General features: G+C 37.6%; 1 protein-coding gene across 1 annotated transcript; it reads right to left on the bottom strand.

Annotated features, from left to right (window-relative positions):
- Positions 1–17,023: 17,023 nt before the first annotated feature.
- On the bottom strand, positions 17,024–17,359 carry LOC129875700 (uncharacterized). Its single transcript, XM_055950966.1, has one exon. The coding sequence runs from the start codon at positions 17,357–17,359 to the stop codon at positions 17,024–17,026; it is 336 nt and encodes a 111-aa protein (XP_055806941.1).
- Between the last annotated feature and the right edge of the window lie 54,730 nt (positions 17,360–72,089).

Genomic DNA, 72,089 nt, shown 5'->3' on the forward strand with positions numbered 1-72,089 from the left:
AAATTTGTCACGACCCAAGCCTAGGGCCTAGACGTGACATGGCGAATGAGGAACCTTAAAGTACCTCAAATAAGCCTCTCAGCATTCTTTTAACCTTTCATAGGTAATGACAATAAATAAATAAGCAGAAATCATAATAGTAAATCTCCAACTTACATATGTCCAACTATACCTCTAACTTTAGATTTAATGGGACTAAGACAAGTCTTTGGATCACCCTCTACTATAATAGAAAGAAATTTCATAGTAAGTATCTAAAGATCTCAACATATTATAAGCTAGAAAGATAAAAGAGTATTGTTCCCAGAACATGATAACTCACCAAAACTAGTCTTCAAATAAAATCTCAACTAGCACATAGAGTAGAAGGAGTAGGAGCACCGGTCCCTACATGGTGATATCATGTAAGCAAAAGAGTATGCGTTAGTACTTTGAATGTAATAAGTATGTAAGCTAGCTTGAACATTGAGGAAACATTAAAACATTTATGTAATATAAAACATAATGCAATGCATGCACAATCAATTATCTAGATATCATTTATAACATTTATTTTATGGGAAGATGACCATAACCTACATTTAAGACAATGCTAGCAATTACATGAAATCCAACATAACCTCCTACGTTGGTCGAAGAGACTACTTGCCGGGTAGTACTCCATCAATTTCATTCATTTCTTTAACTTTAACTTTAATGGCTTTTATGGATCCATTAGCCTAAGATTACAAGGGCTCCTATGTTGGCACATAGTTAATGAGACACGGGGTTAGTACTAGGATTCTCTTACCGAATCCCACCTCAGTGCCCCATTCGGTGCTAACTCAATCTCATGGAATAGTTTAATACTTGAAAATATTAATAGCATATAGCTTGACAATTCAAAACATCATATTCGGTGGAATAACTCATTAAAACATTTGTTTAATCAAATATGCAAGATTTATCATTATTGCATAAAGAATCCATCATTCATATCATTTCATTCTTCTATTATTTCATAAGACTCCCTTTTGATTATAGACATTGCTTTTATAAATATTCATTTGGAGTCAAAGATTTCAAGTGAAACTTTATTAAAAATATAGTAAAACTAGGTGGGTTCAAATAACTTCAACTTTCAAACATGTATGAAACTGAAATTATGCATAAATTCTTTGAAATCCGTTAATTAAATATCATGCTTTAAACAATCAACCATGTATTTCAAGAACCTTTAAAGAGATAAATAGAGAAATTATCTCAGCACCATCACTTGCAATAATTAATTTATTTAACCTATTTAACCTCCAAAACTTAAAATATGGTCTCACAAAAATTGTAGGTAATGATATTGGGGTTATTCAAAAATTTAAATCACCTAATTTACACAATACTATGAAAATTTATATCCAAAATATAGAAGTTGTATTATTTTTATCGAGAATTAGAACATCATATATAATATTTTTAGGAGGTGTTACATCGGGGTCTAATCCTCCAAGGAACGGTTAAGAGTAGATTTCAATTATGAAGTAAGAACTTCTCTAGAATTTGTAGTATAAAAATAAGTAAATTGCAACATAAATTAAATCTGCAAATTTCATTATCAAAATTCAGAGAATTATCAAGAATCGATATTAGAACGATTTCAACAATTTGACTTGTAACAAGGTAACAAAGTCTTCTAGGGGAGGTGCAAAGTAAAATTCGAGGTTCTAGTAAGGGAAATGTACATCTCAACACCATTAATTCTCAATGGATAGGTAAAGGTTAATCAATCGCACAAAATAGCCTAAACATGCAATCTAGAAAAACTAACCCGAACCTTAGCAAAACCTCCTCTCTAGAGAGATTACAAATGATAAACATAAGTCAATCATTATTTGATAATTTGTTCACTTCACATCACTATTTCTAGCTAATAATGAAGATCTAACATAGAAATATATATACAACCATATTTCATAATTGATTCCACACCAATTTAACAAAACTCATTTCAAATTAACAATTTATAAGCTATTACAAAAACGCAAATGTTGAACAAAAGTCTAACTCATTAGTACCCCTCCTAGAAGTAGGGTATTGAGCCACACATTACAAATATTAAAGGAATTATACCAAAGTAATTATCATCCATTTGATTCAGCAAAGTTTAAAATTCAAAATCCAAACACCAAAGCTAAGATCTCTAAAACAAATTCAAAACCCCAAGATAACTTCAACTTTCTTATGTATAAATCTTAGCAGTCAAAAAACATCCCTTATTAGCCTTTGGAAATTTTGTTTATACGAGTGCAAAATGTCAGGCAAAATTGTCACTTAGAACCACTTTGCTGATATTAGTTGGGATCGTTGAAGTGGTCGGCGTATCACCGACTTGATCGTTACCTCGCCTATTGGAGATTTTCTTTCCTTGAGGCTCTGTTGTTTAGGTTAACTTAGACTTTTTCTCCTTCACCATCCGTGAGTCGCCGAGTTGATTCGCCTCTCGCATTTATGAAATTCTCTCAAACCCTTTCTTTCAATGACACTAGCTAATTGCGATGCAACTCGCCCTAATCGATTCGGCAGATCGCCGAATTTGGTTTCTCTCACCAAAGTGTTCAAGCTTTAGGCCTGATTTCTTATGAGATGAGCAAGCTAGTGAGGCCTTTGGCGACTCGCAAAGAGCTCTTTGCGAGCTTTAGATTCCATTTTTCCCAATTTTGTCTTTTGTTTTACTTCTTTTATTCGAAGTTTAACTCATAATTGATTCTCAACACCTTTCACCTGCAAATGATCACTTTGAAGTTAGTTTTGGACATAATAAGGCAAAAAGGACACTAATTTCTTCCGTTTTGAGCTATAAATGAGTCCAAATTCCTAACTTATCAATGGCTACGTACCACCATCCTCTTTAGGATCCGAATACTCTATGGTGAAGTCAATGCTTCAGGGGCCCTCTATACAAATCCACATAGGAGATAAAACAAAGTAGTGGTGTGCTCCAGGGCTTCTAGATTTCTATAGAATATGTCAAGAGACAAACGATCGCAATAAAATTTAGAGGCCCATTGTTGAGGAGCTGCGTGTGATCATAACCGGGTTGGAAATAGTCTTGGAGATTCGTGAGTTATTCCATTTCTATAGACTAAAGTTGATGGCTGAGCACCTCATGAGTTATAATAAGAACATGGTCCGTGAGTTTTATGCTTCATACGCGACTACGATCAAATAGTTTGCTTCTTCTAAAGCAAAGGATCTAGAGCAGCCTGTACTTTTGACCATGCTTGTCTAGGAGATCCCTATTAGTCTATCCGAGGAGAATTTCTAATGTATCATCTATGTCCCCAACTTTTCACTACCAACCCCGATAGTAGAGTTTGATCAGAAAATGAAAGTGGTTCCTGATAAAAATGTTATGAAGGATCTAATGCAATGTTGTAGGCTACTTAGATCGGTAGCAGGTTAGATAACGAAGCATGGCATAGCAGCAGATTGGGTATCACACCCAACCCCAATCAAGAAGGCATTTTTGAACTTCGTGGCCAAATTTTGGTAAGCCATTGTCCGACACCGTCTCTGCCCGACAAATATGGATTACCATTTGTCTCTGGATCGGGTTGTAGTTGTAGAGAGATTGAAGCATAGATATAAGGTAGATCTGGTGAGAATCATTATTTCAGAGATTCATGAGAGGGAAATTCGTCAGAACACCACGATCTTTTTCCTTTATTTTATGTTTGCACTGTGCATATATGCTATAGTTCTATTGATTGTTGGGGTCGATCCGCTAACTAAAGTGAACATGACTATATAACTAGGGATCATTAAAGATGATACAAACCCGGTTGGGAAGTAGCATGATCCTCTTCTAGATGTGCAGCTACCATAGTTTGAGCATGTTTAACCGTTTGTGCAAGCTGATTCGGTAGCTCCTCTGGACCTCAAGACACCTTCTATAGAGCCATCTAAGGCTGCCCCAGTTGTTTGGGTAGTCCCTTTTACTAGCGTGTCATGACCATAGCATATAGACTTGGTCACCATCTTGGCTGAGGCTCTACACACTATGATGCAGCAGCAGACATAGGCTGAGGTCCAATTGGGTCAGTTGATTCAATAGCTCAAACATAGGTCCACAAAGGCATTACTGAATTAGAGGATCCCGTGGCAGAAACGTTTGAGGCTACCTTGGCTAATCGAGAGAAACAAATTTAGGCATATATTAATGTCTTTGAGATGATAGTGAATGCAAGGTTGCAGGTCTCTTCCAATGCTGACATTGCTGCCATTCAGACTGAGATTGGAGTAATACGTATAGAGGTCACATCATTGGTTACACCTTCCCCTATAACATTCGATATGCTAATTGTTCAGCCACCGCACTTAGTTGATTTGTTTGCGGATGATGAGTCTGAGGTAGTTCGAGACAAATGGTTGTGTACTGATGATGACACTTTGGATAGGGATAAGGTAAGGAAAAGAAGGAAAAAAGAGCACCGAGATCTAAAAGAGGCCAAACAAACCTCTAAGCTATCCGAGGAGATACGAAGAGAGGAGGAGCGGTAGAGAGCTATTGGAGCTTCGAGCTCACAAGTTGACGCTCATGATGATGGCATACTACCATAGTTCCACATGCCACTGCACTGGGATCCACACCTATAGACCCAGATGCCACCATATAGACTTCGGCGCTTCTGCTCCACTATTTCTTTTTCTTATCCCACATACTTTTTACTTTTTGTGTATTATATTGAGGAAAATGCAAGGCTTTTGAATTAGGGGTGGGGTGGTTATGTATGAATGCATGAGTATCTAGGCAAAGTCTGAGTACCCTAGACACTCGATTAAATCCTTGGGGTTTTCTTGCCTGTATTTTTTTCCCCATAAGATCTTTTTAAATTATGTTGAAATGGCATGTTTAGGATGTGAATATGAAATAAGAGTAGGCATCTATGGCATCATTAATAGAAGTTTTTAAACAAAAACAAATAGACCCCTCCAAAATTTACTTGAATTATTGTGACTATGTAGGATCTTTGTGTGACATAATGTAAACCAGTATGATAACACATGACTTAGACTGAAACATGAACTAAAGATTGATGATTGAAAATGAAACTTGATGCCAAGTGTGTGTGAGGTATTTGTGTGTTCGAACTATTTGTGTCAATCTAGAACTTGTTCTGTTGGTCATACTATGATAATTAAACTGTTGATTAGGAAAGGATCATAGGAAATTTTTGAATCAAGTCCACTTAACCATAAAAGAACCAACCAGACATTTTTTGACCTTTTAAACCAAAGATATGAGCTTTTAAAAGGCCTTTTTTGATCAAATAAATGCGTGTTTAAAAATTTCCCTAATCCTAATTGTAATCTCTCATTTTGGACCTTGTCCCTCCTAGGATAATGTGCACCTCAACTCAGGCTAAAAGCCTATGTTGAGGGTGGCTACAATGAAAGGAAAGCAAGAAGAGAAGGGGTATAAGAAAAGAAAACCAAGAAGAAAAAGATGTTGTGGCTAAGACAAATAAATGGTTTAGCAAGAGTTATCATCAAAAAGTACAAAGAATAAGAAAAATATTGTGAAATGAACAAACAAAAGTCACACCTAAGGCAAAAGTAAAAAGCAAAGAAAAAGAGTGAAATGAAATTATGGGTTATAAGTTGTGGACTCAAGGTTAATGTAGTGTTTGAGGAGGGATGAAATTACCTAAATCTAAATGTACCACACATGTCCCTTAGCCTTCGTTACAAGATGAAAAAGTCCTATAGTGATCCAAATTCAATTCTTCAAGAGTGTATGTATTGAAAATAAGGTCAAGCCCATGGTAATGTGTATGAAAGTGTGAATTTCTTTTGTGAGCGTGAGTGTTTCCTAAATCCTTGAGTTTAAAGAACAAATGCAACTTATACAGAAGTGGCATTGTCTAAATAGTCATAAAAAATGGTGAATATTGTTTTTGGCATGTTAATTTGTCTATTGGTACTGAAATATCTAGCATTGATCCACATAAGTTAGTTTTATTTGAAATAATGGTTGCAATAGTATCTTGAATGGAAATTGGATAGGATAGAGAACTAATAGCCTATGATTGTTGTACCTTCTTAATCTTGTTTTACATTGTGTTGTTGTACTATAGTAGTATCGCATGAGGAAAAGAAACCATTGTAAGTTGAGGGTGTTGATGTATCATGGATTTATGGTACTTTTAATTCTTTAAACTTAAAAATGTGCATGTCTTATAAGAATTTGTCAGCATATTTGATGTTGGTTGTGCTTATTTTGCAGAAAACTAACTCGAAGATTTCGTTGAGGAGTCACAGCATTGAAGGAATGTATTTTTTGGGTTTATAGGATCATCCTATGACTCGTCGTTACTTATATGGGTTGTAGGTGTGAATCATCAAAAGATAGGAGAAAAATAAAAGTTGAACTGAAGACCACGAGTGAAGTGAATGACTCATTCTCATATTTATGAGTTGTCAAAAGAAGTTGTCAAAGCAACAATAAGTGAATGAGGGAAAAGTGAAAAAGACGTAGAACTCACTCGTAACTTGAAGTTATAGGTGATGAAGAAAGGATAGTGTCTACGACCTCATTTGCTGAGTAGTTCCCAGATTTATGATCCATAGAGGATGGTCGTGAAGAAGAAGAATTCCTCCATAGAACATTAAGGATTACGAGTTGGGTCTACGACTCATCTAAGATGTTACGACCTGTAGAAATGAGCCGTAGACCCAAACCGACTTTAGGTTTTCTATGTTTTCCAAATTCGTATTTATTTAGGATTGTTTGTGTATGAATACACTTCTTAGGTTTAGATTACTTTATGCATATTTTTGGGTTTGAGAATATAGTTTAAACTAATTTTGAGCTTTTATTCTTGAATTTGGATTTTTTGTTATCGATATTGTACGTTCGGATTTTATTGAAGATTTTTTGGGTTTGCATAATTCTCATTGTAAGTTTATGATTTCCTTTAACTTTAATATTATTGATTATGAACACATAGTTATGAGTAGATAATTCCACAACCAGGGTTATGGGAACCATGAAGAATTAACAAAGTAAAACATAATAAAAAGTAATTCTTGAATAGTGTGCATGCATGTATTATTTTTTCCTTCGTTTTGATTGCTTTTTAACTGTGGCCAGTTTTAGAACTCACCTTATCCTTAATTGTTGGATCAAGGAGGTAGAGAATGGGAAAAGGGATTAAATAACGAGATTTTGGGCTAATCATCCTCATCTAATTAGCTTGAACAAATCAAGTGATAGCTAAATCTGAGAGCATTGATAAGGGTTAGTAAAGAATACACTCATAGACAAATCAAGTTGCATAATAAAATTCACTTATTTTTTGGATCAAGGACTTAGGGAAGATTAACTTACAAATTCTACGTGTAACACTCTGTAATAGAATTACTGATAAAAAAGGATCTACATAGTTAAGGATTCGTGGAGAACACATAAAACCCTAGTTTCACTTCTTATTGATTTAAACGACATTAAACCCATACTTTCGTTCGTTGATATTTGTTATTTGATTTATTAATTAGTTTTATAAAAAACCCCCTTTGTTTTCTCTCTTTACGGGAATAACTTGATTACTAAAGCAAATAATAAACGATTGATCTAAAGTCTAAATAATATTCCTCGTGGGATCGACACTAACCTTTGTTAAGTTCTATATTTGATTAATGATCGCTTTATACTTCTTTAAGGAGGTTTAATTTGAGCATATCAGTCGCCTCCTATATCTTGGGATGAGTTCTTAGAGGATTTCTTAGCCCATTTTGTACCACAAAGCATCAGAGACAACTTAGTGATTAGTTCTCTAGGTTGGAGTGGGGTCCGTGACCATCTCTGAGTATGAGGTGAGGTTCCATAAGCTGTCCCTCTATGCCACGATGATTTTACCCATGGAGGAGGAGACAGTTCATTGCTTTGTACATGGATTACGATACTGGCTGAGGGTTGAAGTAGAGGATCTAGCTTTAGCAGGCCATTTATTTCTTAACATGGTCGACCATGCACAGTCCATGAAACATATTCATCATGAGGATCAAGAGGGCAACTATAAGAGGCCTCGCCACTAGGGCAGCTACAGCAAGCCCTAAAGTAGAGGGAAGGACTTCTATAATAGGCCCCACCAGGGATTCTAGTAAGGTCAGCCTAGCTCGCCTGCCCAGGCGGCATTACCTGCTTTGAGGGAAGCCAACAACAGGGTGGTCCTATCACAGGCCAGAGTTTGTGGGGATAGGATGTGGGTTCTTCAGGATATATTGGTCGTATTCTTACATGTCGATCTTCTTAGGGCTGTTATGATTGTGGCTACTTAGACCATTAGTCTTGATAATTCCCTCAATGAGGGCGTGGGGAGATTGTACCAGATCCCCTAGCAACTAGACTAGTGAGAACAGTTCCTCCTCCTGTTAGAGATGGAGTTTAAGATTAGGATCGTCAGGGTAGGTGACATGGTGCTAAAGGTGAAGCACAAGGAGACAAGTCAGGCGGTAGGTCAGATGCATCAGGCAAAGATACTAAGGTCCATTTTCATACATCTCCAGCGAGGGTAGAGGCTGAGGCATTGTAAGACCCAGAAGTTGAAAAGCCGAATGAAAGAGAATTCAATGAAAATTTGGATAGTCCCTAAGTCTACAAGTGGGTCAACAACTCATAGGGACTCTTACAAGTCATAGAAGTGAGTCTGGGTCCGAAAAATGAATAAGTCAAGAATGTAGGTCTATGAGTCATTTTACAACTCGTGAAAGAGTCTATGACTCCTAGAGAGGTGCCGTCGTGTAGGTCTGAGATCCTGCAACTATACAACCCTTTGGAACTATATTTCTTACAATTCAGAGTGTAGGCAATCGCTAGCAATAGAAACCCAACATGTGAGGTTGGGGTCGAATCTCATAAGGAACGGTTAAGAGTAGACTTCAATTACAAAGTAAGAATATGTTCTAGACTTTTGTAGTATAAAAACAAGTAAGTTCTAACATAATTAAAATTTGTAGATTTCATTATCAAAATTATGAGATATATCAAGAATAGACATTAGAACGATTTCAGCAATTTGGTTTATAACAAGTTAACAAAGTCTTCTAGGGGAGGTGCAAAGTAAGATTGAGGTTCTTATAAGGGCAAAGGTACAACTTAACATCATTAATTCTTAATGGATAGGAAAGGATTAATCAATTACACGATACAACATTTATCGATCACTATTCATTTGTACATGCTAGAACTTTCTATCCTAAACATGCAATCGAGAAAAACTAACCTGATCCTTTAGCAAAACCTTCTATCTCGAGAGAGATTACAATTGATAACATAAATCAAGGGCTATTTGCTAATTTGGTCACTTCCCATTACTATTTCTAGCAAACAAAAAATATCTAACATAGAAAGATGTTCGCAACCACATTCATAATTGATTACATACCAAATTAACAAAACCCATTCCAAATATAACAGTTGATAAACTATAACAAAAAACCCAAATGTAGAGCAATAATTTTACTCTTTATCACCCCCCTAGAAGTAGGAAATTTAGCCAAATTAATTATCATCCATTTGATTCAGCAAAGATTTAAATCCAAAGCTCAAAGCTAAAATCTCTAAAAATGAAATTCCATAACCCAAGTTATCTTCTGGTTTCTTAACTCGCACTCTTCGTTGTAAAAACCATGTATCATTTGCCTTTGAAAATTCTATTTATACACTTTCAAAACATTAAGAAAAATTATCACTAAGAAATACTTCAGTGATGTTAGTTGGGTTCGCCGAAGTGGTCAGTGAATCACCAAATTTTTTATCACCTCGCCTATTGGATCTTTTCTCTTTTTGTCTATGATCTTCAGTTAGGTGAGCTCGATCTCTCTTGCCAAAATGTTTGGCGAGTCAACATTTGTTCATCTGTCACATGGGTTTTCTGTCACTTTCTTTCCCTAAGTCTCTGTTATATTAGGCGAGCTTAGCCTTGCTCGCCTTTACCATCCGCGAATCGCCAAAGTTATTCGCCTTTCTCCTTTTCGTGATTCTCTCAAAACTTTCTTTCTATTGACATTAGGAGATGACGATGCAACATGCCCAACTCACTTCTGCGTAACGCCAATTATTCATAGTTATCGCCAAAGTGTTCAACTTAATGGCCTTGATTCCTTATAAGATGAGCTATCTAGTTGTGCATTTGGCGATACACAAAGGGATCTTTGCGAGCTTCAGCTTCCATTTTGCCCAATTTTGTCCTTTTTTTACTTCTTTTCTTTGATGTATAATTCATGATTGAAATCCAACAACTTTCACCTGCAAATGAATACTTTGAAGTTAATTTTGGGAACAACAACGGCAAAGAGGACACTAATTTCTTGCATTTTGAGGTGTAAATGAGTCCAAATACCCAACTCATCAACACCCCCAACTTAAACTTTAGTTTGTCTTCAAGTAAATCAAGAAGTAAATCAGCTCAAAACCAAGACTACAAATAGTGTTCAATAAGAAACAACATAAAGAGTGCACATGAGGTTCAAATTATCCTACAATATTCAATCGCACACTCAAGACTTCAAATGATGACTAATCAATTTCCAATGCAAGTTCAATCGCACACCCAAGGCTCACTCATTGAAATTTGCCTAAGATTATCTCCCTCAATCACCGCTACAATCAGCTGGACTAATGGGATAAGTTCTAGATGTTGTTATGCCTGTCTTTCAGGTTAGACCTCACCACTCATGGCATTCTAATTACAAACATCAAAAATAACTTTACAAAATCTGCTCACATGAATAGATTATTACAAGGTTCACACTTGAAATTTAATCAGTCACAATGAGATGCCAAGAGTTCACACAAGACTTATGTTCTTTCTTTGCCTTATTGGATTTGCCCAAAATATATCGTTGATCACAAGCACTATTCAAGTCATCGATATTGATCAAAATTGATACTTGATTATGCAAATGAACACCGGACATAATAATTTATGTAGGGGTGTAACCCAAAGGTTTTCAAAACCAAATATATACAAATGATTGAATTATCAAAAATTTATTTACAACCCAAAATGAAAATGGTAAGAAGGTACCTAGGTACCCTCACCATACAAAAAGAAGTAAGTAGTGTACTCAATGCTAAAATTAAGACAACAAATAAAAGAGAGTGAGAAAAGTGTCCCCCTATTAGGATAAGCCTGAGGAGATCTCTGGACCGCAGTGGCAACGTTAATTGAGGCATCAGTGCCCGATGACTCAATCATATCAGCAGACGATGGCGGTGGCACTATAGAAGTTACCTGAGATGGTGCCTCAGAAGAAGGATAAGCTCGGGGCCAAGTAGAATCAGTAAGAGAGTACTCTATGGCAGTTTGTAATTGTACATCTTCTAAATCAACAAGGCCCTCATACGTTTCCTCATCCCTCAACTCAGGCGACTCAAAGTCTTCCTCATCAGTCTCGGAGAGCTCCTCATTAGTAATACCAACCACAGAAAAGCCTCCAGTTGTAATGGCTGGAGGAACAATATCAATGGGTACAACTCCGGCCAAAGAATTTGAAGGAGCAACAAAATCACTAGGATCATGTGCAAGAGAAGGCGCCGAACCAGGACCCTCGAGAGCATCCACCCACCCCACAACATCAATATATCCATGGACCTCAACTCGTCCATATCCCTTCGTAGCCCAGTAATATTAGTTTGAATGGACTCTAATTCAGTAGAGGGCCTCTTACCTTTCTCACACTCCTCAACTCAAAGGATGAGAATGGCTAGATATTTGGTTATCTCAGTCAATGTGACCCGCTGGCCTACTACCTCAGCTCGTAATGGTGCAAGAGTGGCCTCAATAACAGTGAAGATCATTGAGGAAACCACCATCTCAAATCTTGAGGCCCTTACATGAGCCAAATAAGCTAGATTGCCTATTTTGTAGATCATAGCTTATGCCAATGAAGGTCAAGATATAAAACTAGTTATAGGGAAGGTAGAAGAAAATGGAGTAGATGATGAACCCGGTATATCAGAAATAGAAGGAACAATACCCATATCTAAAGACTCTGTATAAACCACTAGCGTAGTGTCAACCGGTGGAGGCCTCCTCCTTGACTCAACATCACGCAAATAATCTTCCTCAATCCGGCGGATGTCACTAGATGATACAGATACTACTCTCATATATGAAGACTCAATAAACAGTACCCTTGCATGCTCACATAAGTTGGTGATCAGAATAGGGAAGAGCAGTGATGTTTGGTATTGCCTGAACCTCAAGAAATTTTCTAGAACAATAATAGCACCTAAGTTTAGGTGCTTCCTAGCCATGATATTGCACAATAACACAAATTTGGGATGCTGTAAGATAGATTCATTTTCACTAGGCATGAGCATACTACTGATAAAACCAAACCAATACCGAGCAACTATGTTGATATCCTTTTTTTCGATCACAGCCCCTACCTCTATCCACGATGGAGTAATAAATGAGATCAATGGGGCTACCATCCTTTTAAATCATCTAAGGTGCATGTTTTGAGTTTGTCCGCTGGAGAGTAATGACCCTGGTAAGTACAGCCCAATGCATCATTTATATCAGACTGATTGCATTTTACCTTTTTTCTACGAATAGTTACAATTTCTAGTGGCCCTACTGCAATTGCCTTTTTCTTACACTTTGGAAGGACATTTGCATAAGCTTCATAAAACTCACAAACCCAAGAAGGAACATATGAAATCCAAGCTCTAGTGAACCACTCAAATTGGTAGAATTAAATAGTCCTCTAAATGTCTGGACACCTGTCGACTACTCCATCAGTACATAGTCATATCTCTTCTAGGATTGTGCGAAGAGTAGCTGCTTTTAAATAGTTCATTGAATGGGGTGCTACCATGAGAATTACCCTATTTTTTGCTTGGTCATGAGCTGCCTTAGAGCGCATTTTAGTACAGGCATGCTCGTGGCCTTGCTTTATAGTGAACATAGTAGGCTGAGTTTCAAAAAAAGATGCATGCACTGGAGTGGTGGACCCCTCACCTCGGCATCATGGCCTTTCCTTATGACACAAGGACTTATATAAACTGAAGTAGGCAATCACTTGACATTTGACTTTCCCCTTATCTTTATGACTCACACATCGAGATGGTCGTTGGTGGGGAGGCAAAATGCAGTTGGTTCATTGATAGTAATAGCTCGCGCTTTTTTTCAAGGTGTTGGATCATTCTCTTCAATAAGATAATATGTAATATGCTTTTCTCGAGACATACCTACACATTAGATACACACAAGCAAAGCACATGGGGAGATTTTTGAGTGCAAAAACAAATTAAAGAAAAAATATGCAATCAAATACATGATATATAACTGATGCCCACAAACATAAAAGGGCGAATCGCCAAAGTTATATGGGCAGGCTCAGTTGAGCTCACCAAACACAAAAAGAAAATAGCATAGTTCAATAGGTGACCTTCTATACAAAATGGCAAAATGCCGAACATAATCGGCGGGCAGGGGCAGCCCGCCAAAAGTAACAAAAAGAATTTGGTTGCAAGAGTAGTTGGATATCTAAAAAGGGCGAGTAAACTCAACCCACATCCATAATTTGTTTTTTCAAATTTTCTGAGTAACACTCCACCACAGGTATTGCAACCATACCCACATACAGTTTTCACAAAACAATGGAACTCCCCCCATTACACAACAGCATAACAATACCACCTCACTTCGAAACTAAGCAATTCACCATGATTTTGACAAACTTTGCCCTTAAGAATGATGTCACCCATTTATCACTGGGTAAAATCAGAAATCCATGGATTTGGGGTTACTCAGAATTTACCCCCAAATGGGCTATCAAACCTATTCCCTAACATTTAACATTGAAAGTTACCCAAATGAAATTTAGGCCAAATTTCTCAACATGATTCTCAATCTATAAAAAATATTAAAAGTTTCATATTCATGATAGAAAACGACTTCATAACCATAGGCCCAATCAATCCTAAAGTTAGGAACATCTGAGCCATTCAAAGTATGAACACAATACTAGGAGCAATAAACAATATTGAACAACGGAGACACACCTGGAAAATTTGCTAAGATGAGGAGTAAGATAAGATAGTTGAGAACATAAGTATAAATCACACAAATGCACAAAAGATTGACAATTAAATGAAAGAACTTCAAATAAAATAAGGTAAATAGAGAAGGTGAATAGTGTAGGAAGATTAAGGAGCGAAATTTGAAGAGTTTGAAGTTTAAATGAAAGATGGCCCTTTTAATCCAGGTGGCAGTTTAGGTCGGTGAGCTTCAACTAACGCCGTTGAACATTTAGGTGAGTCACTGATAAGACCTTAGATCGCGGATTGTGCTGAGCCCTAGAGGTTCCTTGTTGATTGAATCAGCGAGGAATATTTATCCTGCCAAGATGAATCGGTGAGTCGCCGAGTAATGAATTATATTTCCCATTATTCTAGAACACCTGGGACTTTAAAGGTCATCCAAAGAGCAAAAAGGCGAGCTAAGGCGGGCTCGCTCTATTAGGTCGGCGAATTACCAAATTGGAATATAGCTCGCCAAAATACCCAGAACCTTCAAGATTAAATTTTCCATTTTGTGCCTAAAAGGCTATCCCCAACAGGCTTGCCAGTCAGGTTTGGCGGCTCACCGATTAGGCCCAATTACTAGCCTATTGAAACTTTTTGATGGAGTCCAATTTCAACCTACATAATGAACACACAATTATTGAAAATATTAAAACTTGGGGTGCCTCCCAAGAAGTGACGTAGTTAATATTGGGGCACAACATGGACATTCATTCAAGCATTGTCCAAATACACCACTTCAATCATTTCGAGACTAGGTCCAACACCAAGATACAACTTAAGGCTCTTTCCATTAACTTTGAATGTCATCATGTCTCTATTTTGTACCTCCATAGCACCATTTTCAAACACCCAAACGACTTTAAAGGGCCAAATCATTTAGACTTCAACTTCACGAGAAATAATCGGAGACGAGAGTTAGAAAGCAATACAAAATCACCGACTCTAAAATCTCGTTTCTAAATGTGAGCATTATGCCATTTCTTCATCCTTTCTTTGTAGATAGCTTAAATCTTATAAGATCGGAGCCTGAACTCCTCTAACACGTGTAGTTGATCCACTCGATCTTTGGATTCTGATTCCCAGTTGAAATTCATACTTTTCAAGGCCCATTGCGCTTTATGTTCCCATTCAACTGGTTAGTGACAAGCCTTTTCAAACACCAGTTGGTATGGGGACATACGAGTTGGTGTCTTGTAAATAGTTCATAGGCCCATAAGGCATCCTCTAACTTCCGGGACCAATCCGATCTATTACGATTCACTATTATAGAGAAGATCGCTTTAATCTCCCGATTAGATACTTCAACTTGCCAATTTATTTGTGGATGGTAGGATGTGGCACCTTTTGAGTGACACCATACTTGCTCAATAGGGAAACGAACATGCGATTACAAAAATGAGATCCCCTATCACTAATGATAGCACGAGGAGTCCTAAATCTTGTGAAGATGTATATCTTGTGAAATGTAACCATGCTTCGGCCCTCATTTTTAGGTAAGGCCAATGCCTCTACCCACTTTGACACATAATCCAGAGCCACTAGAATATACTTGTTCCTATACAAACTTATGAAAGGGACCATAAAGTCAATACCCCATACATTGAACAATTCAACTTCCAAAATTGGGTTAAGAGGTATCTCATGTCGTCTAGACACGCCTCCTTGCCTTTGATATTGATCATAATTTTTCACGAACACATTGGAATCATGATACAAGGAAGTATAATAACATCCACTTTGCAAGACTTTAGCTGTAGTTCGGATCCTAGTATGGTGACAACTAACCAGTGACGAATAACAACCATTAATGATTGGTTGACTTTTAACCTCCGAAACATATCTCCGGATCATTTGATCCACACATTCTCTGAAAAAATAAGGTTCATCCTAATAATATTTCTTTGCATCGAACAGGAAACATTTCCATTTGTGAGAACTAAAATTATCTGGGATAATCCCATACGTAATGAAATTGGAAAAATATGCATACAATGGGAGTGAAGTATAGGAAATCCTCATTATTGATTCATCAAGAAAGGCTTCCTCAATTTCTTGATCTACGAACACAATCACTTCTGATTCGAGTCTTGACAAATGATCTGCTACCTGATCTTCACACCCTATACAATCTTTCATCTCAATGTCAAATTCTTCTAACAACAACACCCAAGGATCAACTACGGTTTAGCATATTTATTTGCCATTAAATAATGGATTGCAACATGGTCGGTATGAACCCCTACATTCGTACCCAAGATATAAGCCTAAAACTTTTCAAATGCATAAACAACAGCAAACAACTTTTGCTTAGTAATAGTTTAGTTCTTTTGGGCTACATTCAACGTCTTGATATCATAGTATTTAGGGTGAAATAAATTTTCCTTTCATTGGCCAAGAATAGTCCCCAACACTACACCACTTGTATCACACATAAGTTTGAAAGAAATACTCCAATCCTGAGCCACAATATTAGGAACTGAAATAAGCTTCTCTTTCAAACTAAAGAAGGTTTTGATGCAAGTATCATCAAACTCGAACACACTATCTTTCTCAAGAAATTTTCACAATGGATAAGCCACCTTGGGAAATCCTTGATGAACCTTTGATAGAAACCGACATGTCCCAAAAAGCTCTGGATACCCTTTACCAATATAAGAGGGGGAGATGTGCAATCACTTCCACTTTCGCTTGGTCCACTTGAATACTATGTCGATAAATTTTATGTCCCAATACGATACCCTCTTTCAACATGAAGTGGCACTTCTTCCAATTTAATACAAGATTTGTTTCAACACATCTTTTCAACACTTGACTAAGAAGTTCAAGGCAAGCATCAAATGTATACCCCACCATCGAGAAATTATCCATAAAAACTTTCATGGTATCTTCTACCATGTCGGTAAATATGAATAACATATACCTTTCAAAAATTGTGGGTGAATTGTATAATCAAAAAGGCATCCTCCTAAAAGCAAAGGTGCCATATGGGAATGTGAAAGTTGTCTTATCTTGATCCTCTGGAGCAATCGAAATCTGATTATACTCAGAGTATCCATCTAGAAAGAAATACCAACCCCTGCCTACAAGATGATCCATATTTGGTCCATGAACTACATAGGGAAATGATCTTTCTCCATGTAAGCATTCATCTTTACATACTCTCCAACCAGTAACTGGTCTCATCAGGACAAGCTCATTCTTTTCATTTGGCACAATAGTCCTGCCACCCTTCTTAGGAACACATTGCACCGGACTTACCCATTTACTATCAGCGATGGGATACATAACACCTGCATCAAGCCTCTTAATTATTTCTTTCTTCACCACTTCTTATATTGAATGGTTTAATCTTCTTTGGTGTGCGATGCTAGGCTTTCTATCGGTGTTTAGTTGAATCTTGTACGTACATATACCAGGATGAATGCCTACAATATCGATAATGGTCCACCTAATAGCCTTGATAAATCTCCGCAACACACTCACTAAGGCATGCGCTTATTCCTCAACTAAATCAGCAGTTATTATGATAGGCAAAGTGGAATTTTTCCCCAAGAACACATACTTAAGATGAGATGGATGTACCTTAAGCTCAAGCTTAGGTGGTTCATCTATTGATGGCTTGGCAGGTGGTGAATTTCTATTTTTTAGATAAATCTCTAACCGCACTAGGTTTTTGGGGTAAGAACTAATACCCGTAAGTCTTGCTACCACTCCATCATAGTTGGGGATTTCTTCCCCATTATAGCTTAGCAATACTGTAGCTAATGAATCCCAAATATTAGAAACTTCTTGCACACTTGCCACATTTTCATCCACAACATCGATCACTCAAATGACCTGAAGATCACTAGGTTGTTTCATTGACTTACAAACATTAAAAGTGACTTCCTCACTATTTACCCAAAAATTCAATTCACCACTCTCTATATCAACAAAAGCTCATCCAATAGACAAGAATGGACTACCTAGAATAATTGTCACCTCCGCATCAATTTCACAATCAAGAATAACAAAATCCGTGGGGAAAATGAATTTGTCAACCTTTACCAATATATCATAAAGTACACCGATGGGATACTTAATTATTCGGTCAGCCTAGAGTAACCGCATAGTAATTGGTTTAGTTTCACCCAACCAGACCTGCTTGAAAATTAGGGCATCAAGTATATGCTTGCACCCAAATGGAAAAGTGCCTTGGCGAATTGGTACAACCCTATGCATGGAATTATGAATGATCCAGGATCATCCTTTTTTACCACAATATTTCTTGACATAATTGCACTACAGCTATCAGACACTTCAATAGTTTCAAAGTACATAATACATATTTTTGGCATAAGCTCCTTCATGAACTTCGCATACACGAGCATCTCCAATAAAGCTTCAATCAAAGTTAAATTTATTGAGAGAGTCTTGAACACCGACAGGAACTTTTGAAACTTGATATCCTCTTCTTTCCTTTTCTAGCATTAAGGGAATGGAGGCTTTACTTTTGGAAATGGCTTTGTAGGAACCACCCATGGGACAACACCCACATTGGACTTAGGAGACGCACCGAAATCAATCTTTGTCGGTGCATCTTTCACTTGATTTGAATGATCATTGTTAATCTCATCAACAAGCTTACCACTTTCTAACACATTGGTCTTCCCTTTATTTGAACTTGTAACTTCGTTAATTGGCACATCCACACCAACCATTTTTCCGCTCCTTGTCAAAATAGCCATGCATTGTGCGTTGTCCTTTTTAGGATTGGTAAGGTATCACTGGGAGACCTCCTTTTGGTCTTGGGTTAAGATAAGGTAAGATTTGACCCATTTGAGCTTCTAATTGCTTGATTGATACTGAATACGAGGTTATCGTCTGATTTAAAGAAAAGAAGTCATATTTCATTTCTGTCAACACCTTATTCGACCCTTCGACTTTATTCAAAATCATAGCAAGCATATCTTTCGTATGATAACTTTTTGGATGAACACTCACCTTCTTAGGCTTTTGATGAGGAGGAATATATCTCTCATGATCACCATGAACATCTCTCCAAGTATTTTCTCTATCATGCTAGTCCCTATCTCTCTAACTATTTTCGCATTCTTTGTTCCAACCTTGATTCCCACCCATCCTTGGGAAGGTTAGTCGAGAACCCCCCCCAGCTGATTTGCTAAATATTGCACCTCTTTATTATACAAGGCCTTTAATATGGCATCTTCCGAGTTTGCTCCAATATTTGCATCCACTACATTTACTGCTTTATAACCTCCCCCTATAACATGTTTTGATAGCAAATCTAGTTGCATCATCATTTAGCCATGTTTTTGTCCCTTGCATGATCCTTCTAAAGTTTCTCTTTAGTCATCCCGACATGGAGAAGGATACATGGTATTTTCAAGTATGCGAAGCACTATTAATATTAGTTATTTTGTCTAACAGAGCTATAATAATGGTGAGAGGTTGACGCATAAGACTGCCCCTAACAAGTTGATTGGCTACCCCTTTGTTTATCATATCAATACTACAGTAAAAGTACTGTAATAGCACATTGTTAGGCAGCCCTTGTGTTGGAAATTGCAGTAGCAACTTCTGAAAATCTGAGCCACATTTCATGTAGTGGTTCTTTATCAATCCGTTTGAAGTTCTGAATACTCTCCCTAAGCTTCAACATCTTGGATGGTGGGAAGAACCTCTCATAGAATACTGCAGTGAGCTCATCCCATGAGGTAATCGAACCTCGTGGTAATTCCGCTAGCCATTTGGTTGCCTCCCCCATAAGAGAGAAAGAGAACAATCGTAATCGAATAGACTCCTGCAATATGTTTTTGAATGAAAAGGGACTGCATATATCCATAAAATTCCTGATGTAATCATGAAGATCCTCATGAGCGAGGCCTCTAAAGAACCCTTTCATTTGCAACAGCTATAACATAGTACCAGTGAAATGAAAGATAGCATTACCCACAGTAGGGGGTAATCTTATAGCTCCAGTGCTACCCATTTGATCAACATTAACATTGTACAAATTTCTAATGTCATTATTCATGTCTGCAGCATTACTTCCATTAACACTTATTTCTTCACCTATCAATGAGAAAAAAAACAATGATAGTTAAATAGTCCTACTATAAATAACTAGATCCACAAACCACTTCACTAAAAGAAATCTACTCACCATTCCTTGGCAATGGTGCCATTTTTGATAATGCTCAAACTACACTTCTTACAATTCAAAGTGTAAGAGATCGCTAGCAATATAAACCCAACTTGTGAGGTCGGGATCGAATCCCACAAGGAACGGTTAAGAGTAGACTTCAATTACAAAGTAAGAATGTGTTATAGACTTTTGTAGCATAAAAACAAGTAAATTATAACATAATTTAAATCTGTATATTTCATTATCAAAATTATGAGAGATATCAAGAATTGATATTAGAATGATTTTAGCAATTTGATTTATAAAAAGTTAACAAAGGCTTCTAGGGGAGGTGCAAAGTAAGATTGAGGTTCTAATAAGGGCAGAGGTACATCTTAACATCATTCATTCTCAATGGATAGGCAAGGATTAATCAATTACATGATATAGCATTTATTGATTGCTATTCATTTCTACATGCTAGCACTTTCAAGCCTAAACATGCAATCGATAAAAACTAACCCAATCCTTACCAAAACCTTATCTCTCTCGAGATATTACAATTAATAACATAAATCAATGGTTATTTGCTAATTCTATCACTTCCCATTACTATTTCTAGCTAATAAAGAATATCTAACATAGAAAAATGTTTCCAACCACATTTTATAATTGATTCAATATCAAATTAATAAAACCTATTACAATTAACAATTAATAAACTGTAACAAAAACCCAAATGTAGAAAAACAATCTAACTTAATAGCAACCCCCTAGAAGTAGGGAATTTATCCACACATTGCAGAAATTAAAGAAATTATACCAAATTAATTATCGTCCATTTGATTCAGCAAAGATTGAAATACAAATCTAAAATATAAAATCTCTAAAATTGAAATTTCAAACCCCAAGTTAGCTTTCAGGTTCTTAACTCGCAGTCTACATTGTAAAATATTAGGCAAAATTATCACTAAGAAACACTTCAGTGATGTTAGTCGGGTTCGCCGAATCGCTAAATTTGTCGTCAACTTTCCTATTGAAACTTTTCTTCTTCAGTCTATAATCTTCAGTTAGGCGAGATCGATCTTTCTCTCTAAAGTGTTCGGCAAGTCATTATTTGTTCATCTCTCACATGGGTGTTTAATATCTTTCTTTCCCTAAGGATCTGTTATATTAGGCGAACTTAGACTTGCTGTCCTTCACCATTCTCGAATCGCTGAAGTTATTCGCCTCTCACCCTTTCCTGATTCTCTCGAACCTTTCTTTCCACTAACATTTGGCTATCACGATGCAACTCACCCAACTCACTTTGGTGTATCACCGATTGTTCATAGTTCTACCCAAAGTGGTCCACTTTATGTCTTTGATTACTCATGAGATGAGCGATCTAGTTGTCCATTTGGCGATATGCATGGGCTCTTTGCAAGCTTCAATCTCTCTTTTCCCCAAGTTTGTCCCTTTTTTTTTACTTCTTTTCTTCAATTTTTAATTCATTATTGATCTCTAACACCTTCCACCTGCAAATGGTCACTTTGATGTCAGTTTTGGGCATAAAGAAGGCAAAGAGGACACTAATATCTTGTATTTTGAGCTATAAATGAGTCTAAATTGCTGACTCATCACTTAGTTTTCAGGGTGTTTTCCCAAACCCTGTAGGAAGAGTCATTTCTACGACTCGTCAAACCTTGTACATGTTACACCCCACATTCTTGAACTCGAAAGGTTCCTAAAGCTACTTAGAAGCTATCATGTGATCCGCCTAAGTTACGACACTATTAAATAATTCTAAGAAGGGAGAATGTGACACCCCATAGTAGGGAAGATTGGAGATAAGGTCAAGAGAAGTCGGAGGAAGTTGGAGGACAAGCGATGAGTCGTAGGACTTGATTTGCTTACGTACGCCTCTAACTTAGAAGTTTACTTACCTAAATCTATTTGAGTACACACCAAGCTTCCATAGCATGAATGACATAGGCTCTTAAACTAAGACGAGATTACGAACGCACGAGAAAGGAAAAAAAATTTGTGGGGCAGCCAATAGGAGAGTGACACGTGGCAGCCCTAAGCAAGCAGGTGACCCACCTACTTGGGGTCAAGTAGGTGACCCACCTGCTTGGGGGAGGTGGACCCCGCTGCCACGTGGCAGCACCCCATTGGTCGCATGGTTGAAGTGGCCCAATGATGGCCCGACACGTGTCACCCTTAGGGGATGACACGTGTCACATTATATATATATTAATATGTAATGTTTCAGCTGTTAACTTATCCCAAAAACAGCTGCTATACTTAGAAAAAAATACGTGAGGAGAGAAAAGAGAGGCAACTTTGGTTCTTGAAAATTAAAGGTAAGTTTCTCAACTTTCTTCCGTGAATTAATTATATACGGTGTATATTAAGTACGTGGATACGTATATATGTGTTTTAAGACGTTTATGGAACTGAAACTCCAGCGTTGCAACTGAAATTTGGAAGGAAAAAAAAAGGAGAAAACGTGAAAAGGGGCAAGGGAGAGGGTTACGGATTTGACCCTTGTTGGGTAAGCTTCCGGGTTTCGTTCCGTGAATTAATTATTTGACATTTCCCTAAGTTGTATATTAGTGTTTTATAACCTAAAAACTCAATTTGGGGCAGCAAGGAAGTACCACAAGCAGCCCGCTCAATTTCAGCACATTGAAGAAGTTCCGAGGTACAATTTCGGCTAGTTTTAACCAATTTCGGGAAAGGTAAGTTCTTCCCCTTTAATTTGAAGTTTATGATGTTAAATTGGAGTGTATTATACACCTTATTATCTGCTGGAAGTTGGGGAAAAGGCTTCAAAAGTTCGACGTTCGAAATAAGCGAAATTGGAATCGCTATAGTTAATTGTAATCGAATAATGCCTCGTACTTGTGGTATGTGACTGCTGGTCGTGTGATGAGTTGTTAGGGTGCTGGAATGTGTGTTGCTAAGGGCATGGGTGGCTGCTGGTTTCAGCCACACGACCCTCCACTTTGCAATTAAAGAATTCGCGAAAGAAAGATTAAAAACTCTAGTTTTGGTATCTTAGTTTTGAGTAAATTGTTGAGGGTTTATATTGTGTAATATTGTCGTAATATGTATATTTTTGGGCTGCTGGTTGTATTGTTGGTTAGCTGCAGGTTCTAAGGACATGGTTGTGTATTCGGATAGGGCACATTATAGGGGAGGTGCTGTCCGATTTTTGTTAACTTCTTAAACTGGTTAAGGAACTAGTCGAGGGTGCGAGCGAGGGGACGAGCTCGATGAATACTCGTAGGTAGTCTAAGTTGCTGAAAAGTCTAAGATTGTTAATACTTTCCTTACTTCCATGTTAAATAGGTTTCGAGGACAACGACGTGGACACGATTACGGGAAATCCATAAGAGGTAGGTAAAGCCTATTCTTTCTCTTCTTTTGGCATGTCGTAGAGGTAAGTAAACAATGATGTGATCTCTGAAGTAATTCCATTCCTAAGTGTCTTTTATTCACTTCTGGGTAATGAAATTTTATAACAGTTAAGCTACTTTCCTTGAGCCTTACCTATACTAAGGATTTAATGAATATACGGGCTCCTAGTTGTAAGGACTATATAAAAACATGTATTCTGGAGTCCTTAAGCAGTTAGCATTATCTTAGTACGTGTCTAAGGACCCTAAAACACTAACTAGTATAGCCCCTAATGGCATTTAAAGGGCATTTAAGGTGATTACATTACAATCCTGATTCTCAGACAATAGCTTAATTTTCTTCTACGATTGAGTCTTCGATAATGATTTAAATTGCATATAGTTGCTCATTAATCTACTCGTGTATACTATGACCCATCTTTCCCTGAGTCCCGGGCCAGGATATGTTCTCGTGCGCAACTCACTGCATTATTCCTCGAGTCCCTCACTAGAGGGCCGGGATACGTGTATATATATATATATGATGATATGTGGTAATAAGGTGGTGATGGCATTGGGCTGTGATGATATTACAGAGGTATCCACCGGACCCCTGATAGGGCCGGCTATACGATATAATTTGAACATGCATGTTTTGACACTTCACAGGGTACAAGTATAAGTTTTCATATGATATGTTATCCCCTGCTTCGCTATTTCAGATATGTGTTCAGTTGTGCCATATTATGTTTTACATACTCAGTACATATGTCGTACTGACCCCCTTCTATGGGGGGCTGCGTTCATGCCCGCTGGTACAGGTACACAGTTTGGGGATCCGTCAGCGTAGGAGTCCCACTCAGCAGTCCAGAAGTGCTCCATTGTGCTGGAGCCTGATTTTGGTACTAAACGTGGTGTATATATTCGTTTGGTTACGGGTATGGTGGGGGCCCTGTCCCGCCTTATGTTACTGTTTTCTTACTCTTAGAGGTCTGTGGATACGTATGTGGGTTGTGCCTGTATATGAGTGGGATCTGAGTTATATATATATGTATGTACAGCTGTACTGATATGACTTGTGATTTTGGGCGTTCCCTATATTGTGGCAGCCTTGTCGGCTTGCGGATATGTGTGTTATGGAACGACCCTATATATAGTACTACAGCCTTGTCGGCTTGTATGTTTTCATATATATTGATGCATTTTGGGTATAAACAGTAGACAAGTTATGTATAGGTAGCAGGGGTACGCGTGTGTGTCCGGTTCGGGCACTCGTCACGGCCTACGGGGTTGGGTCGTGACAGAAGTGGTATCAGAGCAGTTCTTCCTTGGAGTGTCCACAGACCGTGTCTAGTAGAGGCTTGTTTATCGGTGTGTTGTGCACCACATCTATAAACAGGAGGCTACAGGACAATTAGGATGTTACTTTCTTTCTTATCATAGATCATGCAATAGAGTTATGTTTTAGGATGATCCTTCACTAATCTACCTTTATGTTTGTAGTGATGCCTCCATGGAAAGCAACCACTGCCCAGAAGGGCAAGTCGGCAGTTGGGGAAACTAGTCAGACCCCAAGAATTACTAGGGCCCGTGCCCAGTCTATGCCGAGGATTGTACTTCAGTCGGCAAGTTCTACTACGCCACCAACCCCAGAGGAGTTTAGGGCAGCAGCAGCTGCAGATCCCGAACCTCCAGTATAGGAGCCTCCAGTCCTACAGCATGGGGCGGAATACAGAGCTATGAGAGATGCGGTATAGTTGCTGACTGGACTGATGGAAGGACAGGCTCGGAGGCATGGCCCAGATGATGTAAATAGACAAGATAGCTTGAGGGTTCGTGACTTCCTAGCCTGCAATCCCCCAGAATTTCATGGATCGAGACTTGCAGAGGACCCACAGGAGTTCATTAGACAGATGCAGCGTACACTGCGAATCATTAGGGTCTCGGAGACTGAGTCGGTGGAATTAGCCTCCTATCGGCTGCGTGATGTGGCTGCTAACTGGCACGAGTCTTGGGAGTTATCGAGGGGAGAGGGTGCTCCTCCAGCTGAATGGGATGAATTTGCAGAAGCCCTTCTTAGCCACTTCCTGCCTCCAGAAATGAAACAAGCTAAGGTTGATAAATTTTTGCAGTTAAAGCAGAACGGTAGGAGTATTCGCGACTATAGCCTCGAGTTTGACTCATTGGTGAGGTATGCCCCCACAGTTGTAGCAGATATGGCAGACAGGGTGCATCGGTATATCATGGGCTTAGACCTTTATTTGGTTGATAGCTGTATGGCCATGGCTTTTCAGCCAGGCGTGGACATTGCCCGGGTACAAGCATATGCCCAAGGGGTAGAAGAGCGACATAAGAGGCGTCAGCCTGACAGATGGTTTGATAGAATTTAGGCTAAAATGTCTAGGTCAGCTGGTTATCCAGGAGAATTTCGCAGCGGGCGATTCCAGCAATCTAGTAGGTATCCCTCCCAGCCAGCTCGGAGTGTACCTCCATAGTTTCCAGGTGGAAGAGTTGAGAGCACCAGATATTTGGGGCCTAGTCAAAGCTTCAGAGCATCAGGTATACAGATGGACCAGAGTTCTCGACAGTCAAGACCACTAGTACCACAGTGTCCCCGTTGTAATAGACTTCATTTTGGAGAATGTCGCCGAAGTATAGTTGCCTATTTTTCTTGTGGCCGCCAAGGCCATATTGCGAGGGAATGTCCGTTTAAAAATACTCCAGGTGGTATAGCTCAGCCAACTGGGTCGGTTGCGGGTTCTTCTTCTTCTGTGTCTATGCGCCCGATAGGGTGGGGTATGGAGATACCGGCAGGCCGTGGTAGAGGTCGTGGTGGAATTTCTAGTTCTGGCGGCCCTTCTAATCGTATATATGCTTTGGCTAGTAGACAAGATCAGGAAGCGTCGCCAAAAGTAGTCACAGGTATATTATCAATCTTTGCTCGGGAGGTATATGCGTTGATAGATCCCGGCTCTACTTTATCATATATATCTCCTTTTGTTGCTAATAAAATTGGGATTAAGCCTGAATTAATAGAAGCATTTGAGGTGGCTACACCAGTAGGAGATTCTCTTGTGGTAAAACAAGTATATAGAAATTGCCCGGTTAATGTATATAGTCATCGTACTTTGGCTGATTTGATAGAATTGGATATGGTGGAATTTGATGTTATTATGGGTATGGATTGGTTAGCTTCATGTCGTGCCAATGTAGACTGTAGAAATAAAGTAGTTCGGTTCCAGTTTCCGGGTGAATCAATTGTTGAGTGGACAGGAAATACGGCGTCGCCGAAGGGTAAGTTTATTTCACACCTTAAGGCAAGGAAAATGATCAGGAAGGGGTGTATTTATCATTTAGTCCGCGTGCATGATCTGGAAGCAGAGGTGCCAACTCTTCAATCGGTACCCGTGGTTAATGAATATCCGGATGTGTTTCCAGATGAACTTCCAGGTCTTCCTCCCGAACGGGAGATAGAGTTCACGATAGACATGCCACCAGATACTCAGCCTATTTCTATTCCCCCATATAGAATGGCACCCGCGGAATTAAAGGAGCTAAAGGAGCAACTGAAGGACTTGCTGGAAAAAGGCTTTATTAGGCCCAGTACATCCCCATGGGGAGCGCCGGTATTATTTGTTAAAAAGAAAGATGGATCGCTGCGAATGTGCATTGACTATAGGCAGCTGAACAAGGTAACAATTAAGAATAGATATCCCCTCCCCAGGATTGATGATTTGTTTGACCAGTTGCAGGGTGCTAAATGCTTTTCGAAGATAGACCTGCGGTCAGGCTACCATCAGGTACGGGTAAGAGAAGCAGATATCCCAAAGACCGCATTCAGAACCCGATACGGACATTATGAATTCAGAGTGATGTCTTTTGGGTTGACAAATGCTCCAGCGGTGTTTATGGACTTGATGAACCGAGTGTTTAAACCATTTCTAGATTTGTTCGTGATTGTATTTATTGATGATATTTTGATCTATTCACGATCAGAAAAGGAACATGCAGATCATTTGCTGGCAGTGCTGGAAATACTCCAACACCAGAAATTATACGCTAAATTTTCTAAATGTGAATTTTGGTTAACTTCAGTGGCTTTTCTGGGGCATATTATTGGGATTGATGGTATTCGCGTAGATACGCAGAAGATTGAGGCCGTGAAGGCATGGCCAAGACCTACAACTCCTACGGAGGTACGTAGCTTTTTGGGATTAGCAGGATATTACAGAAGGTTCGTAGAACGGTTTGCTTCCATTTCGGCGCCTTTAACAAGACTGACTCAAAAGGCGGCTAAGTTCCAGTGGACTGATGCTTGTGAACGGAGCTTTCAGTTGTTAAAAGAAAAATTGACTGCGGCTCCTGTTCTAACCCTTCTAGAAGGACCCGATGGCCTTGTTATTTATTGTGATGCTTCCGGTATTGGACTTGGATGTGTATTGATGCAACATGGTAAAGTTATAGCTTATGCCTCCTGACAGCTCAGAAAACATGAAAAGAATTATCCAACTCATGACTTGGAATTAGCAGCGGTGATTCATGCCTTGAAAATATGGAGACACTATTTATATGGTGTGCATATGGATATTTATACAGATCACAAAAGCCTCCAGTATATTTTTAAACAAAAGGAATTGAACTTACGGCAGAGAAGGTGGTTGGAATTGCTGAAAGATTATGATGTCGACATCTTATACCACCCTGGGAAAGCGAATGTGGTGGCGGATGCGCTCAGCCGTAAATCAATGGGTAGCTTAGCAGAGGTACGACCAGGACAGAAGGAAATGATCCGTGAGATCTGCCAGCTTGCCAGTCTTGGAGTCCGCTTAGTTGATTCGGGTGATGACGGGGTTTCTGTTCGAGGAATTGCTGAATCCTCTGTCATGGAGGAAGTAAAGCGATGTCAATACCAGGACCCTATTATAACGAAGTATAGAGATGAAATTCTCCGAAAGAAAAAGACTCTATTTGACCTTACGGCCGGTGGGATATTACGATACCAAGGCAGAGTCTGTGTACCGGAGGTTGCAGGACTACGACAGCAAGTACTGGGAGAGGCACATTACGCTCGCTATTCTATTCATCCAGGGTCAACCAAGATGTATCACGACCTCAGATGTCTGTATTGGTGGGATGGTATGAAAAGAGATATAGCAGAGTTCGTAGCCCAATGCCCAAACTGCCAACAAGTTAAAGTTGAACATCAGAAACCGGGTGGGCTACTACAGGAGATGGAGATTCCAACTTGGAAATGGGAAGCTATTAATATGGACTTCATTATAGGTTTGCCTCGGACTCTTCGAAAGCAGGATTCCATATGGGTTATCGTGGACAGGCTGACAAAATCAGCCCACTTCCTTCCAGTCCGGACCACTTACTCAGCCGAGGACTATGCAAACTTGTACATTAAGGAAATAGTACGACTTCATGGAGTTCCCACATCCATTATTTCAGACAGAGGAGCTCAGTTCACAGGCCACTTTTGGAAGTCATTCCAGGAAAACTTGGGGACACAGGTAAGCCTTAGTACAGCATTTCATCCTCAAACTGATGGGCAAGCGGAGCGTACGATTCAAACGTTAGAGGACATGTTGCGGGCCTGCATAATTGACTTCAAAGGTAGCTGGGATGATCATGTACCCCTTATTGAGTTTGCCTACAATAACAGTTATCACTCTAGCATCCAGATGGCGCCGTATGAGGCTTTATATGGCAGGAAGTGCAGGTCGCCTATCGGGTGGTTTGAGGTTGGTGAAACACAACTAATAGGCCCAGACATGGTCCAGCAGGCGGTAGATAAAGTAAGGCTTATTAGGGAAAGATTATTAGTAGCCCAGAGTTGACAAAAATCATATGCAGATAATCGACGTCGACCCTTGGAATTTCAAGTAGGTGATTGGGTGTTCTTAAAAGTATCGCCCATGAAAGGGGTAATGAGGTTCGGAAAGAAAGGGAAGCTGAGTCCGAGATATATTGGCCCTTACCTAATTCTTCGCCGAATAGGCAAAGTGGCATACGAACTAAACTTACCAGCGGATCTAGAAGCTGTACATCCAGTCTTTCACGTGTCAATGCTTCGTAAATGTGTAGGTGATCCATCCCGGGTACATCCCGTAGACGATATCTAGGTCACAGAAGAGTTAGCCTATGAAGAGCAACCTATCGCCACCCTGGATCGGCAAATCAGAAGACTGCGGACTAAGGACGTAGCTTCTGTCAAGGTGTTGTGGCAAAATAGGAATCGGGAAGAAATGACCTGGGAAGCTGAGGAGGACATGAAAAACAAATATCCGTACCTATTTTCGACATCTACAGGTAACCCCAACTCTTAGAACTGGTATATTAATTATTTAGATAAAAATGTATGTTATCATAGTAGAAGAAAACCTCCCTATAATCGGCATAAAGTTTTAAGAGAAGTTTTATTCAACATTCGGGGACGAATGTTCTAAAGGGGGGAAGGATGTTACACCCCACATTCTTGAACTCGAAAGGTTCCTAAAGCTACTTAGAAGATATCATGTGATCCGCCTAAGTTACGACACTATTAAATAATTCTAAGAAGGGAGAATGTGACACCCCATAGTAGGGAAGATTGGAGATAAGGTCAAGAGAAGTCGGAGGAAGTTGGAGGACAAGCGATGAGTCGTGGGACTTGATTTGCTTACGTACGCCTCTAACTTAGAAGTTTACTTACCTAAATCTATTTGTGTACACACCAAGCTTCCATAGCATGAATGACATAGGCTCTTAAACTAAGACGAGATTACGAACGCACGAGGAAGGAAAAAAAATTTGTGGGGCAGCCAATAGGAGAGTGACACGTGGCATCCCTAAGCAAGCAGGTGACCCACCTACTTGGGGTCAAGTAGGTGACCCACCTGCTTGGGGGAGGTGGACCCCGCTGCCACGTGGCAGCACCCCATTGGTCGCATGGTTGAAGTGGCCCAATGATGGCCCGACACGTGTCACCCTTAGGGGATGACACGTGTCACATTATATATATATATTAATATGTAATGTTTCAGCTGTTAACTTATCCCAAAAACAGCTGCTATACTTAGAAAAAAATACGTGAGGAGAGAAAAGAGAGGCAACTTTGGTTCTTGAAAATTAAAGGTAAGTTTCTCAACTTTCTTCCGTGAATTAATTATATACGGTGTATATTAAGTACGTGGATACGTATATATGTGTTTTAAGACATTTATGGAACTGAAACTCCAGCGTTGCAACTGAAATTTGGAAGGAAAAAAAAGGAGAAAACGTGAAAAGGGGCAAGGGAGAGGGTTACGGATTTGACCCTTGTTGGGTAAGCTTCCGGGTTTCGTTCCGTGAATTAATTATTTGACGTGTCCCTAAGTTGTATATTAGTGTTTTATAACCTAAAAACTCAATTTGGGGCAGCAAGGAAGTACCACAAGCAGCCCGCTCAATTTCAGCACATTGAAGAAGTTCCGAGGCACAATTTCGGCTAGTTTTAACCAATTTCGGGAAAGGTAAGTTCTTCCCCTTTAATTTGAAGTTTATGATGTTAAATTGGAGTGTATTATACACCTTATTATCTGCTGGAAGTTGGGGAAAAGGCTTCAAAAGTTCGACGTTCGAAATAAGAGAAATTGGAATCGCTATAGTTAATTGTAATCGAATAATGCCTCGTACTTGTGGTATGTGACTGCTGGTCGTGTGATGAGTTGTTAGGGTGATGGAATGTGTGTTGCTAAGGGCATGGGTGGCTTCTGGTTTCAGCCACACGACCCTCCACTTTGCAATTAAAGAATTCGCGAAAGAAAGATTAAAAACTCTAGTTTTGGTATCTTAGTTTTGAGTAAATTGTTGAGGGTTTATATTGTGTAATATTGTCGTAATATGTATATTTTTGGGCTGCTGGTTGTATTGTTGGTTAGCTGAAGGTTCTAAGGACATGGTTGTGTATTCGGATAGGGCACATTATAGGGGAGGTGCTGTCCGATTTTTGTTAACTTCTTAAACTGGTTAAGGAACTAGTTGAGGGTGCGAGCGAGGGGACGAGCTCGATGAATACTCGTAGGTAGTCTAAGTTGCTGAAAAGTCTAAGATTGTTAATACTTTCCTTACTTCCATGTTAAATAGGTTTCGAGGACAACGACGTGGACACGATTACGGGAAATCCATAAGAGGTAGGTAAAGCCTATTCTTTCTCTTCTTTTGGCATGTCGTAGAGGTAAGTAAACAATGATGTGATCTCTGAAGTAATTCCATTCCTAAGTGTCTTTTATTCACTTCTGTGTAATGAAATTTTATAACAGTTAAGCTACTTTCCTTGAGCCTTACCTATACTAATGATTTAATGAATATACGGGCTCCTAGTTGTAAGGACTATATAAAAACATGTATTCTGGAGTCCTTAAGCAGTTAATATTATCTTAGTACGTGTCTAAGGACCCTAAAACACTAACTAGTATAGCCCCTAATGGCATTTAAAGGGCATTTAAGGTGATTACATTACAATCCTGATTCTCAGACAATAGCTTAATTTTCTTCTACGATTGAGTCTTCGATAATGATTTAAATTGCATATAGTTGCTCATTAATCTACTCGTGTATACTATGACCCATCTTTCCCTGAGTCCCGGGCCAGGATATGTTCTCGTGCGCAACTCACTGCATTATTCCTCGAGTCCCTCACTAGAGGGCCGAGATACGTGTATATATATATATATGATGATATGTGGTAATAAGGTGGTGATGGCATTGGGCTGTGATGATATTACAGAGGTATCCACCGGACCCCTGATAGGGCCGGCTATACGATATAATTTGAACATGCATGTTTTGACACTTCACAGGGTACAGGTATAAGTTTTCATATGATATGTTATCCCCTGCTTCGCTATTTCAGATATGTGTTCAGTTGTGCCATATTATGTTTTACATACTCAGTACATATGTCGTACTGACCCCCTTCTCTGGGGGGCTGCGTTCATGCTCGTAGGTACAGGTACACAGTTTGGGGATCCGTCAGCGTAGGAGTCCCACTCAGCAGTCCAGAAGTGCTCCATTGTGCTGGAGCCTAATTTTGGTACTAAACGTGGTGTATATATTCGTTTGGTTACGGGTATGGTGGGGGCCCTGTCCCGCCTTATGTTACTGTTTTCTTACTCTTAGAGGTCTGTGGATACGTATGTGGGTTGTGCCTATATATGAGTGGGATCTGAGTTATATATATATGTATGTAGAGCTGTACTGATATGACTTGTGATTTTGGGCGTTCCCTATATTGTGGCAGCCTTGTCGGCTTGCGGATATGTGTGTTATGGAACGACCCTATATATAGTACTACAGCCTTGTCGGCTTGTATGTTTTCATATATATTGATGCATTTTGGGTATAAACAAGAGACAGGTTATGTATAGGTAGCAGGGGTACGCGTGTGTGTCCGGTTCGGGCACTCGTCACGGCCTACGGGGTTGGGTCCTGACAGTACAAATTGTAAGACCATATTTGTAGGTTAAAAATCCAGATTTAATGTAGAGTATTTCCATCTTTTCCCAAGTTTGGTTCAATGAACCTAGACAGTTTTATGGCCAGGTTCAAATCTTATAATTACCTACTCTTCAAATTCCCCTCCTATTCAATTCATTCTCCTACATTTCTCTACGGCAAGACTATTAAGTCTCTCTCAACTTTCTGCCATAATTTCTAGATAAGGTTTGAAGTTCATCATGGTCCCTCTTCAATTTCTGAGTTCATTTCATCACGGTATATGGTGATTGATCTATGGGTTCCTTCCACCCATGGAGTCCCAAGGTTTTCCTCAAAATTATCTTGAATTTCCATTACTTTCTAACCCTATTTTGATGAATTGCATTGGGCTATTTCAATTAAATTTTTATTCATTATTATTTATCATTATAAGTATGATTGTACATTAATTGCATGACTTCAAGTAGAAATATGAATGCCCATGCATGAATCTCTTTTCAACGATGATTTTTATGAATTATGATTATGAAGTTCAATAATTTCAAAGTATTCCCATGGTTTTTAATCAAATTAACCATGTATACGAGTTTTACTCTAAATTGAAGTATGAATTATGATCACGGATTAAAATTATTTTCAAGATATGAATTTTATAAAAGTTATAAAAAAGTGAATTAGGATCCTTAATTGGTAACCTACAAACCTAATGACCTGAACTATGCAATTATGATTTGTAACACTAAAAGGCTTTTACTCACATTGCAATTATGATATGAAAATGAGCTACTCTATGAATGTTAAACCTGTTCACATGTTTTATGATATATGTTAAAGTATGATTACTATGTTATGTATTCCGTGAGATTTGACTTCACACCAAATGAGGCTTAAGGTGGGGCCTTCACCTACAATATTCTTATATAAAGTGTCTATTCTCATAAATATGTGCCACCGTAAGACTTTAATTTATGTCTTAGCTAGTGGATCTACATAAAGCATATATTGATGACACCCACCTAGTGGGGTAAAGTCTACCTAGGCAACTAGATTCCCTTTTCTTTCATTTTATAGGGAGATATCGAGATTTCATGTTATAGCTCACATGGTCTTATTGTCAGTCATGGTTCTATACCACATATGTATATTCTCTTTACGTTCTTTTATGATTTCAACTATGGCTCTTAAATGCGTTGATCATTTCGGTTTTCTCATAATTTTACTTATCCTCTTTATCATATACGTAAACTGATCATTATATCTTATGACTTGTATTGCATGGCATGACCACATACTTAGTAGATTCAAATGTAGTAATGTATATTAGTTTCCTATATTGTCTCATAATGTAGGGGTTGAGGATCTCATTCCTTCCACGTGGCTAGTAGCGCTCCCATCCGGTGAAGTTTTAGTGTGTCATCGTCTATCAAGAGTGAGTTATGTGTTTATTTCATTCCAAGGACTTTTGTTAAATTTGTACTGAGGTTGACCTAGGGACATATCTTGGCCACCAACCATCTTGAGTTATTAAATGCTGTTTGGACAAATGATGTAGAGTCTATGTAGTCGAGTTTACAGTCTCTTTTAAGATTCATGTCTTAGACTCTTCCTATGTTATTTACGTTTTAATTTACCTTATCTTTTCTTAGGATATTCCATGAGGGTTGGTTGGAGCCCTTCATGGTTTCGATTGCCATTCTACGATTAGGGCCCAATCTAGGTCATGAAAATATTTGTATTAGAGCACAAAGTTTAAGATACCTTAGGGAGTCCAACATACTGCATCAAGTAGAGCCTTATTCATGGATATGAAGTATGCCACATATATGAATAGGAGGCTATGAGGCATTTTAGAAAACCCTCACTTATTTCAAGATCTATATCATGCAATAGAGTATACTATAAGATTTCCTTTCCTTTGCAATTTTAAGAAATTCCTACAAGAAGAGCACCTATGCAAAGAGGGTTCAATTCAAATGAGAACCAAGCTCCTCCAGTCCCTCAATAAAATAGTCTTCTAATCTACCAAGTGACTAAAACAGAGTTCTGGACCGCTATAACCATGCTAGCCCAAGATTTGGCCAACCAAAAGAGTTGTTGCTCCTCCTAATGCTCCTATTACGGCTTCTCAAGTGAGGGACTTTGTAAGGATAAACCCTCCTGAGTTCGATGTTTCAAAAGTTGATGAGGATCCCCAAGAGTTCACTGATGAGATTTACAAGATAATGAGTATTATGGAGGTGACTTAGGAAGAGAAAGCGAAGTTGACGGCCTACCAACTCAAGAGTGTTGCTCAAGTTTTATACTATCAATGGAAGTTGGAGAGAGTTTATGAAGTCCATATTGATTGGAAACTGTTCAACTTTCTTTCCTTGATTGCTTCTTCCTTTTTGAGCAAAGGGAGGCAAAAGTGTTGGAGTTCATCAATATTAGGCAACACAATATGGGTATGAGGGACTATGCCTATAAGGTCACTAAGCGATCCAAGTATGCTACTTCATTGGTTGTTGATCCACGTGCTCGAATAAGCTAATTCATATTAGTGTTGTCTGATTTGATTGTTAAGGAATATCATATTTCTATTCTTATCAAGGAAATAGATATATCACAGCTCATGACTTTTGCCGAACAAATTGAAGGAGAAAAGATTAAGGAGATGAGGATGAGAGACTCTAAGAGGGTCTAGTATGAAGGTGGGTTCTCAAGTGCTAGGACCGGTGGTGGTAGTATTGACTGTTCTCAATAAGGAAAAGGTTCGGGAAAAAAGTTGTTTTATATAGGGTGCCATAATCTAAGGGTCAAGGTGGTGGTGTGAGTTCTAGTAGCCCCACTTTTCTTAAGTGTGCAAAGTGTGGAAAGAATCATGGAGGACGATGCTTGATGGGAATGGTACTTGTTATGGATGTGGCAAGATGGGCCATAAGCAATTCAAGTGCCCTTATATTGCTAACAAGGGAAGAGAAGGTCGTCCTCAAGGACAAGTTGCTCAAGGAGTACAAGTGAAACAAGGTGACCAAGCTCAACAAAATGGTGGCAAACGCAACAACCAATTATATGCCCTTCATACTGGACAAGATGTTGAGGAGTTTCCTTATTTTGTCACGGGTATGCTACGGGTATTTAACTTTGATATTTATGCATTGCTTAATCTAGGTGCCAACTTGTCTTTTGTTACTCCTTACCTTGCTATTAGATTCGATGTGTGCCCCTAAGTCTTGTTAGAGCCCTTTTCAGTTTATATTCCGATTGGTGATTCGGTGTTAGCCAATAGATTTTATAGAAATTATCTCATATTGGTCTTGCATAAATTTATTCTTTGTGATCTTGTTGAACTAGAAATGACGAATTTTGACATTATTCTTGGTATGGATTGGTTACATGCCTCTTATGCATCCATTTATTGTAGAACTCGTAGGTTCAAGTTTAAATTTCCTTATGGGCCTATTCTTGAATGGAAAGTAAATAAATTAGTAGTTAAGGGTCAATTTATCTCATGTCTTAATGCTCGGAAAAGGATTTCCAAAGGGTGTATCTATCACATAGTGCGAATTTGGGATGTTGATTTTGAAACTCCTACCTTTGAGTCAATCCCCATAGTTAATGAGTTTCCTGATGACTTGCCCGGTGTTCCTCCTAAAAGGGAAATTTACTTTGGCATAAACCTTCTTCTCGATACCCAACCTATTTATATTCCTCCTTACCAGAAGGCTCTAGTGGAACTTGAGGAGTTGAAAGAGCAGTTGAAGGACTAGTTGGATAAGGATTTTATAAGGCCAAATATTTCACCATGGGGGGCTCCTATGTTGTTTATTAGAAAGAAGGATAGGTCACTCTGAATGTGTATAGATTACCGACAATTAAATAAGGTCACTGTAAAGAATAAGTATCCAATTTCAAGGATAGATGATTTGTTTGACCAATTACAAAGGGAAAGTCACTTATCAAAGATTGATCTTCATTCTGGTTATTATCAACCAAGGGTAAGGGAGTGTGATATTCCTAAGATGACATTTAGAATAAGATATGGTCATTTTGAATTTTTAGTTATGTCATTTGGATTGACTAATGCTCCTTATATCTTCATGGATTTGATGAATTGTATTTTCAAGCAGTACTTGGACATGTTTGTGGTAGTATTTATTGATGACATATTGATTTACTTCCAAAATGAGGAAGATCATATGAGTTACCTGAGGATTGTATTTCAAAAGTCAAGGGACAAGAAACTATTTTCCATGTTTAGTAAGTGCGAATTTCAGCTAAGGAAAATTGCATTTCTTGGCCATGTGGTTTTCCAGTGATGGGATTAAAGTTGATTCAAAGAAAATGAAGGCGGTGAACAATTGGCCTAGATCATTATCTCCTTCGGATATTAAAAGCTTTTTACGATTGGCCGAATACTATAGAAGATTTGTTGAAGGTTTTTTTTCTATTTCTTTTCCCTTGTTTATTTTAACCCAAAAGAAGGTTAAATTTCAATGGTCGGAAGAATGTTAGAAAGGTTACAAAATATTGAAGGATCTCCTTACGTTGGCTCCTATTTTGAAATTGCCCGATGATTTGGATGGGTTTGTTATTTATTATGATGCCTCAATTGTTGGTTAGAGTTTTTTTTGATGCAAAATAGACAGGTTATAGCATATACCTCTATGAAACTTAAAGTGCATGGATGGAACTATCCAACCCCTGATCTTGAACTTGCGGCGGTTGTGTTTGCTTTGAAAATTTGATGTCGTTATATTTATGTGGTGCATATTTGTATGTTCACCGACCATAAAATCTTTCAATATGTGTTAAGCCAAAGGGTCTTGAAACTTAGGCAAAGGGGGTGGCGGATATTAAGGGCAAACAATGATCCAATTTTGGTTGACTTGAAGAAGTCGGTTGCCGAAAAGGTCATTGAGGCTTTCTCCCAGGTAAAGATGGGATACTTTGTTACCAAGATCGTTTGTGTGTGCCTAATATTGATGGCTTAAGAGAGTTCAATTCATCTGGGATCCATCAAGATGTATCATTATTTAAAGGAAGTGTATTAGTGGAATAACATGAAGAAGGACATAGAGGAGTTCGTGGCTAAGTGTCCTAATTATCAACAAGTGAAAGTTGAGAGTCAAAAACCAAGAGGTTTAGCTCAAGACATTGAAATTCCTACTTGAAAGTGGGAAGATGTTAATATGGACTTTATAATGGGTTTCCCTCATACTACAAGGAAACATGATTCTATTTGGATTGTTGTGGACTGAATGACTAAGTCGGTACATTTTCTACTAGTTAAGACTTCCTATGGTGTTGAAGACTATGCTAAGTTGTACATTCATTAATTGGTAAAGATTTATGGTATCCCCATGCCTATTATATTGGATGGATGTACTCCATTCACTTTACATTTTTGTAAGTCATTTCAAAAGGGTCTTGGTATGAAAGTCGAGTTAAATACTGCTTTTCATCCTCAAACCAACGGTCAAGCCAAAAGATGGATCCCAAACTTTAGAGGATATGTTAAGAGGGTGTGTGATAGATTTTAAAGGAAGTTGGCATGATAATATTCCATTGATTGAGTTTGTCTACAATAATAGTTACCACTCTAGCATCCAAATGGCTCCTTTTAAAGCCTTGCATGGAAGAAGATGTAGATCCATGGTGGGATGGTTTGAAATGGGTGAGATGGAATTGATTGGTCCCGATTTGGTGATAGATGCGATGGAGAAATTAAGGTTCATAAGAGAAAGATTGAAAATGTCTCAAAGTCATAAAAAGTCATATTCGGACCTTATAAGAAGAGACCTTGAATTTGATGTGGATGATTGAGTGTATTTGAAGGTTTTGCCCATGAAGGGTGTAATGCATTTTGGTAATAAAGGGAAATTAAGTCCAAGATATGTAGTACCTTATAGAATATTGAAATGTGTTGTCGAAGTGGAATACGAGTTAGAATTTCCATTTGAGTTGCCTATGGTTCATTCGATATTTTATGTGTCGATGTTGAGAAAGTGTATGGGTGATCCAAAATATATTATACCATTGGAGAATGTGAACGTTGAAGAGAATTTGACTTATAAGGGGTTTTTGGTGGAAATCTTAGGCCTGCAAGTGAGGAGATTAAGGAACAAATAGGTTGTGTCGGTCAAGGTGTTGTAGAGAAATAAACAAGTAGAGAGTGCTACATGAGAGGAAGAACTGGACATGATAGAGCGTTATCCGTATCTTTTTCCTTCCACTCAAGCCTAAGTTACTAAGTTGTCCATGTTCAATTTGTTTAAACTCCCATGTTTCAGTTTCATATATCTTTCATATGCATGCATGTTCATGAGTTTGATTTTAAAGTCATAATTTATTTTAAGTTCAAAATTCTCATGGTTATGCATTTCTATGTGTCACTGCATTCATGTTGGGTTGCTAATCCTTATTCCATGTGTTTCCATGCTGGTTGAAGCTCATTCAAGGATGAATATTCCTAAGAGAGAGATATTGTAAGACCTCGGAAGTTGACAAGTCAAAGGAAAGAGAATTCTAGGAAAATTTTGGATAGTCCCTAAGTCTACGAGTCGGTCTAAGACTTGTAGAGACTTAAAAGAGTCATAAAAGTGACTCATGGAAATGAGACTGGGGCTGGAAAATGGATAAGTCGAGCATTTAGGTCTATGATTCATTTGATGACTCGTAAAAGAGTCTACGACTCGTAGAGGGGTGACGTCGTGCAGGTCTATGATCCTACAACTATTCAACCCTCTAGACCTCTTCTACGACTCAACAGGATGAGTTGTAGAGTGGATTACCACTCGTAAAGATAAGTCGTATGCAAACTTCAAAGACTCATATTTCAGGGGGTTTTCCCAAACCTTACAGGATGAGTCATTTCTATGACTCGTCAAACCTTGTACGAATCATAAAACCCAATTCATAGGTCCAAAATCTAGATTTAATGAAGGGTATTTTTATCTTTTCGCATATCTGGTTCAATGAACCTAGATATTTTTATGGCCATGTTCAAAGCTTATAATTACCCTACTCTTCAAATTTCCCTCCTATTCAGTTCATTTTCCTAAATATCCCTAAGGCAAGACTATCAAATCTCTCTCAAGTTTATCCATAATTTCAAGCTAGGGTTTCAAGCTCATCAAGGTTCCTTTTCAATTTTTGAGTTAATTTCACAAGGTATGTGGAATTGATCCATGGGTTCCTTCCACCCTTGGAGTCCTAATGTTTTCCTAATACCTCTCTTGAATTTCCATTACTTTCTAACCCTAGTTTTGATGAGTTGCATCGGGCTATTTCAATTAAGTTTTAATCATTATTATTGATCTTTATAAGTATGATTTTACATTAATTGCATGATTTCAATTTGATATATGAATGTCAATGCATGAAGCTCTTCTCAATGATGATTTATATAAATTATGATTATGAAGTTCAATGATTTTAATGTCTTCCCATGGTTTTCACTCAAATTGACTATGTATATGAGTTTTACTCATATACAAGTATGAATTATGATCACGGATTAGAATTATGTTCAAGATATATATTTTATGCAAGTTATGAAAAAAGTGACTTTGGATCCTTAATTGGTGTCCGAGGAACCTAATGATATGAACTATGCAAGGATGATTTGTAATGTTGAAAGGCTTTTACTCACATTTTAATTATGAAGTAAAAATGAGCTACTCTATGAATGTTAAACTTGTTCACAAGTTTAATGATATATGTTAAAGTATAATTATAATGTTATGTATTACGTAGGATTTAACTTAGCATCGAATGGGGCTTGAGGTAGGGGCTCGACCTACGGGGTCCTTATATAAAGACTCTAGTCTCATAACTATGTGCCACTGTAGGATTTGACTTTATGGCCTAGCTAGTTGATCTACATATAACACATGTTTATGACACCTGCCTAGCGAGGTAGATTCTACATTGGCAAGTAGATTCCCCTTTTGTTTTATTGTATGGGGAGACATCGAGATTTCATGTTAAATTTGCATGGTCTTATTTTCGGTTATGGCTCTATACCACATATGTATATTCTCTTTTGTTCTTTTATGATTTCAACTATGGCTCTTAAATGCTTTGATCTTTTTGGTTTTCTCATGATTTTACTTATCCTCTTTATCATGTACGTAAATTGATCATTTCATATTATGACTTGTATTACATGGAATGCCCACATACTTAGTACATTCAAACGTACTAATGCATATTTGTTTCCTACATTGTCTCATAATGTAGGGGTTTAGGATCTCATTCCTTCCATACGTGGCTAGTAGAGCTTCCATCCGGTGAAGTGTTTGTGAGTCCTCATCTATCGAGGGAAAGTTATATATTTATTTCATTCCAAGGACTTTGGTTATATTTATATTGAGAGTGATCTAGGAATATGTCTAAGACCCGCGCATCTTGAGATAGTAAAGGTATATTACGACAATGATGTAGAATCTACGTAGTCGAGTTTACACTAACTTTTATGATTCATGTTTTAGACTCTTCCTATGTTATTTCCGCTTTGCATTACCTTATGTATACTTATGATATGCGATGAGGCTTGGTTTGATCCCTTTAGGGTTTTGATCATTGTGTTATAACTAGGGCATAGTCCCAGTCGAGATAGGCATCTGGTAATGTCATTACAAGTACAATTATATTATTCCACTAGCCTGCCTTATGTTTATTTGATCCTAGATCCATCTTTTTGTATGTATCTATATAGTATGCTCCTCGGTTGGGTTTGATGTCCAAGTTCTTAACAAAGCCAATTAATATTTTGACCCTGGTGCGTGAGTCTTTAGTAGTGGATTAGGTGTTGTTGTCTTGCTTAGTGACTATCCAATGTTATGATAGTAGAGTTGACCATATTCTGGTTGATATTCTATATTTTGATGTGATTCTGGGCATGGATTGGTTATCCCATTACCATACGGTCTTGGATTGTTACGCCAAGATGGTTACCTTAGTCATGCCTGAAATTCCTCTAATTTTATGGTAGGGTTCTTACAGTCACACATTGATGGGGAATATCTCTTTTATGTGGATTCGGTAATTGGTTGCTTCGGCTTTCTAGCTTACTTTGCCTCTGTATGTAATGTTAGTAGAAAGGTCCATTTAGTTGACTTAGTTCCTATGGTTAGATATTATGTAGATGTGTTACCTACGGACCTACCTGTCCTTCTTGAGAGTGTGATATTGATTGTGCCATACACTTGGATCCAGGTACTTATCCTATTTCTATTCAACCTTATTGGATGACACCTACAAAGATCAAGGAGCTTAGTGTTCAGCTTGAGGAACTCTTAGGTAAGGGGTTTATCTGTCCAAGTGCATCTCCAAAGGGTGTTTTTATGTTGGCTATGAAGAAGAAGGATTGGACTATGAGGATATGTATTGACTAAAAGAAGTTGAACAAGGTGACGATGAAGAACCGTTACTTCATGCCTCGCATTGATGATTTTTTTGATCAGCTTCAGGGTGCCGCAATGTTTTCTAAGATAGACTTGAGGTCTGGTTACCATCAGTTGAGGATTAGGGAAACATAAATCCCTAAGACTAAATTTAGGACTCGTTACGACCACTATGAGTTTCTTTTGATGTCTTTTGGGTTGACTAATGCCCTTGTTGCCTTTACAGATTTTATTACTCGACTGTTCAAGCCATACCTTGATTTTTTTTTCATTTTCTTCATTGATGACATATTGGTATACTCACGGAGCCAGAGTGAGCATAAATATTATTTAAGGATAATGCTCTAAATTTTGAAAGATCAACGGCTTTCTGCCAAGTACTCAAAGTGCGAGTTTTTGCTTGAATCTATAGCCTTCTTGGGGCATGTGGTGTCAAAAGAGGGTATTATGGTTGATTCGATGAATATTGAGGCTATTCGAGATTGGATAGGACCATTTCTATTACTGAGGTTCCTACCTTTGTTGGGTTAGAGATTTACTACAAACGCTTTATTGACGAATTTTCCACTATTGCAAACATATTGACTCGTCAGGATGTCCCTTTTGTGTAGTCGGAGAAGTGTGATATCATCTTTTAGAGTCTCAAGGAGATTCTTACCACCACTCATGTTTTAACTCTTCTATTTGAGGGCAAGGGCTTCAAGGTATTTTATGATGCTTCCGGCATTGGTCTGGGATGTGTATTAATATAGCAGGCCGGTCATAGCTGTTGCGCTGAGGCAGCTTAAGCTGCATAACTTGGAATTAGAGGCGGTAGGTTTTGCACTTAAGATCTTGAGGCACTTTCTATATAGATTCTGTTGTGAGATCTACACTGATCAGAAGAGCCTTCAGTACATTATGAGCTGGATGGACCTTAATTCAAGGTAATATCAATGGATTGAGCTCCTAAAGGACTATGACCTCTCTATTCTCTACATCCGGGCAAGGAGATTGTAGTAGTGGATGCCTTGAGTTGGAAGGCAGTGATTATGGGTAGTCCAGTCCTTAGATAAATAGATGGTTTGACTTGATATCTTAGATTTTAGGTAGGTATTATCCTATGTGGGGGTTCATTCATCTTTGCTAGATCGGATTCGTGATCATCAATTTGAGGATAAGTCATTGTTGGAACTCAAAGATAGGGTATTGGCAGGTTATACTGATCAGGCTACTTTGGATTCCGATGGGGTTTTTTAAATTTGTCGTCTGATTGTGTGTTCCGATAATGGGGGGTTTGATTCAGCTGATTTTTTTAGAGGACCATGATTCTAGATATTCCATCTATCCGGGCATAACTAAGATGTATCATGATTTGAGGCAGCACTACTGGTGGAGTTGTATGAGAAGAGACATATCAGACTATGGGTCGCGAGTTTTTTGTTGCCAGTAGGTGAAGGCCGAGCATATAAGTCCTGGTGGTGAGTTCTAGAGATTACCTATTCTACAGTGAAAATGGGAGCGTATCACCATGGAATTTGTGGTGGGTTTGCCTCATACTTCTAGAGGTGTTGACAATATTAAGTCATTGTGAATGGATTGACAAAGTTAGCATACTTCCTTCCCATTCATACTTTCTTTAGTGCTGAGAAGTTGGCTCGTATCTACATACGGAAGGTGGTTTGTATTCATAGTGTGCCTATATAGTATACAGTGACTCTTTTGGGCCAGATTATCAAACTCAAAGGAACCTAAATGACAACTAATTAATTTCAAATATAATTAAGTAAATATGCATATAAAAAATATTAACTAATTACTAGAAGAAGAATCCGTTTCACTAGAAAAAATTCAAATTGAGAAAGATTCCAAGGCTACAACACAAAATAAGTTCAGGCATAAGATTTCTCACTTTGGTTTCCAACAGGTCATTAGATTACTGATTTACAAGGTTAATGATACGATCATGGTCACCTATCTTTGTTGATAGCCTAACTACATCGTTGAGCGGGGATAGGCTTAAACCAACAAAGGTGCAATTAGTTGTCTTCTTATTTATCGACCAAATGTGGTACATAGGTATATGTCACAAGTATCTTATATACGAATCATTCTAAGTTTTACCCTAGAACGAACATGTTCCCTACATTCATTGTTCTATCCTTATAATCTTCAAAGTTCAAGGTGGACAATAGATTTATCTTAACTTTGGCAAGACATTACAATAGTAAAATTTAGAATGCAAGAATAATCATAAATAACAACCCATCCTCAACTAAAGAAAAATAATCTTATACTATCACTTGTAGCTACAACCCTAGAAAGGGGAAAATTAGCTACTCATTATTCGGGTCGCAATACAAATGAATTTCACTCTTAAGCTCATAATTTCAAACTTATTTCTTGATGAAGCTTTCTTAAGGTCTATTCTTCTATTTTTAGCCCCGAAAGTACCTATTCATGTTGGTTAGATCCAACACACACAAACGACTCTAAAAATGCAATAAACTTAGGGAATTCATTCTTAAACTAGGCTACAAATACGAATTAAGCTTTCTATTGGCGCATATATAGGCCCACGATCACCACCCCAGACTTATAGTTTTGTTTGTCCTTAGACAAATTCCCATATTCATGTATATGACATTTTTGAAACGACTTCATATAAGGCAATCAAGCTGTGCTACGGAGATTAGCTTAATAGGCTTTACAACACACAAGCATGTTATCAAATTTCCACCAATATAATGGCTAGTCTGACACCTTCTAACCTCAAGAATTAACTCAATAACGTAGTAAACTCATGTATATTATTCAGTCAATAATGGGTACAATAATTGATTCATGATAGGTACAAATAAAGAGGGATATAAGAATAAGGATATCAAAGAAATGCCTATATCACTTCCTAAATTTCACATACTTTATTTCGCTTTACAAACACGCAGGGCAAGTTCTAGTAATCAAGAAATAGTGATGGAATAACATCAAAACCTAAAAAACATGGCACATATCCAACTCAAGAATGGAAACTAAAGGCTCCCAACCAAACAATCACATGAATTTAACATTAAGCATACATTCCTTGAGTCAAATAAAAGAGCCTAGGTGAATCAAACTAGTCTCTTACTAACAAATCATGATTTTCAATATTTAAACTTGCCCCATATAATCTAGTAGCCAATAATACATCTTATATACAAACAGACACAACGATGATGTATATCCTTAGAATGGTCGTCATCCATCCATCATAGGTCTACCTTACTCAATTATGACTTACTTAATCCTATGACACTCTACTCTTTTTTTGTATAGTTCAACGTGATTATCCATGGCCAACGAATTAAAAACAAATGCTAACGAACCCAAAATCAACAAAAGCAACCCAACAAACAAAACTGTAAGATAAAGTATTCACAAATATACAAACATCAACCCCTACCCCCATACTAAAACAGCAGCACTATCTCCAGTATGACATAATAGCAATATAAGGAATAAATTATGGTAGGAGACTGCCATGTTTACTCATCCATCTCTACTGCAATTCTAGTATCATCAATGGACAAGGGATCAGCCTCTTCACCTTCAAGATCAGACTTAATATCGGACCCGATTCGCAATTCATCCGCATCAATGGGGACATCATAATAAGTTTGCTCGAAGAATTGGGGTCCGATTCCAAGCACAAATTTGCATGATCATTAAGAAGATATATGTTTTCCACCTCTCATAATTCTTTTGCGGTGGATGGTCGGCACCTGATCCTATGATGGAGAATCTCTAACCCATACATATGGTCTATAATAAATTTATCTCGTTTTGCCCGCTCCATCAAAGTGAGGGTGGCCCTATAAGAGGTGTCTGGCCCTTTGGTCTTGGTGACATCGAAGGACTCCAAGGTGAGAAGTTTCATATAATATAGAGGCTATTTAGCACCCCTTCTCTTCTACACAACAACTTGATCAAACCACCAAAGGCATACCCTCTACCTCGGTGTACCCTTGCCTTCCGTATAGAGGACTACAATACAGCCCCAACATTAATCTAGAAACCCTTCAAAAGGGTGTATACAAGGCATACCCAGTCCTTAGTAACCTCTGCGAAGTGATTCACGGGAATAAGGCAGTGCATCACATCTTTACCCAAAGTCATGCCTTATTCATGTGGGAATAGGGATAAGAAAGGTGGAAGACTTTGTGCCCGTGTGTCATCCAGTTTGCTTTAGACTGGGGCCCAGAGAGAGTGTGCCTAATATCTTCATATGGAGGAGAATGTTTATCCCTATCAGTGTAGTCAGAGGAAGCTTGGGGGTCACAAAAATTTCATTAAACACCATGGGGGATAATGGGACATCCACTTCTCGCATTGTGACATAGTGTGTATGGGTGTCCAATTGGAAATTCACATAAAATTCCCAAATGTTGCGTATATTACACTCCATCGGGTCCATAAAGATGAACCTCATGTTAAACTCCATGAGTCACTACGTAATATGCAAAAACTCCCTAGCCAAGCTCTAATCATTAAGCGGTACATCCAAAAAGTATTTGGACTGGGTGCAGCACTTGTACCAATTTTTACCATCTTGGTTCATCGACCTTAGTCCATAATGGTGGGATTACCCTCATGAGACTGTACGTGTGTGTGACATTGTGAGAACACCTCTATGTCTGCGGCTACTAGTAGTTGGATGTTTTTTGGTCTTTAGGGGGAATTGTTATCTGATTATAACCTGAATACCCATCTGAGAAGCAGTAGTATTCTTACCCTACCAAGCTTTCAAGAACTTTATCAATAAAGAGGACATGATAATTATCTTTATGGGTGGCCTCATTCAACTTGTGGCAGTCCATACAAATTCACCATCTAGTGACAGTTCGGGTTAGGATCAACTCATTCTTATCAATTGTGATAACAGTCATCCCACCCTTATTTGGTACACATTGGACTGGACATACCCACTTGCTATCTGAGATTGGATAGATGATACCTGCATCAAACTACTTAATAATCTCTTTCCACACAACATCTTTCATTATGGGATTTAATCGTCCTTGAAGTTATGCAATAGGCGCCCTTTCTCTAAGAAATTTTTGTGCATGCACAAGGCCAGGCTAATCCCTTGGATATCAACTATTTGCCAGCCCATAACTTTCTTTCACCTTTTAATCACCTCCAAAGTTGCTTACACCTGTTTTTCATACAAAGCAGACGAAGGATTATATGCAAACAACTCCTTATAGATAGTAGGCAACTTCATTGCCTTATATATTAGTGCACCTTCAGTTGAAAAAAATAGGCATCTCAAAATGAAAGGAACTTCTAGTTCTAGCTCAAAATATAAAATGAAAAAGTCCACATGAAAGATAAGAGATCCCACTTGGACTAAGACATTCTGAATATACCATCCGACCTGGCGACAAAGCGATCTGCCTGTTGCAATAATATTGTGTGAGGCTTGGAATTTCCCCATCCTAATTTCTTAAACATAAATATGGGCATCAAGTTGATGTTTGCACCCAAATCACATAGTGCGCACTATTCAGGTTCTTGAGGATATGTTGCGGGCCTGTGTTATGGATTTTGGGGGTCAGTGGGACCAGTTTTTATATTTGGTAGAGTTTGCATACAACAACAGCTACCACTCTAGCATTCAGATTGCTACATTCATGGCCTTATATGGTAGGCGTTGTCATTTTCTGGTATGTTGGTTTGAGTCTACGAAGCCAAGGACGCATAATTCAGACTTGCTGCAAGAGGCCTTGGATCAGGTGAGGGTGATTTAGGTTAGGTTCAAGATAGTTCAAAGTAGAAATCAATGTTATGTGGATCAAAGGCATCGGCTATTGAGGTTTGTAGTTGGCGACCGGATATTTCTTCGAGTACCGCCCATGAACTGCATATGAGTTAGTTCTACCAGCAGCACTATCAATAATCTACCAACTTTTTCATGTTTCACTAATTCTCCGATATGCTCTAGATGAGTCTCATGTTCTCTAGTATAAATCAGTTGAGTTGGATGATTGTTTGACCTTTGCAGAGGGGTCAGTGGTCATTCTACCAAAAGATGTCAGGAAGTTACGATCAAGTTTACCTCAATTCCTTCTTTTCTTCATTTAGAGCATTCTTGTAGTAACCCCAAGTCATTTATGACTTGCTTGCACTGACTATTCAGCTTTTTGGTCATTCATTTGAGTTCTAGGCCTATTTAATTATTTTGAAGATTTTGAAACTTAGAAAGATGACTTTGGTCATAACATCAGGTAAACGGCCTCAGAATGAAATTCTAACAGTTTTATCAACTCTGGAATGGCTAAATTAGGCTATTAGTATAGACGACATAAATATCGTGTTAATCAGTACGAGTTTAGGGCCATTGGCATTTTAGCCTTTAAAATTTAGCCTAAGGTTGACTTTAGTCAATATTCTTGGAAAATGTACTCCAATGAAAATTATTTCCACACAGTTAGTTCCAAAATGTTGAGTTTTGTCCAGACCAACCTTTCATTTAGTTCCTCATGCTTTCAAACTAATATCGAGGCCCATTGTAGAATTTGGCTTAAAATGGCACATCAGTATGGGACCCATATTTCATTAAAATGACCTCATATGGAAATTTCAAATGCGCCATTTAGTCTAGAATATCAAATTTAGTAGGGGTAGCATAGTCCATTTGCACGCACGATATTTCAAACTAATTTCAAGCACTCCGTCGGCGACTTGGACAATGCCAAAGGTTAAAGTTGCAGCATTGGCTAGTTCAAGGGTGATTTTCCCTTTGTGTTCATGGGAAGACAGTTGCGTTCCCAAAGGCTAGGTGAACTATTCTCCGTATTCACGAGACCTTTACCGCATTCGCAGAGGTCTATTGGCCAAGCCTCTACATTCGCGAGCCAGGGACTGCATTCAAAGAGAGATGCCTACCTCTTCTCTATGTTCGTATGGATGCCTCCACAGTCAAGAAGGTCTAAATTTCTCTTATCTGCTTTCTTGGGCTACTATAGCTGCATTATCAGAGAGTAAATCACTAGACCAAGGACGAACTCAACTCATTTCTAATGTTTCAAATCTCAATTATGGGAGCTATACAAGACAAAATTGGGTAATTTCAATTCTTGGAGGATTGTAATTGTTGTTGATACATGGGTTAGGGATCGAAAAGGGTCGAGGAGGCTTTTTCAGAGGTAAATTATTGCTTTTAATTGTTGTCCCATAACTTTAATGGTGATCAAATTGTGAAATTCTTGCATTTGATTATTTAGCCAGTTCCTAGCCCTGAATTATGCTCCAAATCAAAATACAAGTTTGGGGAGGTAATTAGGACCTTTTTTGGAGTTAATTTCAAAATTTTTGATATGGGTCTCACATATCTATTTTTACTCTGACATTTGGCCTATCTCTTATTTTAGTAATTTTAATGTCAAAATGATCGTATTAACATTGTGTACCTATATTTGATAGAATGACAGTGTTTAGAGGTTTTTTGGAAGGGGGAAGCTTTGGTTTAGTGATTTTTAAGCACGCATGATTGACCTACAGGTAGGCTACTACTTCTCCCTATTTAGATTCAGCTTAAAATGTGATTTCTTGTTGATTAGTTAGAGTTAGGGTTGGGTAGTGAATAAATCATCCTTAGTCGTTTAGAAATCATGTTTTAGACATATTTTGGCATTTTATCGGGTATCTATGAGCATGTTACTTTCCTTGTTGCTCCTCCATGCCTTGTGGTGTATTTATGTACTTGTTTTAACGCCTATTTGGAGCTTGTTTGGCTTATTCCTAGGTCTGACTAGAGCTTGCCATAGAAATTCATGATTTGGCTCCGACGTTTTTCGACCAGCTTAGATCCCTGTAGATTGGTGTAGCACATTTGAGTCTGATAGTTTGAGCCTTAGCTATATAGTGCACTTTCTTTGATGATTTTCTATCCTTACCTCCCCAACTCTATGGCTTTATGATTTTTTGGCAATGATATCGAGTTTGGTTCTGTTATTCAAGTTTTTTTTGTAGTTTATCTCGATTGGTTTGGAGTTTAGATCAATTGGTTTGATTGATTGAAAAGGTGTGTACGACGATGCACAAAGATTTATGATTATTAACTTTTGGTAGAACTTGTAGTAGCTATATTTGATACATCTGTCGGGCATCCGGATTCAAGCTTCGGCCTTGAACCCATTAACATTTCAAAGAACATCCAGTTAGAGGTTCAACATCGGTCATTCAGATCCTTATAAAGAGCATCCGGTTAGAGGTACGACCTCAGTTACTTGATACTTGATCTGTTACTTAGACTATTCAGGTGAGTATTTGGTTCGAGGTCCAGCCTCCTTTCTAACAGATTCTACTGGTTCTATACGAGGTTCTGGTTCTACATTCTTCGGTCTTGGGTTCTCAAATTCAGTTCATGGTAGTTGTAGGTATTCTATGTATTCAATAAGTTTATGGGGGTCCATTTAGGATTTTATTTAACATGTGCATGAGTGTACCTTCTAAGCTTATGGGGTCTAGTTAGGTGTAGTTTAGTTGTAGATTAATTTGGTTAGTTCTTTTACACTTATGTGTACTTCATTACTTTATGTTAGACTTCCTCTCTTGACCTTGTTCTGTCCTGTTCCTTGTTTTCATAATTTTATTACTTTTCAAAGATCAATTGGCATATATTTCCTATTGGGTACCTATTGTTTTGATACTCATACTATACTCTGCATCTGTTTTCATGATCCAGGTCCAAGAGCTAGTGGCCAACGTTGAATCAATCTTGGAGAAGTCTAATCTAGAGACGGGGGTGAGCATTTGGCATTTTGTATTATTTTGGTTAGTGGCCATCTATATATGTATGGCTAGTCTTTTGTTTTTGAGATAACTCTTGTTTATGTGGTCCACTTTTGGGACTTGTACTCCTTTTTTAGTCAGCTCTGTACTAGTAACTTCTAGGTTATAGGAAACATCAGTTGTATATATTTATTTTTGCTTGTCTTCTGCTTATCAATGCTGTTGTATTAGAATTGCTTATTCTTATTTAGTTTCTACCCTTATACCCATTACTAGTTGTTCTGGGTTATAGGTTGGCTTACTTACTGGTGGGTTATATTAGGTGACATCATGGTTCAATAAATCGAGTTGTCATAGATCATTTGAAGTAGTTCATTGAAGGAACCATCAAAGATAAGTAAGATGTCTCCACCAAGTCATACACTGTAAGGATTGACAGCTTCAAACTGCTAACCGATTATCAACCATCTAAATTTCAGTAGTTTGAGGGCAAAGGAAATTCAAAGTAACATGTTGCACACTTTGTGGAGATATGCAATAATGTTAGGACATATGGAGACTATCTTGTGAAGAAGTTTGTCTTCTCCCTAAAAGGAAATGCCTTTGATTGGTATACGAATCTTGAACCTAATTCTATCGATAACTGGGAGAAACTAGAGCATGAGTTTCTTAATCATTTCTATATCATAAGGCGTATGATGAGCATAGTAGAACTCCCAAATACCCATCAAAGAAAGGACGAACCAGTTATTGACTTCATAAATTGATAGAGAAATGCGAGCCTGAATTGCAAAGATAGACTTAGCAAAGCTTCTGCCATAGAAATGTGTATCCAAGAAATGCACTAGAAGCTTCTCTATATCTTATAAAGAATAAAGCCAAAGTCCTTTGAAGATCTTTCTACTTGTGCTCACGGTATGGAGCTGAGCATGCTCTCTCCCAAAAAAGATATGATGTTTGTCCATGATCCTCACAAAGGAAAGGACAAGCAAGAACCCAAGAGGTGGACCAAATTTGTGCCCAGGAATGACAAAAAAGAATTCATGAATGTTAATGACTCACCTATGAAGTTTACTATGAAAGAAATTAAGAAGGAATGTATGAAGGAGATTTTTGAGAACGTTCAAATCGAACGCCTAACTTGAGGGATATACAAGAAAAGGAATACCCATTCCTAGATTTTGACATTTCTAAAATGTTTGATTAGTTGCTCGAACTAAAGCTCATTGAGTTGCCAAAGGTGAAGCGACCTGATGAAGCTGGAAAAACTAATGACATAAATTATTGCAAGTATCATAGACTTTTAAGTCAACCTCTTGAGAAATGTTTTTTCTTTAAGGATTAGCGTTATATACATACTTGTTAACTATAATCTACCCACGCATAATATTGAACTTAAGGAAGCAAAATGTCACCTCAAAACTGTCACATATTTATTTATTAAAACAACCTGTCTCCTACGGAGTTACAACATCAAAAGATATAATGGTACATAAGCCAACAAGATTGTCATAACGTGTAGGAACATCCCAACTATACATACGCAGGCCGATAATGCTGCCACTATATATGATATCCCTAATTATGCATACATGCAAACCGACAAGGCTTTCACTACAAAAGGGAACGTCTCCAAAACATAAGTCATATTAACATAGTTGGACAACATCTATATACAACTCAAATATATGTCTACAAACCTCTAAGAGTATTAACAGTAATATATCATGAGACAGGGCTCCGTTGTACCCCTGGGTAAACAAATATATAAATCAAAAGGATCGGTACAAAAAGTCTACGCTCCAGAATAATGGAGCACTCCAAAATAGCTAATGGAAATCCTAAACTGGCGTATCCCCGAAATGAGTATCTGTACCTGCAGGCATAAAATATGGCCTCCCGAAGAGAGAGGGTCAGTACGACATATATACTGAGTATATAAAGCATAAAATACCATAAAAGAGATCACATATGAAGTAAATATTTAGGAGACAAGTATGATAATCAAGAAATCACTATACCTGTATTTTATAAATGAAGTCATACATATCATTGTCATATGATGTACCTGGCCCATTATGGGACTTGGTGAATAAAGTTGTGTACATATATACCGTACCCAGCCAGTCATGGGACTCGGTGAATAAAGTCGTGTACACATATACCGTACCCGGCCATCATGGGACTTGGTGCCATAATCATATCCTCATTTCATCATATCACGTACCCGGCCCTCCAGTGAGAGACTCGGTGAATAATATAGTAGAACCATACATGATAACATATCCGTCCCTCTAATAAGAGACTCGGTGAATAATACAATAATAATATGCACGAGTAGGGTATCATTAGAAACCATGTGCAATTTGATCATCATCAGAGACTCAATGGAATAATCAAAATGAACCATCATTTGAAAATCAAGGCAATAGTCATTTCAAGTACCCTTCGATTGTCATTATGAATTATATTAAATATAAAGTATGCCGAAATATGAATTATACCAAAATATGAACTACACCAAATTATGAATTATACCAAACTATAAATTATACCAAACTATGAATTATACCAAACTAGGACGGCTGGAATCATACACATGTATCAAGACATAATGATATAATTTATAGAACTCGAGCAATAGCCATCCTAGTGTATCTAATAATAAGGGCTTCTTTGGAATTTATAAATTCGTCGTCCGTTTGTTTTATATGGATCATGCCAAAAGAAAGAAAGGTTAGCTTTACATACCTTTAACGTTTATTCGCACACCACATGTATGATTCCCAATAGTGTCCCAACCTATATTGAGATGTCAAGAACTATGGTTTAGCTACGAAAAGGTTTCAAAATGTACTTCAACGTTAGCAGCTCATTTCTAGAAAATTAGGCGACATTTACCTTATATACAAACCAAATACATAACAACCAAGTCAATATCAACAACCATACATTCCAGTTCTATATCAAATTTAGCCAAGGCAAAATTTAAGAAAGTTCCGAGACATCCCACACAATATTCCAAATCAGCCCACACATGACGACATTCCATAATCTTTAACATAACAACTATAACTTATTCAAGTTACACTTAATAATATATAGCCACAACACTTCATTGAAATGATTTATAACAGCCCAACAATTATAACCATACAATGCATAATTGTAACTACGCTTAATCCTTCAATTCAACATAAACAGCCACACGTTACAACCATCCCTTAAAATAATTACAACTCCAACTTGACATATCAAATTCTTTCATTTTTATTATATAATCACCAACAATAACAACCACAACATTAATTAAAATTAATCTACTATTTTTAGATTAGAACAGTCCCAACATGGCCCAAATGGAGATTTAACATTAACATATACAATCCCTTCACTTTTAACATATAATCCATAACAATAATAGCGACAACAACAATCAACCCAATCTAATTCAAGCAACTCCAATTCTGTCTATTTCAACACCAACACTAATCATGGAGTTTTTTTACTTCCAATTCTAGTTAATACAACTTAATCTCTTCATTAAAACATCATTTCTAGTTTAAGGCAGCCCATATTCATAACATTTGAGAACAATACAAATTCACATAAAACTACTACATCTTTAATTTATCTTTAATGATCCATAGTCTTAAAGTTTTCATCGAAATAACCCTACAACAGCCCAACCAATATACAACACAACATATAATCTTAACTATCATTAATCTTCCAAGCTCAACAAGAACAACAACAACATATCAAAACAGCTCCTAACTAAGAACATAAAGATGCTCAAAAACCTTGCGAATACTTGTGAACACACCAAGGAAACCACATATGATTTTTAAACCTTATTTCTTACTATCTTTTCATGTAATTTCGTGAGACAAAACAACAACCACAAGACAACTATATCACCTATTCATATACAAGTAAACTACATTATTATCACTATAATCCTTACAACAGTCCACAAACCAATTTAACTTCAACTTTAACCATTAAATACCTTTATTCTCATCATAAAATCCATAAAAATAACAATCAAAAGACTAAGCAAAATTAGTTCACCATCATCCACACCAAATAGTCCCCAATGTCTTCCACCATGCTTCAACATCAACACCCATAATTTCATACATTCATCACACATTTACCAACTTATAAAAGTTTAAATTACCTTCAAGATGAGGAAAAAGATGGAATCTTACCTTAAAACAAAGCCTTTATCATCAACATGTAACTTCTTCAAGAACAACCATGGTCGTAGGTTACTATGGTTGTTATGATCTCCATATTTTCTCTCTAATTGATCTTGACATCCCTCAACTTAATTGTGTAGTAGGGGGAGGAAAGGAGCTGACTGAGATCTCCCTAGGTGCTGCCATGGCTATGAATTCTTTCTCTTTTAAAACATTAAGAATTCCTCTTCTCTAAATTCTCTATTTGGAGAAGATGAGATCTTTTCTCTCTTTTTTGAATATTCTAAAGTTCGAAAACATTTTTGTGCTAATATTTTGGTCAATAAGAAGACCATGTGTGCTTCCAAAGGTGCCTACTTGTCTCCTACTAAAGTTGGGCCAATCGAATTTGGCTATGTGGTAATAGGGACCATTCTTCAGTGCACTATTAGCTTATTTCATCTCAATTGATCCCAAATCCCCACTTACTAATACAATCATAGTCCATTAATCCCTAATCTCAACTAATATTTCTACACCAATTGAAATTTACAAATAAGTTGAGCCATTTTAAAATTCGAAAGTAAGAGTCCTTGAATTTATGTCCAATAGCTCAGGAATAGTCCAATGTGCAAAAATACGGAATATAACACTGCCTTTAACTTGAGTTGACTTGCTTGAGAATAATTTGATGTATAAACATACAGGGTATAATATATTAGGTCCATTAAAGAAGAAGAATAACAAACATTGGAGAAGTTACATAAGAGTGACAACGCATGCTTCACATACGATCTAGAAAGATTTAAAAAGTTATTTTTCTTCTTGAATGAGGAGACTAGTGAAATTTATGGTTTTATGTGAAGAAGTGTTGAAGGCGAAAACTCACATTGTGGTTTTCACCAAGGAAGGCAAGATGAAGAAAGTGTGGGATCCTCATATCATGTTACGTTATAGAGTGAGCATGATATCTCGCCTCAAATAAAGATTGATGGATAGTTGAGAGATATTACTTGGTGCTATCATATATCTATCAACGAAAATGTCCCTTAAGAAGAGGAAGATGTTAGGATGCTCTAGGAGTGAAGACCACAATAGATCCCTTAAGGAAGTTAACCTTGACACTGATGAAGATGTGAGGCCAACTTACCTGAGTATCTTTGTAGAAGATGAAGAAGAAATAGATTATATGAGTATACTCAGATAAAATAGGGACATTTTCACTTGGAGTTATAAAGAAATACCTAGCCTGAATCCTAAAGTAGCAGTCCACTAGTTGGCAGTCAAGAATGGCGTTTGCCCTATTAAATAGGGACAAAGACGATTTAGGCCAAACTAGGTTCCATTGATCGAGAATGAAGTTAACAAACTCATTAAAAGAGGCTTATTTTTGAAGTCAAATAACCTACATGGATTTCAAGTATTGGTCGTGTGAGGAAGAAGAGTGGCCAAATTCTCATTTATGTTGAATTTAGAAACCTCAATAATGCATACCCTAGGTATGACTTAATGCTTCCCATTCCATAGTTAATGATTGATGCTACAACTGGCAATGAGACAATGTACTTCATGGATGGTTCATCCAGCTACAACCAAATTCGTATGGCACTAAAAGATGAAGAACCTACCGCATTTCATACAACTAAACATATCTATTGCTAAAAGGTGATAACCTTTAGTTTAAATAATGTTGGCGGCATATATCAAAGGGCTATGCAAAATATATTTGATAACTTGCTCCAAAGAAATGTCGAGTATTATGTTGATTACTTGGTGGTGAAGTCAAGAAAGAAGAGCGATCATTTGAAAGACTTAAGAATGGTGTTTGAGTTGCTTCGAAGATACCAACTAAAGATGAATCCATTGAAATGTGCCTTTGGAGTTACTTCTAGCAAGTTTCTTGGCTTCATTATGATATATAAAGGAATTGAGATTAATCAAGCTAAAGTTGATGCTATTTGAAAATGCTCGAGCCTCAATACAATCATGAGCGGAAAAGTCTTCAAGGATAGTTAGCCTACTTGAGGAGATTTATCTCAAATAAATCTGGAAGATGCCAATAATTCAGCAATCTCATGAAGAAGGGTGCTTCTTTCAAGTGGGACCAAGTGTGCAGCAATGCCTTTGAAAATATCAAAGAATACATAGTGAAACCTCCAATTCTAGAAGTGCATCACCACCAGAAACCTGGACATCTTATGACTTAAGAGGAATTTTTATCTAATTTATTTTGCACAAAATCCACTGAAGATAATGTCGAGGCATATGTGTCAATGCGGACAAAGAAGAAACTATGAGTAGAACCTCACTAGAGGTGTTTTCGGGTGACAAAGAAAAAGCAATGAGAGAAATCTCATCAATGGTGTATCCTTCACCTTCTGTAAAGCCTACTGAAATCTCTTCCGAAGAAGTACATATGTAGGACACAAAAATCAGATTTACATATGATGATCTTCTGTTTGGTAAAGCACTACATAATCATCCTCTATATATAGTGGGTCATCTGCTAGAGAAGAGATAAAAAAAATCCCAATAGATGAAAGATTTGGAATTAACATTATGCCTATCCACACATTAAAGAACTGGGCATCACGATCGATGAACTTAGTTCAATTCCATAAGCTCTATCAAGTTAGCAATCCACATGGAAGATTTGTGATCAAGCACATGGATACATGTGATCGATGCAAAGATCCATAAAACATATTACTTTGTAGGCCTTGGGTACATGAGAATAAAATTATCTCATCTTCTTACTATTAATATTAGAAGTACCTTATGCAAAATGAAATATTTGCTGATGATAATCCTTTCGGTGAAGTCGAATCACACTTTGCCAATGTAAAATTCTATCTGAAAATTTATATTTTAAAGAAGGCAAAACTTGATGATGTCAAATTTACCAAATCTGATAAGCTTTTATGCAAAAGAGTTGATGTGTCGTTCATAAAATCAAAGGTTGATATTAAGAGCCCTGTTCCATTTTGAATGAAGAAAAGATCATTTCCTTGAAAAAGAAGTTGGCTTCTATACTCCTCTACGTTCCAAAGATGAATAAAGAAGAAGGTCAATCATCTTGAATCTAAGGAAATATACTTAAAGGGCTAACTCTCCCTATCAAACGAATTGATGCAATAAACTTGTCTTTGAAGCTATCGTGAAATTCAATTGCTTAAAATCCATTGCACCTTATGGTGCTTCTAACAAGACACACACGAGAAGTCTTGGTGATATATAAATATAGGCGACAACCTATTAACAACCATTTGTGCTATGTGATACTTCTAGAAAATTCGAAGAGAAGTACTAACATTCGTCATTGTGTGCCTTGCTTCCTATACTACAAAGACACATTATATTGAAGGTCATTTGGTAGTCTTACAATGTTTGTAAAAGGAAGAATCAGTCTAAGCTCTATGAGAAGTATATTTAGGAGTATGCGGATCACATAAATCTGGACCAAAAATCCATTTCCACATAAAGAGAATGTGGTATTACTGGCCAACCATGAAGAAAGATGTAATGACTCGAACAAGGGCCAAGCCGTGACACGGAATTTGAGATACAAGGGAAATCAACCATAAGCCATCTTAGCATACATAAGGTAAATAAAAAGATAAGGATAAGCAGTGGAAGTAATCGTCTCAAAAGGGATGGGACTAAGGTATGAAATCAAAAAATCAACATCTGTATAGACTACATCACATTATCATCTGAACATGACTCTAGTCTAACCTTTGATGAGGGCTTAGGAAAAGGTGCTAGTTCACATTAACAATAGAAGAAAGTCAAAACAATAGTAACGTAAATAAAGTCATGTCCTTGATAGAATGAGAACTTACCAACTTTTTAAAAAATCCAGGAAAATCACTAGCCACGAATAGAATGATCGCGAGTGTCGTCCGTCCCAACATTATCAGACAATATAGGTAAATAATGTGTTACTACATTTGAATATTCTAAGTATGTGAGGTATTCATGAATAAGGTATGCATGAATAAGTAACGGAAATCAATATGCCATAAGATGCATGACCAATCACAATGAATATGAGTAAAGCTTAAAAGCAATTTAAAACATAAGAAACTCTTGGTCAATGCATATCATAAAAACTTTATCATAAATTCATAACTTGATATCTCATAACTTAACTCCAACTTGTGTGGGACAGGACCATTAACCGACATCTAAGATTATGCGAGCTATTACATGAAATTCGATGACTCACGCATCAAAACAGGGGAGGCTACCTTGCCAGAGCATACTCCAAAGGTAACTATTCAACTTGGGTATGTGGATCCACTTGCTAGGACATGAAGGCAACATACGCGGGCAACATAGTTTTGGAATTTAGGTTGCTACTAGGATTCCCTTAGATAACTAACTGAGTTACCCGATAGAACCCAACTTAGAAGCCCTCTTGGTGTTTAGTCAATATCCCAACGAAACTCATGAAAATGATCAAAACATAATAGGAAAAGATAATAACTTCCTATCAATCCATCTTTAAAACATATTAGGAAGAGCTCATCTTAATTAGTGATTTCTAAAAATCCATAACTTTGGTGAGAATTGTCCTTATCACCATCTTAAAACATACTTCTGTGAGAATTGGAATTATCACACTATAATAACATCTTTGATATTAATTTTGGTCATCATCATGACTTCAATCTTAAAATCATAATCTTAACTTTAAATCTTTGAAAACTTTCATTGTAAGTCATATATTTCATGATCAACTAATAAACTCATCTTTAACTCATAATCATAACTTAAAAATAGATTTATGCATGCCCATCTAAAACTCAACTTAAAATCATGAAATTTATATGAGAACATGCATATAATGATCATTAATAACATCTAAAAATGGAAATAACTCAGCCCAATGCAATTCATCAAAACTAGGGTTTATAATCAATTAAAAATTGAATGAAAACATGAGAAACCTCTGGGACTTTATTGGTGCAAAGGTCCCATAAATCAATCCCCACATACCTTGCTTGAACTCCCTAAGAATTGAAGAAGAACCTTGAAGAAATTTGGAAAACCTAGCTTGAATTTAGAGAGAAACCTTGAGAGACTTTATTCTTTCCTTACACAAATTTGGGAGAATGAATTCAATAAGAGGCGTATTTTAAGAATTGAATAATTATACAGTTTTCACTTGGCCATAAAAGTATCTAGGTTCATTGAACTAAACTTTGGAAAAGACACAATTATGCCTCATTAAACTTTGGATTCTGACCCTACGGTTCACCTTCTATGGGTCATCTAAGGGATGACGAGTCATTTCAATGACTCGTCCTGTAGGTCTAAGAAAACGTCTGAAAATCAAATCTCTGAAGTTTGGGAAAGGGTCAAGTTTACAACTAGTCAACTTGAAAATGAGTAGTTCCTGAGGCTCGTCCTACATGTCCTAAAAACCTAAAGAATCTAGGGTCTCTGAAGTTATGTGATGGGTGGTTCTTAGGACCCATCATAATTTCTACAACTCACCCTGCAAGTAGTATTCTTGGCATAGGGGAAACTTTTGAACAAGGCCTCTGAAGTCATCCTATAGAGCTTTCTACAAGTTGTCTACTGAAGAATGAACTGTAATCATGAGTGGTAGCACCTTGCTTTAAGTTTGGTCATGACTAAACCCTACAAATCCCTCTATGACTCATTTTTATAGTACGTAGAAACTTCTACAACTCGTAGAGACGGTCATGAACTTGGGTCCAGTTCAATATTTGAGAATTTTCTCCTTGTTTCCAACCTTCCGACTTATGGGGTCTTACAAAAGATTTCTTAGACTATGATTGAAGGTTCAAGGCTTCCAATTTTATGTAAATTTCATATATCAACCTACCAAAGTATTACATCTAACTAAGCCATCTTGGCCATTCGATGCATGGGGATTGGACGTTGTTGGACAACTACAAAAGTCTTCTAGTGGATATTTATATATATTGGCTGCAACAGATTACTTGTCAAAATAAGCCGATGTTGTCTCTCTTAAACAAGTGAAGATGGATAATGTTGCAACTTCATTTGGGTGAATATTATCTACTAATTAGGCATTCCTCACTATATAATAACGGAAAATGGCAAGCTATTTGATAACAAGTTGATGAACAAAATTTGTGATCTCTTTAGTTTCAAGCAGCGTGAATCTTCTATATATCATGCTACCACAAATTGTCTAGATGAAGCATTCAATAAGACTTTATGCAACCTATTAAATAAAGTCGTCTCCAAGTCTAAACCAGACTGGCATGAAAGAATAGAAGAAGATTTGTGGTCATATAGGACAACATATCACATACCGACTTAAGAAACCTCATATTCACTTGCTTTTGGAGTTGAAAAAGTCCTACCACTTGAGCACCAAATACCTTTCTTAAGACCTGCAATCCAATAAGGTCTTACCAAAGAAGAAAAATCTTGACTACTTCTTGTCGAACTAGAAGAACTTGATGAAAAGAGGCTAGAAGCTCAATAAAATCTTGAATGTTATCAAGCCCATCTATCTCGTGATTTCAACAAGAATGTTCATTTGAGGTGTATCAAAGTTGGAGATCAAGTCCTATAACACCCCCTAAAAAATGTTGTATATGGTGTTCCAATTCTCGATGAAAATGATACAGCTTCTGTATTTTGGGCAGAACATTTTATAGGATGGTCTAAATTAGGTGATTCAAATTCTGAAATAACCCTAATATCATTATCTACAACTTTTCTGAGACCATAGCTTAAGATTTGGAGACTAAGTAGGTAAAATAAATCAATCTTTACAAGACCTAGTGATGTGACCAAATGGAGTATTTGTAGAAGAAAAATTATATCTCACTGTAGCTTACTCCAAATCTATTTATCCTTGAACATAATCAAAGCAGACTTTTATAGCTACAATTCATATGAGACAGCAAATCCTAGTTAGGAAGTTATCTTGTTCAAACAAAGCTCTAAATAAGAGTGTTCCATAAAAATAAGATTTATCTCACCAACCATAGAAGATCTAGATCCATTTGACATCACCCATGAAATCAATAGTCCTCCATTTGACATCACCTATGACATCACAATCCTCCATTAAATTTTTATATTTTTCTTTATAATTATTTTAATTATTGTTAGTTCCTTTCTTCACACCTATAAATATCCATCTTATTTCATCATTTTGTTAATCAAGCTTTCTCAAGAAACTGTTCTCTCTATGCACTTCTTTACCCATTCTCAAAATATAGTTTTAGTTCTTATTAGTGTAGAAATACCATTTCAGTGATTTATATACTCTGGGTAGTACACAAAACTCTTCGAAGAGGAGAAAAAGCTAGGATTCAAGAGTTCTTACTAAGTATTTCAATTCTGAGTAAAGCTTCGGATTCTAGGTATGTAAGGCTTCAATGAGAGTATTCCTTCCACTCTCATGCCTAAAGTATTTTGATTATATGATAAATTATGTTTATTTTTTAAGCTTTACTCTAAGTTATGTGGGTGTTTATCCATGGTTTCTTCCACCCATGTAGTCCAAAATTCTTTCAACTAAATCTCTTGATTTCAAGTAAAATTTTCTTATGAGTAATTATTATTTCTACTTAATAGCATGAATCAGGGTTAAACTAATAATTATTCATCTATTTTGATGCAAAATAATTTTATATGTATGAATTGATGGTTTGCAAGTAATTTCTCTATTTATCTCTTTGAAGGTTCTTGAAATTTAAGGTGAATTGTTTAAAACATGATTTTTAATTAATGGATTTCATAGTATTTATGCATAATTTCATTTACATACATGTTTGAAAGTTGAAGTGATTTAAACCCACCTAGTTTTACTATATTTTCCATGAAGTTTGACTTGAAAGCTTTGACTCCAAATAAATGTTTATGAAAGCAATTTCTATGATCAAAAGGGAGTCTTATGAAATAAAAAAATAATGAAATGCTATAAATGATGGATTCTTTATGCTATAAGGATAATTGTTGCATATTTAAATCACTAAAGGTTTTAATGGGCTATTCCACCGAATGTGATGTTTTGAATTTTCAAGATATATGCTATGACTATTTTGAAGTATTAAACTATTTCATGGGATTGACTTAGCACCGAATAGGTCATTGAGGTGGGATTCGGTAAGGGAATCCTAGTAGCAACCCCTTATCTCATTAATTATGTGCCAAGATAGGAGCCCTTGTAGGCTTAGGCTCATGGATCCATAAAAGCCCTTAAAGTTAAAGTTAAAGACTAAATGTAAAGTTGACGGAGTTCTACCCTAGACAAGTAGACTCCCCGGCCAATGTAGGGGGTTATGTTGGATTCCATGTAATAGCTCACATGGTCTTAATATCGGTTATGGTTAACTTCCCACAAATGAATATTTCAAATGTTATTTATATGACTACTCATGCATGTATATATCCACATATGTATGATTTAAATAATATCTACTTGATTACTCATGCATGCTCTCAATTATGTAATTTACCTTATAAATGTCCTAAATGTTTTACTTTGTAATGCATGCCAATATACTTAGTACATTCAAAGTACTAATTCATACTTTTTTGCCGACATGATATCATCATGTAGAGACCGGTGTTCCTCCTCCTTCTCCTCCACGTGGCTAGTTGAGATTTTATTTGAAGACTACTTTTGGTGAGTTTCTATGTTTCGGGAACAAGACTCTTTTATCTTTCTAGCTTATAATATATTGAGATCTTTAGACACTTACTATGGCATTTTTTTCTATTATGATTGAGGGTGAGCTAGGGACTTGTCTTAGCCCCGTTCAATCTAAAAGTTAGAGATATAGTTGGACATATGTAAGCTGAATATTGACTATTATGATTTCCGCTTGTTTATTTATTGTCATTATCTATGAAAAGCTAAAAGAATGCTAAGAGAATTATTTGAGGTACTTTCGGGTTCTTCATTCGTTATGTTATGTCTAGGATGTAAGCTTGGGTCATAAAAATTTCTTGCATTAAGAAGACCCATTATAACTTCACATAAGTCTTGGGTAAATTCACCTCGAAGTGGGATAAACCATATGTCGTACAAAAAATGTATACAAATGGTGCTTACAAGCTTGTTGATGTTGATAGTATGAGGATCGGTCCTATTAATTGAAAATTCCTTAAGGTATGAGTATAAATTGCAAGCTACTCCTATTTCATAAGAGTATAAACTATGTACGACACCCTAAAAAATATCCACTAGGTTTAAAATCTCAAACGAGGAGGTCTAGGAAAAAGTTAGGACACCAACAAATAAAATCACACCCCAAGAACTACGTTGTTACTTGATCCTCTTCATCAAGGTACATAGGCTCTTAGAATTATAGTCTAAGTCTAGCTGCATGAGTGTCAAAAAACCATATGTTCCCACTTGATCTTTCATACGAAAGTCAATTCAATGAATACCCTTTCATTAAAATTCACACTTGCACGAAATGATGCTGACTTGATGGGGAAACCCCTATGAAATATGGGCTTCTGCAATAGAAGATGAAGTCTTTAAATCTTTTAATCATTTAAGTATGCAAGTTAAAATCTTCAAAATTCTTCTAATATGCAAATTAAAGTATTCAAATTCTTCAATCTACAAGATGGAGTCTCAAATGAACCAAATTTGCAAGTTGAAGTCTTCAAATATTTCATGTTCGCAAGTTGGGGTCTCAAATCAACCAAGTATACAAATTTAAGTCTTCAAAATTATTTAAGTCTGCAGGTTGAAGTATCAAATTGACCAAATACGTAAGTTGAAGTCTTTAAATCCTCGAAGTCTTCAAAGTGGAGTTTTAAATTTACCATGGATTCAAATTTAATTCTTCAAAGCCACCAAGTGCGCAAACTTCAATAAAATCTTCAAAGTTTGCAAGTTGAAGTCTTCAAAGCCTCCAAGTCTGCGAGCTGAAGTCTTAGATCCACCATTTGTGAGTCTGAAAGTTGAAGTTTTCAAGCCTTGACCTTCAAATTACCTTTATTAGGGCAGGGATACGTGTCCATCCCTTTGCGCTTTTAGAATACCATAAAATTATAATTCTTAAGGCGTGGATGCGTATTGTCACGACCCAACCCCGTGGGCCGTGAGTGGGGTCCGACCTGGACCACCTTATGCGTATATATCAGTTACCCTTAAGTTGAACCGTGTGTGATGTGATACCATACACAAACCCCAATGGGTTAAAAACTTTTTTTCATAAACCTATAGCCTCATTCACCTGTATCATGATAGGAAAGGGCATGCGAGCCGACGAGGCTGCCATACCACGAAAACATTTGCAATACGTCGGATGAGCACAACTGAAACAAACTTACAAATAACCCACATACACATATGCCTACAGAACTCTAAGAATGGTAACAGCAACATATGGCAGGACAGGGCCCCCGCCGTACCCCTGGACAAATAAATATATACATATCAAATGACCAGCATCAAAAGTTAGGCTCCGGAATAGTGGAGCGCCCCCAACATCGCTGAGTGGAAACCCTAAGCCGGCGGACTTCCAAAATAAACATATGTACCTGTGGGCATAAAACGCATCCCCCCAGAGAACGGGGGGTCAGTACGATATATGTACTGAGTATATAAAGCATGGACTGTAACTAGTAAAGCCATTACCAAAACAGAAGGTGCAAAAATGAGCAAACTATCCAGAATACCAAGATGCTTTTCATAACCACAGATAATGTATGCAGAGAAACATATGCCATATCCGGTCCAATTATGGGACTCGGTGAACAAATACAAAATGTGGTCGCTGCCCTATCACTGGCGCCACAGCACATCATAACTCTAGAGTAGGGAATATCTCCATAATAGATCATATCATATCAGATGGTCATATCAAATCATATCATATCATAGGTGTACATGGCACATCATAACTCCACAAATCAAACCCATGTACAGGTCGTACCTGCCCCCTCACATCGGGGCACGGCGAACAATCCAGAGAAGTACGCACGATAACAAAACCTGGCCCGAGCTCGGTGAAGAAAACATTGAGGCATCCACGAGTGGAGTAGTGAGAAACTATATGCAATTTAAATTATATTTGAGACTCGACAGAATAATCAAAATGAGCTTTCCTTCAAAATCGAGACAAACGTCATATCAAGTACCTTTTGAAAGTCACTATGGACTATATCAAAATAGCACTTTTGGGAATCATATGGAAATCATATACTTGTTTCGTAAAAACCATACCAAAAAGGGAGATTAGATTTATATACTTATGTCAAATTATGCTAAGAGAAGTAATAAGATTTACATACTTATGCCAAAGAAATACTAAAATAAAGTATAAGCCTTACATACGTATGCCAAAATATGCCAAAAGAAGGAAATGTTAACTTTACATACCTATTACGGGTTACTTTTTATCCCATTCGTCTCGTCGTCCTTTAAACCTAAGTAACATAAAAGCAATATGAGTATCAACCCTTCTTAACTTTCCAGCACCTTAGGCTATACCTTAGCATCAATAGAATCTATTTCCTTAGTCGTTTCCTCGACTAGTTCTTTAGTTTGTTAAGACGTTAACGAAAATTGGGCAGCACCTCCCCTATAATGTGCCCTATTCAAATTTCCAATTAGGTCCCTAAGACCTACAGCCAATAAACAACAACAACCTACAGCAATTCATACCAACAATATACAACATAAACTCCAAACGACTTATTCAAAAATACGGTATCACAATAGGGCGTCTAGCCTTTATTTTGTAACGCCTTTAATTATACGCCACAAGGGGTCATGTGGATTCAAACAGAAGCACCCTAACCCACATTATAACATATTTAGGCCCTGCAACAACACATTACACCCCTGCAGCAACAACTTACAAGAATGACACTTTATTTCGACGACAATTCACTTGTAGCGACTCCAATTTATTTATTTCGGAAGTCCACCATATTTATCTTATTTTCACATTTCCATCCACTTACACAACGTAAAATACCCTATATAACAACACCATAAACTCCAATTTAAAAGTAAAGGCTTTACCTTACGTCAAACTGGTCAAACCCGCCAAAACTTATCAAAGCGCGAAATCTGGGCAGCCCTACATCAATTTTGTACGAAAATATAAGCCCAAAATACTCACAGCTATCCGTGTAGGATTTCCAAAGCACAATCTGGGCAGCAGCTCCCCCAAGCTTCACCACCATTTTAGGAGTAGAGAAAAGCAAAAGTGGGTTGTAGAGTCTAAATAAAAGTTGTAGCACTATGAAATATCTTTCTAAAACATCTTGAATAACCCAAAAATAAGCTGTACACAAGAAGTTATACCAATATTACTAACAACTGTCCTATTCAAAAATGGGTTCATTGACAAAAATGAGAAGTTCCTCGAAACCCCAACTATAAATTTTACGTTGTTAAACCCCTCTATATCAACGTAGGATACCCTAAATAATTATTTCACGGATCGAAAACGGAGGCCTTACCTTATTTTTGTGGCTGCCGTGACTCTCTCTTCTCTCCCTCAAGTTTTCTACAATTTTCCTTAAGTGTAGATGCTGAAAAATGACTTCCTTAGTCATAATTTCAGCATATATATCCAACTTTTGGAGGTTACACGTGGCATCCCCTAGGGGTGACACGTGGAAGCCTCCTAGGGTACCACCTCACACCATGCGGCCCACTCATGTGCTGCCACATGGCATGTGGGGGTCCACCTCAACTAGGTGAGTCACCTGCTTGCTTGTCACCTGCTTGCTTGTCACCTACTTGCTTCGCTTTCGCTGCGTCGTTTCCTTATTTCTCTTCCGTGGGTTCGTCATCTTATCTCACTTCGGGAATTTGCGTAGTCCTTGCTACTTAAGCTCGATGTGTACTCAAGTAGCTTAATTACGTAGGACATCCAAGTTGATAACTTACGCGAGTCAATTGAGTCCTACGACTCATTTGTTGGCCTCCAACTCCTTCCGAATTCTTATAACCCTATTTCAAATCTTCCCTATTATGAAGCATCTCATTCTCCTTTCCTTAGAGTTACTTGATAACATTATAGATTATCCGAATCATATGACGACTTCCAAGTAACTTAAGAGCCTTCCCAGAAACTTAAGAAGCTTAAGAAGCATTCTAAGGTACCAATGTTTGGGGTGTAACATCCTTCCCCCCTTTAGAACATTCATCCCCGAATGTTAACTAGCCTCAGAAGGTCTTACGAGTGCTTCAGGATTCTCCTGTACTGGTTGCCGTTCACAGGCCTTGTATTAACTCATATGGTCTATTTAAGAAGGTAGATTACCGGTAGGCATAGGGAATATATGATATTTCTTTTCCATTTCTTATTTCCAGTTCCTTTACCACACATCATATTGCACCCTTTACACGAACATATGTAGGAGCTTAAAGTAGCCCGAAAGATGCTTTAGCATCACCATACTAGTCTGAATGTAAACCTGTATCATTTCTTACTTCCTTCCTCTACTTACCCTTGAGTTTCCTCATATTCCAATATAGGAGAGATCTCTCATCCTTTCCTTGTTTTGCTGCTTGTACACCACAATGTTAGTAGTCAGTAACTTTGTTACCAATGTTTTACCTTTAGTCGAGTATAGCCTGGCTATTCCTTACAGTATGTTTAAGTTCTCATCGTAATTCTCTTATTGTATTCATCCCCTTTGTATGCACCTATTCTTTGATGTCATACTATTCAAGTCCTTATTATTAATTCTCTGCACTGTCTCCGGTATCATGACTTCTATCTATTTATTGCTGGCCTTTAGATCTTATTAACTCGTTCCAGTATGGGATCTCACTTGAAGCCACTTCCCCCCTTTAGGGTGTACCATGTCACTATCTGTTGTGTTCTACCTTACGCCCTTATTTCCAATTTTCTAATACGTATGATTCTTTTCCAACATATTCAGTATACTGTACCATATCTATACCTTTCTTTATATCTTCCATACCTTTAGTTGCCTAGGTACGACAAATTAACACAATCATGAGGTGCTAATCCAGTCTAATTATGGGTACTCGAGTCACGTAGAAATTTATTCGAAGCCACTTTCTCACATGGCTTTACTTATTTTCATAACTATCCTCATTATATTCACATCATATCCTGTTCGCATTCTACCCCATAGTATAACACTTCTTAACCTTCTTCACGATTCTTACTGTGGGTTACTTACCCTTCTTAGTTAGTCTTATCCTTAATATATCGTTCTATCCAGAACTACCAGTCTTTCCTAAATCATTTTCCTTTTATTTCAAGGAAAATTTGGGCAGAGTTTCCTCTGTATTTCTTACCATCTCAACACCTGCATGCAAAAAATGCCAACAATGCCTCACAGGGGCAATACGCATAAAGATACATATATACGTATCATATCACATCATATCGCAGCATCACAGGGCGCCCATAATTAACAATAGTATAACTAATGGACTTACCTCGTATGTCCAACTCGAACTACACCTATTTAGACTTTCCGTCCACTTTTCCTTTCAATTTTCAACTTTACATGTCAACAGTAATTCAATACCTTACCTGGCATTTATCATTCGTGCCTTGCTTACCTACGTGCTATGTAACTTCCAATATCGATAGTAACCTTCTTATATTGATGTTGTCCTTCTGCTGAAATCACAAGTTAGTATGAGGAATTTCATTCCCTATGACTCGGCTATATTGCACGATCGTAGATATGAAAGAAAGGTAATATCCTAAATGTCCTGTAGCCTCTTGTCTATAGATGTGGTGCACAACACACCGATAAATAAGACTCTACTAGACACGGTCTGTAGACACTCCAAGGACGAACTACTCTGATACCACTTATGTCACGACCCAACCCCGTGGGCCGCGACTGGGGTCCGACCTGGACCCCCTTATACGTATATATCAGTTACCCTTAAGTTGAACCATGTGTGATGTGATACCATACACAAACCCTAATGGGTCAAAAACTTTTTTTCATAAACCTATAGCCTCATTCACCTGTATCATGACAGGAAAGGGCATGCGAGCCGACGAGGCTGCCATACCACGAAAACATTTGCAATACGTCGGATGAGCAGAACTGAAACAAAGTTACAAATAACCCACATATACATATGTCTACATACCTCTAAGAATGTTAACAGCAACATATGGCGGGACAGGGCCCCCGCCGTACCCCTGGAAAAATAAATATATACATATCAAATGACCAGCATCAAAAGTTAGGCTCCGGAATAGTGGAGCGCCCCCAACATCGCTGAGTGGAAACCCTAAGCCGGCAGACTCCAAAATGAACATATGTACCTGCGGGCATAAAACGCATCCCCCCAGAGAACGGGGGGTCAGTACGATATATGTACTGAGTATATAAAGCATGGACTGTAACTAGTAAAGCCATTACCAAAACAGAAGGTGCAAAAATGAGCAAACTATCCAGAATACCAAAATGATTTTCATAACCACAGATAATGTATGCAGAGAAACATATGCCATATACGGTCCCATTATAGGACTCGGTGAACAAATACAAAATGTGGTCGCCGCCCCGTCACTGGCGCCACAGCAGATCATAACTCCAGAGTAGGGAATATCTCCGTAACAGATCATATCATATCAGATGGTCATATCAAATTATATCATATCATAGGTGTACATGGCACATCATAACTCCACAAATAAAACCCATGTACAGGTCGTACCTGCCCCCTCACATCGGGGCACGACGAACAATGCAGAGAAGTACGCACGATAATAAAACCTGGACCGGGCTCGGTAAAAAAAACATTGAGGCATCCACAAGTGGAGTAGTGAGAAACTATATGCAATTTAAATCATATTTCAGACTAGACAGAATAATCAAAATGAGCTTTCCTTCAAAATCAAGACAAAAGTCATATCAAGTACCTTTTGAAAGTCACTATGGACTATATCAAAATAGAACTTCTGGGAATCATATGGAAATCATATACTTGTTTTGTAAAAAACATACCAAAAAGGGAGATTAGATTTATATACTTATGTCAAATTATGCTAAGAGAAGTAGTAAGATTTACATACTTATGCCAAAGAAATACTAAAATAAAGTATAAGCCTTACATACGTATGCCAAAACATGCCAAAAGAAGGAAACGTTAACTTTACATACCTATTACGGGTTACTTTTTATCCCGTTCGTCTCGTCGTCATTTAAGCCTAAGTAACATAAAAGCAATATGAGTATCATCCCTTCTTAACTTTCCAGCACTTTAGGCTACACCTTAGCATCAATAGAATCTATTTCCTTAGTCGTTTCGTCGACTAGTTCTTTAGTTTGTTAAGGCGTTAATGAAAATTGGGCAGCACCTCCCCTATAATGTGCCCTATCTGAATTTCCAATTAGTTCCCTAAGACCTACAGCCAACAAACAACAATAACCTGCAGCAATTCATACCAATAATATACAACATAAACTCCAAACGACTTATTCAAAAATACGGTATCACAATAGGGCGTCTAGCCTTTATTTTGTAACGCCTTTAATTATACGCCACAAGGGGTCATGTGGATTCAACCAGAAGCACCCTAACCCAAATTATAACATATTTAGTCCCTGCAACAACACATTACACCCCTACAGCAACAACTCACAAGAACGACACTTTATTTCGACGACAATTCACTTGTAGCGACTCCAATTTAGTTTATTTCGGACGTCCAGCATATTTATCTTATTTTCACATTTCCATCCACTTACACAACGTACAATACC

This window comes from Solanum dulcamara, chromosome 12 (assembly GCF_947179165.1).
Source record: "Solanum dulcamara chromosome 12, daSolDulc1.2, whole genome shotgun sequence".
NCBI lineage: Eukaryota > Viridiplantae > Streptophyta > Magnoliopsida > Solanales > Solanaceae > Solanum > Solanum dulcamara.

Coding starts and splice junctions, on each gene's coding strand:
- LOC129875700 (XM_055950966.1), bottom strand. CDS start 17,359: ATGTATCCCATCGCTGATAGTAAATGGGTAAGTCCGGTGCAATGTGTT.